We start from the raw sequence: 60948 nt of genomic DNA, 5'->3' as shown, positions 1-60948 counted from the left end.
GAATAGCTAAATCCTAGAACACAAATGAAAGGACCAAATATCACAAACAAAGATTTCAAAAGCCAAAGTTAGACCCAAATGTAAGGAAAAAAATTCTCCAAAAATATGCATAAGAGATTCAACCATGGAAGCCCAAAAATCATGTGGCATAGATTGAGAAATAAGAGTGAGAAATACTTACATATATTCACTCCGATGAAGAGAAACCGATGTTAATGATGGCTACGTTGCGAGAGAGGGAAACATCGAAGAGGGCAACAGCGAATGGAGAGAGAGGGAACTGCAGGACCAACAACTAAAAGGAATGAGAACATCACTTTGGAGATGTATAGTAGTTTCTTATATATGGTGAATCACCGTTTCTCTCCTATATCAAAACCCTAAAATAGGGAATGAGATGGGAGGAGATTTATCAGCTCCTCTCTAAATTTTTTCCTATCATTTGAGGATAACAGTGAAATAGGACATCGGATGGAAATGCTCTCATATTATTTTGGATTGCGTTGGGATGGACTGTCCATCACTCCATCTCGATTTCCTCCCTATTGCAATTAACATTAGAGCCGCTTTGCAATATTTTTCAAGAACAGTTAATTTCTTTTTTAACATTTTTTATAATTTAAATAGGGATAGACATAAAATATAAATCTCTCAATATTTAATATTTGAGATTTGTGTTAAATTTATATTTTTTCAAATTACAGAAGGTGTTTAAGATAAACAAAAAATGTAAAAAATCATCATTCAGAGATGTGATATGTGAATAAGTTTCATGGAGACATACATACCAATTTATCATCTAGGGCATAGGAATTAGGAGGACTTGTTTTTTTTTTTTTTAAATCCCTAGACTAATCGTAAAGCTACAAACAAGGCCATTACGTTGCACAAAAATGTGTGATGAATCATTGGCTCTCATATAATGTGTAATTTTCTTTTGACGAAGCAATCAATGCGCCACAGATGTTGCGTAGGACAAGTCACTGATTGTGCCATTTGTTGGACACCCATCACATTAACAAGTTTTACTATATATAAATACAGTCACGTATTAATCTGTATATTAATACTGATTTATTTATACTTAAAATTTAAATTAACATTATTTTTAATAAAATTTACTTTTTAACTAATCACATCATATTAATGTACATATTAGTGCACAATTATATTTACAACTATATTTTTCTAACATTAAATTCTACTATTAATTACTTTTTCAAATTTTGCCACGTAGAAACTAATTTATATATTTATGTATATATTAATATTGTTGCCTTTATGTTAAAAATTAAATTAATAATATTTTTGTTAAAATTTGATTTTTTGACCAATCACGTTGGATGAGTGTAAATATTGATATATAAAATCATTTATAATTAAATTTTTTCTATTTTTTCTATCCGAAAAATGATAGTTAAAATTATGAATATGTAAGTACCGTATAATTAATTTAAAAAAATAAATAAATATGTGATCTGTATAAAAAAATTAATTTGTTAATAATAAATTTCACTCTAAAAAAGTGGCTGTACCATAATATATTTCACTTCTATATATAATATTATTCATTATTATTTAATTTAACATTACAAATGTGAAATTATTTATCATTGTTTTGAATGAAAAGAGCTCGAATCACGAAAATGGCTCAAAATTTTTCAATGCCTGTCCTTATCTTTTACAACGCCCAGTCTTCGTGGCCGATCGTATCAAAAGCCCATCCCCAAACATAAACCTGATCCATACCCCAAAATCCGGCATCAATGGTCAAAATATCTGGATCGGCTGTTATTACATCGAACCCCTCCCCCGCGCCAGTCCAAGGGGACCCCAATGACGATGGGTTCCGCAAGTTTTGCTTCAGTCTTAGCCAATGGCTGGCAGAGTTTCAGTTCGCCAGTGGTTTTCGTGCGCACGTTAGCAACCACCCATGCTCCGCTTTTTAAGCACTACAACGACAATCACTTGGTCGCTTGGGCTTCGACTTCTGGGTCTCCACTAAGCAATGGCAGAACCTTTGCATGTGAGTCCTCGAGTCCAGACGTTACCACCACAACTCCTGTTGTAGGGTACGTAGAACATGATTTTATTGTTAAATTATGCGTTCCCGTAATTTTAGGTTCCAACTTACATTTTGTGGGTTGCAATGAATTTTTTGTTTTCACTTTGATTGGTTGCTGATAAAACAGAGGAAAGCTTCGGAATATGAAGTTTCAACTTTCAAGAATTTATATTTCATAAACTTATTTTTTTTTTCCTCTAAAAGAATAAAAATAACTTTTTATTAATGCATTAATGTAAGTTTCCGAATATGAAGTTTCAACTTTCAAGTATTTCTATTTCATAAACTTAATTTTTTTTTTCATCTAAAAGAATAAAAATAACTTTTTATTAATGCATTAATGTAAGTTTCCCATACTTACTGGCTATACTTTGTTGGGTGTCTGTAATTTTGGCTTGTTTCTTAGTTGAAGATAGAATTTTAGCTAGGATATCGTAAGTTTTGTTTTTACTTTATTTGTTAATGCGAAAATTTTGAAAAGGCTTTAGAAATGAAGTTTTGAACATTACTTCTCTCTCGCCATACCACGTGCTCAGTGATTTTATTTACTTTTGACGAACCTTCTTGCTCTTACTTTTATTTCGGATTGGAGTGAATTTCATAGGTTTTATTTTTTAGTTCCTCTATATTTCCTGTTCATTGGATTACTGACCATAAGACGTATGCTTTTGTTTAAGCTACGCCAAATATCATCGCTTGCTCCCGTGTACCACACACAAGGGCCCGCCCAGAGTTGAACACTTGGTTGTTTCAGAAGAAGGGCCTGTTCTGGAATATATCTGTAAAACTCTGGATCTTCCTCCTCTGTAAGTATTTTCATCACTCCAGAGTCGACATTATGTTGTATGAGATGTCATTTTGTGTTACTAATCAGGATGAAGTGAAAAATATGATGAATTTCATTATTTGAAGGTTCGTTGGAGATCTCATCCATTTTGGAGCTGTATATTATGCCCTTGTATGTCCAAAGCCTCCTCCAAGTGCCACCCCAGAGCAACTTAGGATATTTGAAGTTGTTACAGCACCATCAGTACTGAGAAAGAGACCTTCCATCAAAGGGAAAACAATACAAGCGGCACAAAAGACTTTTAGGGTAACTCATGTAGACCAGTTCCTTGAAGCTGGATCATACTTACGGGTGTACGTGCACCCAAGACGCTTTCCAAGGTAAAGCATAAATTTTGTCAGAGATTACTATCGTATGTATTGGCACGATTTTTTTTCCAAGAAGAGAGACGGTATTTCAAAATTTTATTGATTACCTTCACTTTCGGTATAGTGATACCTTTTGCAAAAAGAAAGCTTAAGGGTTATAAAAATCCCAAAACCAAGCTTCATGAAAATTGTAAACTAATCTATAACCTGTACTACTATTCATACTAAGCCAAAACAAGTGGTTATTCTATACAACATACAATTGTAACAATTCTCTATGTACTAGCATAATACCCGTTGAAATTTGAATCCCAATCAGGTGCTATGAAATTGACTGGAAATCAAGGATCATAGCTGTGGCTGAATCCTACGTGGTTTTGGACAAACCTTCGGGTACATCAGTATGTAACCAATCCATGAATCTCTCAATTGTGTTTATGAGACATCTCATAGGTTGTGCCTTAAATGAATGGATCTTCTATGTCAATATTTACATGATTGTAAATCCTAGAGCTGCATAGTTACGTTATTGTTTCTGTACTTGTGTTTTGGCCTCTCTCTCCCAAGTAAACGAAGTCCAAAACAATGATTAATTGACATTATTATTTCACCCTAAAGAAGATTTACATTCTTTATGATATTTGAGTTGCTTGAGATCTTTCATATGAAATTTCGGAATTTTGTGATTAGTTAATTGATTGCCTATGGCTTATTGATTCTATGTCAATTTTTATTAGGTGGGTGGGACTACGAACAATATTGAAGAAACTTGTGCAACCTTTGCTACCCGTGCCCTGGGTTTGACAACCCCTTTGTTGACCACCCACCAGATTGATAATTGCACAGAAGGCTGGTACCGTATCTTGCAGTATTTATTATCATATAGAATTATTATCGTTGGTTGATAATAAGTAATGGCTAGTAATTTTCTTGCAGTGTTTTGTTAGCAAGGACAAAGGATTACTGCTCAGTTTTTCATGGTAAAATCAGAGTAAGTTATTTAATATCCTTTCTAGGTGCATGCTGGACTCAGCTTGTCCTACTTAATGAAGACTCCAATTACCCTGGAGCTGCAAGGGACCCTCCAAACTGAGCAAATTTACAATACTCAATGTATATGTATTTTTGATTCACCATATTTTCAATTATTAGGTAATTTATTTTTTCTTTTCTTCTCTGGCAGATATTCTTAACTATATGATTCTTCCTGTCATCAGGAGAAAAAGGTGAAGAAACTTTATCTTGCTCTTGTTGCTGCTCCTGTACCAATCGGGATTATTACCCACTACATGCGTCCAACAAGCATGGCACCAAGACTCATTTCAGAAGGTAGTCATCTTGGTCAAGCCTCACAGTGATTATGGCAAATTGAATTAAAACTTTGATGAGTTGCATTTTTTTTTTTTTTTTTTTATCTTGAGGATGAAAGACATGGACGGGAGAGGTATGTACTGCTCAATTAGACTTTGATGCTGGAGCATCCAAGAGGCATGCAAAGGCTTGGGGTCTATAGATTATAGATTATCAATCAACTGGTTGGACCATAAGCCAGATGATTTACATTATGGTAAGTTCCAAGATGGCCCAATTGTGCCAATTATAGAGTAAAAAGAAGCATTTGACTCTTCCATGCATGCTCGACTCTGCCCCCTGTAACATGATCGCTAAATTTGTGAGGATACTTTCTTCACAACTCCAGTTTTTTATGCATTGTCTTCTCTTACTCTAATTTTTTGGCAAGTCCATTCTTAAATCAATTATTTCTGCAATTTATACAGTTAAGTAATCAATCTCTCTGTTTTATATGGGTTTACGGTGTGGATTGACCCCAAAACTTTTGTGGCATTCAGATTTTATTGAAGGATGGAACTTTTGTCAACTTGAGGTCTTGGAATGCAAGGAAGTTCCGTGGCCAAATGCTGTCATTGAAAATAAATATTGTATCGAAGATTGTGGCTGGCCCTCCAAAGATGTTGCATATGAGTGTAAAATCAACCTTCTGACTGGTCGGACTCATCAGGTTCTCACCTGTTCTATCTTCTATTTTTCTTCCTTTTTTTTTCCCATTTTTAGCCTCAATCCTGTGGAGACAACAGATAATGATTGCTTCTGCAACTTTCCTGCACTCCTAAAGATGTGCTTCTTCTAGTGTTGCCTATGAAGCAATTGCCATTTGATTCTGAAGGAAAAGTTGAAATTTTCCTCTAAAGCAGAAGATTTCATGGTGAATAGGGCTTTAGATTCTGAGGACATCTAGTCTGAAGGATTTTGAAATTTCAGTGATTTGACTCAGAATATTTAATGACATTTGCTTGGTAAAATTACTTGTTGGTACTCATAAAAAAAATAAAAATAAAAATAAAAAATAAAAATTACTTCTTGTTGGTAGGCCTGCTGTTCTGAACTTTGTTCTTATCAATTTTATGGTTCTTTGGTTCACATAATGAAGCTATTAGAAAGTCAATATTGAGCCAGACTTTATGGCAGTTTATTATCCACAGATAGCTTTGTTATTGTATTAGGTACTATCAAAAGGAGAGGAGTCACAGGATCAGAGAGTTTTCAGATACTTTTGTCATATGAGAGAAGACTAGATCTACTACTATGAAAATAACTAGTCATATTGCAGATTCGAGCACAGCTGGCTGCCTCCGGTGCACCGTTAGTGGGTGACTTGATGTACATGCCAGCTGCAATTGCGGAGATGAATAATCCTGGGCTTAACCCATTTGGCAAATGCAAGAAAAGTTATACAAGCGAGACAGATAACTCAACGGCTGTTAGAGAATGGATTGCACTGCATGGGAAGGAACCAAAGATTGCTGTTGGCCTTCAGGCATGTCAGATCTCATGGGATAATGGTGCACACACATATAAGGCTGGATCTCCTTGGTGGAGATGTGAAATAGCTTAGAATAGGTACTTGCTAATGGTCCATTCTGTGTGGTTCACTTCATCTCATGGAAACAATTTGATAAGAGTTGTAAGAAGAAAAGGGAACTTGGTTAGTCCTCAGTTAAAAACAACTGACATTGAAGTAATGGGATATTTTTAGCCAGGACATCATGTGTTTTTACTACACCTCTCCCTCTTTCCCTCACAACAGTTTTATGGGTAATGGGCTTATTTTGAGTTGAGATGAGATGAGTTAACATGTAAGTTAAAAGTTGGATAAAATCTTATTTTTTAATATTAATACTGTTTTAAAATTTAAAAAAATTGAATTTTTTATTATATTCTATGTAGAAATTTGAAAAAAATTATATTAATGAGATGAAATAAAACACTTTTTATATCCAAACCGTGCCTGTCTTTCACTTTTAAACCTTTTTTTTCACCTGTAACCTAAACAAATTTGAAGTTCGCAATTTTTTGGCCCCAATGTAAAGCAGAGGCATCCCAGTACGGTCCCATCTACGATTGCTGGTGTATATCTCTCCCAATAAAATTAAATAAATAAAGACAAAAACCCCAACATTGACCAGAGGCAAGTTTAAGCCAGAACCACATCGCCTCAGAAGTTTAACATGTTGCATTCTCTCTCATAATCTTATATTCTCACCCCATGAAATGATAAATTGATAATAAACAAAGCCATAGTTAATACCGCTTCTTGAAAACATAAAGCTCTCATCCATTGATCTTTTCTGCTACAATAACTATCTCAACTTGTGAACAGAGGAAAAGGAAAACCATCTTCTACACCCACCCTTGTTATAATATGTTCTGATTTGTCATTTATATGATTTTGAAGAAGAAACTTTGCGGCATCGAATTGAAGACAATCTAATGTCAGTGACTCTTAATCAACCATTATCGCCATCGCATGCAGCTTCAGCCGATGCTCAATCCTCTCCTCTCTCACTATATTACAAGGAAATCCTTAAACTTCTCACTGCTTGGCCTGCTCAAAAATAGGATGAAAGGTTGTCATCATGAGCAGACGATCTATCTTAACACTATTTCGATGATATATAAACTAATAAGATGATATGCCTACTTCTTCCCCAACTGTTTAATGGCCCTATGGGAGATGGGAAAGGCTATCCTGCAGTGTTTTTGTCGCCATACAAACAAGTTGCACATAAAGATTAAAAACAAAAAGCAACTTTGACCATGGTAATCATTATGCATCTTGGTCCCAAGAGAAATCTGAAAGAAACCTAAACTATCAATCTACAAAGAGATGAGATGTTACCTGTGAGTAGAGGAAGGTGCCAAGAATTGCAATGGCAGCTCCAATAGCATTGACGGGTTGGACTGGTGTGTGAAAGATTATGATCGATGAGACTATAACAGATGTCCTCTTCATTGTGTTTCCTACGCTGAAAGTCAATGGAGAAATCTGATCGAGAGACATGTATGAAACTTGGTTATACAAGTGATAGAAGACACTCTGCACTGCCACCCACCTGCAAAAATTCCAAGCCAACATCTCTCAGGTTAAACCAGCACATATTGGACCTAAAAGAAAAAAAAAATACTAACAAATATATTGTAATCAAACGAAAAACTGAACAAAAGGAAATTGACTGTCATTCAAGTAATTGTACTCGGATTTTAGAGCAGATAGAAAATCAGAACATTGTGATATTTGTTTCTTGAAAAATGAAAAATGGTTTATGTAGTCTTTGAGTAAGTCCCACGCACTATTCTTGAAAAAAATAAGAAAAATTCTGGACCGCACTCTTTTCAAAAGGAATGTACAGGACTTACACAGCCCAGGACTTATCTATAGTTACTTTTGTTTCTTTTGGCCGATTCTAGATTTATTAAGTACTTAAATATCTTAGTATGCCAACAAATTCTGAGACAAAGAAATGTTAGTTTTACAAAGAAAACTCTTCCGTTTCAGACGTGGTAACTTCTGATCTATCGAGTTTTACTTGAAAATACATCAAACCGGTTAAAACAACCAGACAATTGTGAAGTACAGATTCGTTGGGTGAGATGGCAAAAATCCGATGTCTTATACAATTGAGATTACCATATGAAATGTGGTCCATTCTGAGAGATGGCTTTTTCCCAGCCAGCCGCCCACATCTTGGGGCCCTCCACTGCAATGGCAAAAGGTGTAAGAATCAAAAGAGACAACATAGACAGACAAGCATAGTAGTTCATCCCACTAATAGACTTCCCCTTCATCCCTTTCTTCGAGAATATGTTCCGAAATACAAAAGCTAATTTGATATCATGGCGCCGTAAACCCTGCACATATTGCGAGACATATTCAATCCCAAAACACCAATATCAGGAAAACCACATTTAAAACATTGCAATACATCGACAGTCATCAAATTGTAATTGAGTAAACTTTCTTACCAGTCATGTTGAAATTGAGCTCGGTCCCGGCGGCAAGGGCGCATCCTCCGATTATTGGCAAGAGCGACAGATAAACCGGCACCGGAAACATCTCACCAAGCAAAAACCTTGAAACCAAGACGCTGAAAGCAGGCTCACCACTCTTGATGATGTGGGTGAACGAAACAGCAACTTTCGACCTGCTCACAGTTGCTGTTACATGCCCAATGGTGTGCGCCACCGCAACCTACACCATTCGGGAAATATAAAATCAGAGTCCCAAAACCACAAAATACTCTGTATCTTTCCAAGAAAACTAAGAAAAATCATAGAACAGAAAAAAGGTTGTCATGTTTATTACGACAAGCGGAAGTTCTTAATTTGCCATATTCTACTTGATATTCACGATTTCATTTCATTTATGTTTTTTTCTTTCTCCCTATATTCACACAAACAGAGGAAAATGGGGATATATTTAACTGATTGAAGAGTTACTAGCTTTCTTACTGGAAAAATTCTCTTCCTGAACTCCAAATCTGTATTGGGAACATCGGCAATCCTCGTGGCCACGAAATCAGCATCATGAGCGACCCAGTTGCGAGCGAAAGCGTGGAAATGAGCCACGGGTATGAAAAAGCATTGAGAACCTTCTTATTGTACATATTGAAAACCACATTAAGAGCCCACCAGGTGGCGAAATATATACTAATCTTGAGCCTCTGAGCCGCCTCAAAGCGGGCCTGCTTGTCCGGAAACTCGATGTTAATCTCAAGTGGCCGAGACCGGTCGGCTTCGTAGGCCTTGCACTCTGTTCCTCGCTTTTGGGTCTTCGTTGGCAATGCAAAATTCTCGATGGAAGAAATGTAAATGGCTTTCTGGTAAGAGAAAGAGCGATTAAGACTCTGTGAAATGTAAATGGGTTTCTGGTAAGAGAAAGAGCGATTAAGACTCTGTGAAATGTAAATGGGTTTCTGGTAAGAGAAAGAGCGATAAAGACTGTTTCACATTTTGAGTGGTGAGTTGGGAAGGAAACCGAGGCTTCGAAAGAGGAAGCTTTCGGGTTGTGAAATCTGACGCCGTGAAGGATGAGGCTATGAACTTCACCGAAGAGATCATGATGTCCGTGTATGCAAAACTAAACTCGATACCGAGGCTTAGATTGGACTCTGTATACACCGGAAGCAAAGGAGAGGTTCAAGAAACATTTTCTTGGGATTGGTTGGCTGATACTTGTGGGAAAACTAAGAAAACGTTAGAGCTCTGAGGGAATTCCGACGGATTAAAGATGACGACTCGGAAAGATGAGTTGGGCGAGTAAGCTGTAAGAACTCGTTGAGATTGAGATAGAAAGTGAGAAAATCAACGAGAAAAAGTGAGGGAAAGTAGGACTTGGACGTGAGTTTTTGAACCGTCTTGGACATGGTTGGGGGCAGATGAAGTACATATATAGGCTGGCCGAGGAGCCGTCGGGAATTTCGAATTTCTGACTTTAGTACTTGTGGGGGGACTGGGTCTTCGGCTAGGCGGCCCGACCCAGAACAATCCAGCAGCCCTGAACCAAGCTGGGTGTAGGGACTTTTGGACCTGGGTCTCAGGCTAGCTAAAAGCCTGTCTCCAATCTATTGTCTCCCCTCGCCCAAAGCTTTGTTTATGTTGGTTTCCCAAGTGGGTTGCGCACACCCAAGGAAGGACAACACGCCTCTCCACGCCTGAGTGAGTAGGGGCACATCACATTTATGACTGGCTCAGTCACTGAAAATCAGGAACACGTCGTATTTATTATGTGGCAATGTATACCCTCACATGATCATGACATGGCAAACCATTGCCGAGCCAGAGACAAGACAGGTCTGACTTAGACATACCTTGGAATCCTACACCTCTCCTAATTAATAGGGTTCAGGCCATGTATAAGAGCCCCATCCCTTTTACATAAAATGTTGGTTGATCCTTTTTACACATACGCGAAACACCTACTAACAAAACCATCAGAGGACTAACGGACTCCCCCGAGTCCATCCTTTGCTCGTCTTGCAGGTACACAGGGCAAGCCTGCACAACTGTCCCAAACTGCGCAGGAGGAAGAGTGTGCGAACGACGTGATGGAGGCAAGGCGGAGATGGAAGAAATGATAAGGAAGCTCACCGAGGAAATAGGGGAATTGCGCAAGGAGAACATCGCGTTACGACGAACCAATGAAGAGCGAGGAAGGGAAGATGAGCCTAGTGGCAATGAGCACATCGAGTCACGTCGTGACCATGTGAGTGCGGCAGAAGGTGAAGAAAGAAGACAGATACATTCGAAACTGCAAGAACTGGAAGACAAGTACGCGGAGATAGCTAGGCAGGTTGGGACCCCCTCAACGGTCGATCAGCTGCTAGGCAACACAAACTTGCCTTACAGCACTGAAGTCATGGCAGTTCCTCTACTGTCGAAATTCAAAGTTCCTTAGATGGAGCTATACGACGGAACCAAGGACCCGCTAGAACACATGGACATATTTAAGGCCCACATGACGTTGCACGGTTTCCCGGGAGATGTAGCCTGTCGAGCCTTCCCATTGACACTGAAGGGCAGAGCCTAAATGTGGTTCGGATCCCTATCGTCGGGGACGATAGGACGCTTCGACGAGTTGGTTGGCCTATTTGTGACTTAGTTCTTAGCAAGCCAGAAAAGAAGGTGCCCGACGGCATATCTCCTAACTGTCAAGCAAGTGATAGTGAAAGCCTGAAATCAAGACGATCAAGATGAAAAGATCACCCTGGCGGCCTTCCTAGGCGGGATCTGGCCTAGAAGCCCCATCATGGAGGAGATAGCCTGCCAGACCTCGACCACCTTAAGGGAATTCATGGATCGAGCATATGGGTTTATTAATGTGGAGGATACGTTGGAAGCACTAATGGCGCCGCGATAATTCGAAGTGGAGCGGGTTGACCTAAGGGAGACTGGGCTGAAGAACGATCGAGGGTGAGACAAGGGGAATAAGGGGGCTACGGAGTCGAAGAAAAAGGGAGAAACTTCGGGGTGCTCGTGACCATAGGGCGCCACCAGAATGCATGCCAACTTGATAGTAGAAGGAGAAAAGGAGATGAGCTCACGAAGGGACTCAGGGCGAGAACCCAAAGGGCGCCCGTATTGCAGTCGCCATATGATCGACAGACATATTACTGAAGACTATTACACCCTTAAGAGAAGGAGGATGGAAATGAAGGATCGAGGGTGCTGCTTCGAGGATCGGTGAAAGCTACCTAGGGATGGAAATCGAAGGACACCGCTAGGCAATTGGGGGACTCATCCCAAAGTTCAGAGGAGCCCTAAGAGAACCAGAAGGCCGATCGGTGAAATCCGCATGATCGCTAGTAGAAACGCAAGAGGAGGGTCCACCTCTTCAACCCAAAAGGCACATGCCCGTGGGTCGCAATACGAAGAAATTTTCACGACTGATCAGGTCGTGCCCTGAGTCTGCAAGCCGACCCAAAGGATCACTATAAGTTTTAGTGAGAAGGATGAGAAAGGGATCCTTCACCCACATGATAACACGTTGGTCGTGACCATGCAGGTCGTGAATTTCACCCTCAAGCGGATCCTGGTGGATAATGGGAGCTCGGCATATATCCCGTTCTGGAAAGCCTTTGTCAGGATAGGGATAAGCTTGGATAGGTTATGGCAAGCTCCAGTCCCTATAAAAGGCTTCACTAGCGATGTGGTCCAACCAATGGGGGTTATTACCTTATCAGTCCTAGCAGGTAAGGCCCCGAGGAGGACGGCAACCATGGCGGACTTCTTGGTGGTCAAAGCCCTGTCATCATACAATGCGATAGTCGGTCGTCTCACGCTAAGCAACCTCAAGGTGTGACCTCCACGTATCATCTCAAGATGAAGTTCCCCACAGATTTAGATCCTAGAGCGGGAATACTACGCCCACGAACTCAAGCACGAGGTGAAGACAATTACAAGTGCCAACGAGGGAGGCATGGGAGTTGAAACCTCTCTCCCTCCAGACCTGACCGAATGGGACGAAGAGATCTGAGATGAGAGGGCCGTGCACCAAGCCGAGCCAAATGAGCCCCTGGAACTCGTCTCGGTTGATACCCAAAGACCGAAACGTACAGTTTGAAGAGGGACCCGACTGACCCCCGAGTTAAGGCAACAACTGAAGCACCTCCTCGTTGAGCACTAGGACATCTTTGCTTGGAGCCATAAAGATATACCAGAAATAGACAATTTGGTCATCGAACATCGGCTCTGTGTCGACTCGGCGGCTTGGAAGGTTAAGCAGAAACAACAGAGTTTTAGTGCCAAGAAATATGTAGCCATCGCAAAAGAAGTGGATCAACTCCTTGCAGCAAGGCTCGTCTATGAGGTGCATTACCCGAAGTGGCTCTCTAATGTGGTCCTAGTGAAAATAACTAACGAGAAGTGGTGGATGTGCGTGGACTTCGACTTCATCGACCTCAACAAAGCATGCCCAAAGGAAAGCTTCCCCCACCCATCATTGATTTAATTATGGATTCAATGGTAGGGCACCCCCTCCTCAATTTTATGGATGCCTACTCTGGGTACAACTAGATCAAGAAAAGCCCAAATGAAGAAGAGAAGATAGCGTCCGTTATAGATTGGGGCTATTCTGCTATAAAACCATGCCATTCAGTTTGAAGAACACCGACGCCACATATCAGTGGATAGTTAACCGAATGTTCAAACAACAGATTTGTCAGAACATGGTGGTATATGTGGACAACCTGCTGGTGAAGAGCAAGAAGGCGGACTCACACTTGATGAATCTCCGTGAGGCTTTCTTGGTCCTTCGACGATACCAGACAAAACTCAATCTGGCGAAATGTGCATTTAGGGTGGAGTCCAAGAATTTCTTGGGGTTTATGGTCTCGGAGAGAGGCATCAAAGCCAATCTTGAGAAAGTCGAATCCCTAGACTAGCCGCAACCCAAATGCGGGGTAAGGCCGAGTCCTTAGACCGGCAAACCCTAGCCTAATGAAGTCGAGTCCCTAAACTTGCTACAATGCAATTGTGGGATAAGGTAGAGTCCCTAGACCAGCAGACCCCCGTCCAACGAAGTCTAGTCTCTAGACTTGCCCTAATCGAAACTTTGGGATAAGGTCAAGTCGCTATACTGGCAGACCCTTACGCAATGAAGTCGAGTCCTTAGACTTGTAGTCTCTAGACTCGCTCCAATCGAAACCGTGGGGTAAGGCTAAGTCCCTAGACCGAAAAACCCCTGCCTAACGAAGTCGAGTCCCTAGACTTGTAGTCCCTAGACTCGCTCCAATCAAAGCCGTGAGGTAAGGCTAAGTCCCTAGACTGAAAAACCCCTGCCCAACGAAGTCGAGTCCCTAGACTAGCCCCAATTGAAACTGTGGGGTAAGGCTGAGTCCTTAGACCGATAGACCCCCACCTAACGAAGTTGAGTCCCCTAGACTCACTGCAATCCAACCGCAGGATAAGACCAAGTCCCTAGACCAGCAGACCCCCACCCAACGAAGTTGAGTCTTTAGACTCCCTCCAATTGAAGTCGCGGGGTAAGGCCGAGTCCCTAAATCGGCAGACCCTCGTCCAAAAAAGCCGAGTCTCTAGACTCACCTCAATCCAACTGCGGGTTAAGGCCAAATCTCTAGACCGGCAGATCCCTGCCCAACAAAGTTGAGTCCCTAGACTCACCCTAATCGAAGCCGCGGGATAAGGTCGAGTTGCTAGACCAGCAGTCCCCCGCCCAACGAAGTTGAGTCCCTAAACTCACCACAATCTAATCGTATGGTAAGGCCGAGTCCCTAAATCGGTAGACCCTACCCAACAAAGCCAAGTCCCTAGACTCGCCCCGATCGAAGTCGCAGGGTAAGGCAGAGTCCCTAGACTAGTAGACCCCTGCCCACCGAAGTCGATTCCCTAGATTTGCCACAATCCAACTGCAGGGTAAGGCAAAGTCCCTAAAATGGCAGACCTTCACTCAATGAAATTGAGTCCCTAGATTATGAGACCCCAATTGAACAACCCCCACCCAATCAGGATGATGGGTCCAGCCGGTAGGGTGAGTAAGGGCAGGCTCACCCCTCGAAATTTCTAAGGCTTGAAGGATAAAGCAAGTGAAATGCTGTTGAAATAAATATTCTCATTAATAGGAGAGATTTGTACAAAGGGGATAAAAAAAAAAAAAAACATCGAGCCCGTTAAGGAGGGGGTGGGGTAGAATCACTGGGAGGAAAGTGGGGTATTCGGGCCTCCCAATGTTCTTACAGAAGGCCCAAGTCTCAGGGTTCAACTTGAGCGACTACAAATCTAGCTTATGCAAGTCCTTGTCAGGGAACTCCAGCCAATGCTTCCACATTCATTTGAGGCCTTCCCGATAACCGAACGACCAGGTTGTGTCCCGTATGGCATTACAGTTCTGGATACGAGCCCTGATCTTGGCTGTGTTGTGACGGATACTCTCCAGAGTGGATTTCAGCCCAATGATGGAGAGATCTTGCGACAAGAGATTCTCGTTCTTTTCAAACCTTTCATGCTTCCACCTCCGTCTCGGCCTACTCGAGCTCCACCCTCAGGGCCCGAATTGACTCACAAAACTCGAGGACAACAGTCACGAACATTGCTCTTAAGCCTTAGCATGGTCCCGACGAAGTTGTCTCAGCACGACTTGGTCCCGACATCCGATCTCCTGGGCATTCAGCCTCTGCATGACAGCATCATGCTCATCTGCCAACTGCCTGTTACGGTCGACTAGTTGAGACACGATCTCCATGGCAATATCAAGCTCCTGCCTCAAGTCCGCTTTCTGGTGATCCCACCTAGCAACCTCCCTCTCCATCTGACCAACACGCTCCCACAACTTGTCGATCTACTTGAGCCACTCATCATGGTTGGTCTTGAGTTCTTTGTTCTTCTATGTCATCTGCTGAAGCTTGAAATGCTCGAGACGCATTAGAGAAGCCAACTGGCGGTTGGCCTCAGATAACTCTCCAACCTCATTGTCGACCATATTGGCAATCTAGTCAATGGCGTGCGAGACATAGGTAGAACAAACAAGTGAAGGGAGGGAAACAAAAAAAAAGGGGGGGGAGAGCTCGAGGGCCCAACTTGTAGTAAGAGAGGATGAACGAAACCATACATGAGCAAAGGCAGGCCATAGTTTTCGAGCCATCAGCTCGGTAGTAGCCGTATAGGCTCGCTCTAGCTCTGACTCGGGGTCTGCTCCACCCCGGTCCCAACCCTAGGAGGGGAGCTGGTAAGACCTAGAGGCCATGGGTGGCCCGCCCTCGACATTCCCACCTCTCTATCGTCGGTAGTTCCACATGCACCATCCAAGCAGCCCAGTTATGGACCCCCCGGGGGGTGACCCTTCAAGGAAATTACGACGGTCGTCCGACCCCAGTCCCTCAAAATGCTAGTTGTCACTCAGTTCGACAATATAGGGGGACCAAACTGGGGATTCCTCATTACAACAAGTCCTAGATCCAGAAGAAGAACTGGAGGAGCTCACCGACGTTCTCTCCCCCTACCTTCAAAGGACCACTCCCTGGTCCTGTTTACATCCCCGTACTCTCCCCTCTCATCATCATCATCATCTTCTTCTTCTTCTTCTTCTTCTTCTTCTCTTTCTTCTTCATCTCTTTCTCTTCTCATTCTTCTTCATCTCTTTCTCTTATCTTTCTTTTTCTTCTTCTTCTTCCCCCTCTCCCAGTCTCGTTGCATCGACTACCTTCGTACTATCACGGGTGAGTTCCTCCCTCAAGGTGTCCTCGAATGACTCAAACTTCCCCCCTCGCTCGGCACCTACAAGGGAAAGTTGGCAAAGGACTCGAGAAAGGTTGCCTAAAAAATTGATTCATCCTCTTCCTCAAAGACAGGAAGTAGAGGCTTAACGGGGGCCTGTCGGTAGCCAGCACGAGAAGATGGCCCAACAGCAGGTTGAGCGACTGATGGTGATTTAGCAAGGTACGAAGTCGTCCTCCCTCAAGAGGGAGGAGGAAGGACTTTGACGAGGGAGAGTTCGACGCGCCGGCCCCAATCGAGGAGCCGAGAAAGGAGTCGTGGCAAGCTTTGACCGCCTGGCCGCTTGCTGGGAAGGTTTGACAGACCTCTTCGATCTTGGGGCGTGGGTCATACGCATGCTACGGGGTGAGCCGCTCGGCAACTGGTAATACTCCCACACGCAATAATCTGAGAGCGCAATGTTAGTGTTCGAATCGTACTCATGCTTCTGAGCCCAGTCCACCACCTTCTCGACACGGGCCTTTTCCTCCAGAATCAACCGAATATTCGCACTCTATGCAGTGGGAAGAAGCCCCCAGTTGGCATGGATGGGAAACTCCCCCTGAGCCTGCTCTTCTTCAGGAAACTCCCAACCCGAACAAGAGATGAAAAAGAACTTCTTCGTGTGGTCCTTGATGCTCGAGTAGCGAGACTCCAATGTTGAGATTCTTTGACCTGGGAACCTAGCTTGGAACCCTCACATGTTGCTTGGACGGCGACTGATTTGGTATATTGATAGAAACTCTCGAGCTGTTAGGTTGGGGTACATGTCCTCAGCCTGGGAGAGGGCTTTCCTGGCGATCACGCAGTTGGACATCAGTAATCTCCATCTATTTAGGATAAGCTGGGCAAGAGCCTACCCCAAGTAGTGGAGAACCTACAGGACGAGGAGACAGAATGAGAGGTGGACTTCGTAAGTGAACATCTCGGGGTATAGGGCGACCCAAGACGCTAACCCTGAAGAGTATATAGCATGGTCCAATAGTTGAGGAACCACCAGGATGACCGATCGGGGAATGTTGAACTCCCTCCAAAGAGATTGAAGATCCTTTTTTGTGACTACAGAGATCCAGCATCAACCGTCGTAGGAAGGGGAAGGAACATAGGTGCATGATTGCGCGGCCATCGGAACTAAAGAAGAAAGGTGCTAGAGTTGAAAGGGGAAGGGAAAGGCTTAGAAAGGTCGAGGGAAAGAGATACTCAGGTGGGAGGAAGCTGCAAAAAGGCCAAAGAGGAAGAAGAGCCTAGGGCTTTAAATAGCCAAGGAGTCGGCACAAGGCGTGAGAAACGAAGCAGCACTGACGTGATTGGCTACAATAAAGAGACGTGCCAGTCTCCAATTGTCATGGGCAATGAAAGGGGTGTCAGGCGCTTGAGTAACATGGTCCTGTGAGGTCTCAAGGAGACCATAGGACGTGCAATCTAGCAGTCTCATCTGTTCCTGCCAGAAACTGCTCGCATGTCTAATAGAGGACAAGTGGCACATAAGTTGAAACAGTGATTAACTGACATCCAATGAAGCCAAAAGCCCATAAGACTTGACCCCTGGGCAGGTCGAGACAATTTGGAAATTGGGAAGGTCGTCCCGTTTGGAAACCCCGCCACGTGGCTGCATGTTAGGGACCCTGATCTTGTCCCTAAACATTAAGTTCACGAGCCCGCCTTGGTGATATTGGTGACCGAGTGATCTTGCCAACTTGCTTGTCCTTCAACAAATGGTAGGTGTTTGGGAAACGGAATGATGGAGATGATGGTGGAATTGGGTAGGCTAATTGTTTAGGGCTTGCAATTCACTATGGATGGTTAGGACTTGTTCCTTGAATGTGGAGCCAAGTTGATTGGGCTAGGGTTGATAAGAGGTAATGAGGCTAGGGATTTGGGCTATAAGGCAACTACGGTTGCCAAAATTGCCCAAGGGAATTAGGGTTGGCGCCAAGATGGATGGAGGCTAGGGTTTTGGAAAGATTCCCAAGTAATAAAAATCTTAAAGGAATAGGTGGGGCTAGTTTGGAAAGTCAATGTTGACTTGAGAGATTTAAGGGATGAGAGATTTAAGAAATTGAAAGAAATTATAAATTCCTTAAATTAAGGAATGAGAGATTTAAGGAATTGAAGAGAATTATCAATTCCTTAAACTAAGAGATTTGAATTGGAGGAAGTCAATACTCCTAAAAGGAAAGAGTTTCCTTAAGGAGAATTGTGGGGTTTGGGCTAGGGTAAATTGGGATGAAAGAATGATTTGGGTAGGGTTTTATGGAAGGTTTGCAAGATGGAAGGAATCTTTGAGGGAAGGGTGGAATTCGTTGGACTAGGATGGTAAGTCAATAGTTGACTAGAGAGATTTTAGGAAGAGTAATTTAAGGAATTGAATGTGATTGTCAATTCCTTAAATTAAGAGATTTAAAATGGGAGGGAGTCAAGACTCCTAAAAGGAATTACCTTATAGGGACTTGAGGTGGGCGGCTAGGGTTTTGTGGAGGAAAGGATTTATGGAAAGTGGCAAACACTTTAATGGTCGAAAATGAGAATATGGAAGAATCAAATGAGCAATGGAAGGATGAACACCAAGAACAAAATAATGAACACTCAAGAGGAAAGTAAAATACTTAAGAGCTTGAATGAACAAAAGGTAACAAATCAACTAATGATTCAAGGATTGCACAATAGTTGAAATAAATCTCATGAATTGATAACTTGATAAAAACAAGGATAACAATAACTTGGATTCACAAATTGCACCAAGTTGGAAGATCAAGATAAATAAATCACACCTATTTACGAATTGCAATGTGTGATCATCTTTTTGGGATTCACGAATTGCACCCAAAAAATCAAGTGCCAAACACCGATTGTTGATCTTCTAAACAAAATAATCATTCTCTAGAAAATTTGTCAAAAGATGTAAATGCAAAGATTAAGAGTCTTATTTATAAGGATTACAACTTGAAAACCCTCAATAGGTCCCTTGAAAAGTAAATAATTAAATTAAAATAAACAATAAGTAATAACATAATTGGTATAAGCCAAGTTGACCCATGGCATGTATGAGCCCGTGGGTGGGCTAGGTTGGCCATTCTCTTCATGGGGTCCTACCACCGCGACCCCTGGGTTGGTCGAAGCAGTTTGGGAATCAAGAAGGTTGTCTCGTTTGGAAATCCCGCCACGTGACCGCGGTGAGATTTCGAGGGGTAATGTGGGAGGTCCCAGTCTTGGGACCAGGAGGCTCGACCCAGAACAATCCAACAGCCTAGAACCAAGCTGGGTGTAGGGACTTTTGGGACCTAGGCCTCGGTCCAGCTGAAAGCTCATCTTTAATTTGATGTCTCCCCTCGCCCAAAGCTACTTATGTCGGTTTCCCAAGCGGGTCGCACCCACTCAAGGAAGGACAACACGCCTCTCCATGCTCGAGTGGGTAGGGGCACGTCGCATTTATGATTGGCTCAATCATGAAAAATTAAGAACATGTCGCATTTATTATGTGGCAGGGTATACTCTCACGTGACCACATCATGGCAAGCCATTGCCGAGCCAGAGACGAGACATGTCTAACTCGGACATAGCTTGGAATCCCAAACCTCTCATAACTGACAGGGTTTAAGCCAGGTATAAAAGCCCCAACCCTTTTATGGAAAAGGTTGGTTGGTCATTTTTACACATACGCGAAACACCTACTAACAAAACCATCGGAGGACTAATAAAGTCCCTCGAGTCCATCCTCTGCTCGTCTTACAAGTACAGAGGGCGGGCCCGCACAACTACCCAGGCCGCGAAACACGTCGTCAACATTATTATTATTGTTTTTATTTTTGTGCTTTGGAAGATTTTATTTACCATGGACTACTCCAGAGCTGTGTCAAAATGTTTCATGCAAATTTGAGTGAGATTTTTTTTTTTTTTTTGTCTTTTCCAAACTAGTTTCTTCATTCAAGCCATAACCAAGTTTGGAGTCCAAATTCATCTCAACTCATCTAATCTAATTATTATAATTTTTTCAAATTTCAACACAAAATATAATAAACAATTTAATTTTTTCAAATGCTAAAATAATAATAATATTGAAAGTAATATTTTAATAATATTTTATTTAATTTTCAACTTTTATCTCAATTCAACTCAGCTCAATATCCAAATATAACCTTAGACTCATGGAGAAAGACAGAGACATACAAAAACTTGGAACTTGTTTGTGAAGCAATTGGGCAACTGGCATGAAACACATGCCAAGTTGTTTTCCAAGTAGGTACACGTTGATGCTGATTTCCAATGTTTCCACCAGATGGCAAGTATTTAAAAGTAGTTTTCACGTTTTAATTTTGGTCGGATAAAGAAAGATTTCAAGTTTTAGATGATAATTCGAGGGCTGGTAAGTTGTGAATTGAGTTGGTTTACTTGTTACTGATAATTATCAACACTATGTTTCGACTCGAGAAAGACATCTTTTTTCTTTTCTTTTCTTTTTTTAGTTTTTTGGACAGAGGTGTCTATTTCATTTGAAATGAAATAGAACAAAAGCTCTGATCTTAATATAGGACATTTGTTTGAGTTGTGAATCCAAGGTCGCATGTGGGGACACCAATGGTTTTTAAGGTCAATTTCATGCTAGGTGGGGTGTGTTTGATCCTGACTTAGGGCACGTGAACTCTCTGCACACTGATTTTGTTTTTGTGCAGAGAGCAAAGAAAACAGCCTCAGGAAGGTGTTGATGATGATTATTGAAATTTAAGAAATTTATGGAGAGATGATTGTGAACAATCCATAATCCCCATGAGTTCATGACTCTGAAAGATAGGTAAAAAGTGAACAGGTCATGCCAAATACTCTGTCCCATCGAGTTTGATGGATACAGGCTGAGCAAGGTTGGGTAAAGAAAATACAGCTGAATGGTGAAAAACCAGAAGCAGACCAGCCATTGTGGGTTAGTCTAGAAAGGCTATGATACCATTTTAAAGTTTTGGAAAGTCTATTTTTTGGTTTCATAGCCAAAACAGTTGTTTCCATTGATGTATATATGTATACTGTACAAGTAAATTAAAGAATATATACAAGAGTTATCAACACAGATTACATATGATAAAAGATTACAAAAGTTTGAGAGCAACTATCGGGAGTTTATACGAAGATCTTCATCTGGGGATCGAGTGCCATCATATGACTCTTTGTCTGAAGAACTGAAGATTCCTTATCTGACAGCTTATAGGTGGAAGGACCAATTCTCTGTCAGTCCATATAGCGAGTTACCTAGGTAGGTAGAACTGTGTAGAAAGTGAAGGTTAGAAGGTATAATGAAACAGAAGTGTTTCGTCTTAAAAAAGAGAGAGATTCAATAAATATAAATTTATATATTGATTTGATTTTATATAATATGTTACATTTATTTTATAATAAAAATAATTTTATAATTTAATATATAATAATAATTTACCTTAATTTATAAATATATAAAAATAATTTTATAATCTAATATATAATAACAATTTACATCAATTTATAAATGTATTTGTATAATTTTTTTATTTTTTATTTTTTTATAAAGCATTTCTCATAATGAAAAGATAAGTACCTTACGTCGTTTTGACCCAGTGGCCTTTACTAATTAGGGAGCTATCATATTCATTAAGTACCCTGCAAACTATTCTAAATTATTTTGTTTGCTTTCATAAAATTTTTTTTCTCATTTCATATCATCATTATAAATCTTTTAAATTTATATATAAATAATTTAATTTTTTCAAATTTTAAAATAAAAAATAATATTAAATAAATATATTCTAATAATATTTTATTTAATTTTTAACTTTTATCTCAACTAATCTCATCTTATTTATGAAAACAAATGAGGTTGATCTAAAGATCACTACATTTTTGAGCATGAAAAACATGGAGGCACCGGTTATAGTATGCTATCCGATCCTCTTCCTGACGATTTGCATGAAAACTGACCTCCTTAATTATCGTGCAAATGAAGAGATCGTTTCAATCAATTTTATTTTATCATTATAATTTTATTAAATTCTCATACAAAATATAATAAATAATTCAATTTTTTTAAATCTTAAAATAATAATAATATTAAAAAATAATATTCTAACAATATGTTATTCAACTTTTAACTTTCATTCAAAACCATCTTATCTTATTTCATTATCCAAACAATTCCTTAAATTATTAAAAACAAAGAACTTGAAAATTTTTTAATTTATTTTGTCGATTATTTTTTTAATAATATCTCAAAATCAAATATCACAAATGAAAAAATTTAAATTAAAAATAAATTTCGGTTCTATTATTAAGGTTTTTTTTTTTCCTTTTAAATTCTATTATTTATTTATTTTTCATTTTTCTGTTTTATTTATTTATTTATTGTTAATTTTTTAATAAAATCCTCGCGAGAAAAAGGAAGACGTTGAAAGCCGCACCGATAAAAAAAGAAATCTCTTCCTTCCGACGTTCCGTCGCTTGCTCGTTAGTTCTAATCTCTCTGTAAGTTCTTCTATGGTGGGAAGTAACTTTAATTCGATTCTCACCCTCAAGTGGTGGGACAAAACCCTAGCCCTTAATTACCGTCCTGTTATTCTCTGATGGCATCCACGGGCTCAGAGAACCGAGAAAACCCAAGAAACCTAGCCACGGTGACGAAGGTGGTGGCCACTGAGCTCCCGCCTCAGAAACCAACGCAGACTATTCTTGACCGGTTCAAGGCTCTGCTGAGGCAGCGCGACGACGAGCTTAGGGGTTCGGCCGAAGACGACACTGTCACGCCGCCGAGCGCAGAGGAAATCGTGCATTTTTACGATCTATTGTTGTCGGAGTTAACATTCAACTCGAAGCCCATTATCACGGATCTCACCATAATCGCTGGCGACCAGAAGGAGCACGGAAAGGGCATTGCCGAAGGCATTTGCGCTCGGATTCTCGAGGTTCGTTTGAGTGCTTGTGGAATCCTGGGGAGTGGGAGAAGGTTTTCGCTGAATTTGTATAGTCATGGGATTTTAGGGTTTTCGTATATCTCGTGTACGCAACTTAGTTTGATGTAATTCTTGGCGTTTGAGAAGTGTGATTGTTGAAATTTGGTATTTATTTGGTTTCCAAGAGCAAGAGGGTTTGGGGAGAACATGGAGAAATTTTGAGTTTCGATACTTGGTTATATGTTGGTTCTTATAGAGTATAGCCTCGATTACATTGAATTTAAAAGCTCTTGGACTTTAAATTTTCCCGTCTCCTTTCGTTTATCCTCTGGTTGGTTGCTGGAGTAGATTTTGTTTCCAGAAAATCTTATTCGTAAATGGTTTGTAGTGCACGGGCAGCGCAATGCCTCTAATGTTGTGATAGATTTTTAAGAAGCGACACGGGCTTGTACGAGCACTCTGAAAATTGAAAGAAGTGATTTCCGTATCTAATGAAATTTGAAAGATTTGACTGTAGTCGAACACGAACAAATCCGTGATTTCTGCCTCAAAAGTAGTCTAAATCTAAATGCTGCTTATAGTATTTCCATATAAACAGGATTTAAAGTCCGTATCCTATTAGGACGCGGCTTAGAAGTAGATATCGATATGATTATGAATACTATTTGATCTGTATATGATTGCTTCTGAGTTTAACCAAATTTGATTTTGGCCGGAGTTAGAAAGGTAAAGTGGTTACTGTTTCTAACATCTCTGATTCTTGACTTTCTTCTGAAAACTTGTTGAAAGGAGAATTTCTATGTAAACGTACATATTATGCTATTAATCGAAGTTCTCCCAAGAGCTTTGATGGATCTGTAAAACTTTAGCGTATGGGGTGGGGGTATGAACCCTACAGTTTTTGCGGGGCATTTGCAAACAAAATTTGCAGCATTCCAAGTCATCTCTCTAATGAAAATTTAAATGTTCAGTTTTTTCCTTCTTTTTTAATACTGTTAGGATTCATCACAAATTAACTATTGTTTGCGTTTGGGATGCCCCCTTTGTCTAACCCTCAAGTGCATTCGCCAAAATTTTAACTTTATTGGTAGGGTTTGGATGAACCTATTTTTTGGAAAGTAAGGGGAATTTTTTTGTCATGTGATGTCCTTACCTCCTTCATAAATTTGTAATTGATTCTGCAGGCCCCAGTTGAACAAAAATTGCCTTCATTATATCTTTTAGATAGTATTGTCAAGAATATTGGCAGAGAATATGTTACATACTTCTCTTCTTGTCTGCCAGAGGTGAGTTTTGCATTATCTGCATATGCTTTTACAACTCATTAGTTTGCAAATCAAGATTCTGATAGTTTTTCTTTTTTGAACTTTTAAAAGGTTTTTTGTGAGGCATACAGGCAAGTACACCCTAATCAGCATAATGCCATGCAGCATCTCTTTGGCACCTGGTCAGCTGTATTTCCACCTTCTGTCGTTCGAATGATTGAGGCACAAATCCAATTCTCTCCTTCAGCGAACGATCAATCATCTGGTTTAACTCCCTCAAGAGCTTCTGAATCTCCTCGACCCACCCATGGCATACACGTCAATCCAAAGTATCTGCGTCAGTTGGAACATTCAGCTGTGGATGGTGTATGTTATCTGTTGAATTCTCTCTTCCTCTTTTTTTTAATCTGAAGACAAGGATTAGACTTCTTTTATTAGTTTAGTACAGAAATTCTGCTTACTCGTCAAGATGTTATACTTAATTAAGGCTTGCATTGAGATATCTGTTCTAAAATGCTGTGCTGCATATTCTAGTGACCCTTTTTCTGGACTAGTAAAAGCCTGTATATGTTACCAGAGTTTATCTTATAGGAATATACTAATATCTGTATCTTTGATTTTTATAAAGTTATGCAAGTCAGATATCCCAATTTTTTGCGGGACTTGTGGCTAGAAATTGCTGTTTTATATGGAAATATTTCTTTTGGTATCATAGTTTGGTATAGTTAATTTCATATCTGGAGGTTGACAATGGCAAAAAAAGAGGTCAATTGTCAATTGATCTTAAACGGAGTTGGACATCCCCCTCTTCCTACCTTCCACAACAAAAGAAATCTTGACAACTTGTGTACATCCAACCATTTGAGTGAGGAACATGGCCTTATAATATATATAATGCCTCAGATTGAGTAGAAGGAAGGTGGCGAATGAGATTCGACATTGCTTGGGAAGGAGAAGTTCATGCTTTGGCTTTTTAGAGTATGGGCCAAGATATGACTTGGCCTTCCTTAGGTTGTCACAATGATAATAGAGTCAATTCCAACCAGAAGTGTGGAGTTTCAGCCTTGTCACATATGATTTAATGGCTTGATGAAGACATCGGGAATTTAAGAGGAGAGAATGTAATGTCCTGGATTGAGTAAAAGGTGGTGAATGGGATTCCACATTGCTTGTGAATATGAAGTTCATGCTTTTTATAATGATTCCAAGGGACTCCAATTGTATCATTAGCTAGTCCTGTTGGAGTATGAGCCCAAATGTGGCTTGGGTCTTCCTTGGGTGGTTATGATATATTGCATTTTGAGTTGGTGATAATTCTTTTAGTATTTCCGTGGAATGGTTAGCAAGGTTCTTGCCTTTTGAACATAGAGCCCTTGTGTCTTATGTGGCGTCGTTGGTGGGAACACAATGCTTGAACTTTTGGAGATTGTGAGAGGAAAGCGCTAACAATTCCCTTTGTGTATGGATGGCTGTGCAAAATAGTTTCAGTTGATTTTATGCAGTGTTGTTTTTTTTTCTTCATCCCTATAGATGGGTGTTTGATATTGTGTACTTCCAGTGCACTTGGATTGCGCCCTTTTGCACTTCAAATAAAATATGCCTAGTTGATAGGAAAACGAAAAGAACATAGATATCATGCACACTAGGTGGCAGGTTCACTTCATTCCTCTTTGAATTATTTTGTTTTGATAAGTAATTCCTGTTTGAATTATAATTCTTGGTTAAAATAAAATACTTATAAAAAAAAAAATCTTGGTTAAAACAAACTTTTGCAAGTAGTTAATTTGAATATTTAGGAATTTTCTTCATTATGGTGGAGAGAAATAAAGATTACTTTAGGAGATGGTTAAAGAAGAGATGCCTAAACACTTAAGGAGTGAATGTGATTTAATGATTGGGCCTACTGATTCTTTTCCTCCACAAATTGCTTATGGGAGTTTTGCTGAGCTCACAACTGGTCATGCCTATATCCCTTGAGGACTATTACTCTAGCTGGAACAGTGCCAAACGATTGTTGTTAGTATGCCGTCATGTAGTACTCAGAACTGAGATATTTGCAGGATCTGGTGCAGTTTAGCAATCTTGCATTTTCTTGGAGCATAATTCGTTGTCCTTGAAATTTGAAAGGCCTCATCCGTCACCATTTCTTTTGTGATCTTCATAATAATAAGCTTGAAATAGTAGCATTTTATGAAAGTTCAAGAATGATTCCGTCTTCTGCTAGAGAGAGATATGTTTCCATTTTATAATTGTCCCATTCATGATGATAGACTTTTGAATTATACTTGAAAAAAAATGTCAATGAGCTTTAGCTCAGCAGTTACCTCCACCCTCCTTGAGAATGGGGTTGAGGTTGAAGTGGTAAGGTGAAAAAGTGCTTCAGTGTGCCGAAAAACAATAGTCCAATTAAGGGCCCTTTTTTGGGTGCGGGAGGGGGAGGGGGAGGGGGAGGTGGAGGGCATGCACCTGGTTGCCCATCAATATACTCAAATATTTTGATTCTAGATGTTAATCAAATCTGAATATTTCCTTCTGTCTACACTTCTTCTACCTGTGTAGTTGCGTGCATTCTTTTGGTCTGCATCGATTATTCCCCTTGTTTTTTTTTTTTTTTCAATTCTTTTAGTGAACGTAGGAAGACTAATGTGCTGTTTTACATGTTTTTCATGTCTATATAATTATTTTATATTATCTTATAGTACCTTAAGCTAAAGAACCTGCCAAGACGAAAAATGCTTAATTTTGTTATCAATTGTTGTTAAGGTGGATTCCTTTGCTCAAATTTGTAATTTGTAACCTTGCAGAATATTCAGCAAGCTAGGGAAACCTCAGCTTTAAAATTGTACGGTCAAAAACCTTCCATTGGGTATGATGAATTTGATTTGGGTCAGGCAGAGCTTTTATCCTCACAGGCTGGAGACCCAAGATTGAGCTCAACAGGAAATGCAGGTAATGCACCTTTTGCTTTTGGGGTTAATAAGGTGTATCCACCTTCAATTGTCAGACTTGGGAGACCCTGTTCACCATCAAGAACTGGTCCTGATAGGAATTTATCATTGGCAGTTGAAGAATTTGCAGCAGATCATTCTTCTAGAAGGCTTGCTGATAGGAGCTCCACAGCTCATCTTAAATTCAAGTATGGACTAGGTAGAGCAACTGGTGGCGATGAGGAAATGAGTAGCCTGCATGGAAAACACTATGCCGGTAGTAATCATACCCTACAAACTAGAACCATGTACAACGTCAGTAATGGAAATGAGCACCAACAACCAAGAGCTTTGATTGATGCTTATGGAAATGACACTGGGAAGAGATCTTTTAACGATAAGCCTCTGCTTGGTCAGCGCCATGACATAAATGGTATAGACAATAAGGTTTTTACACCATCATGGCAGAATACTGAAGAGGAAGAGTTTGATTGGGAAGATCTGAGCCGCCCTTTAGTAGACCGTAGCAGGAGCAATGATTTCTTGTCAACATCTGTTCCACCTTTTGGAAGAGTCAGTGTTAGGCCTGCCTTTGGAGTACAAAGAGCTTCCCCTCTAATGGCTAATCAGGCTCAGCTTCCTGCACTGGACAACTCTTCTATGATTACTGAAGATGCAGTCCCCTTACTAAGTGTAGGATTCTCAACTTGTTTGCTGGGCCGTACTTTGTTTTTTTGGGCAGCTTTGTTAGATAAAATGGAATTCAAATGGTATTCTTGCTTGCAGCGAATTCCTTAGTTATACTGGTCTAATCTTTGCCCTACTTATGGTTTGACTAGTACTTTCCTTTAGGTATGGTTTGGTAATAAAAAATTTTCATCTCAAACTTAAAATTCTCATCTCATCATTACAACTTTTCCAAATCCCCATACAAAATATAATAAATAATTCAACTTTTTCTGAACGTTTTCAAATCTCAAAACAATAATAATATTAAAATATAATATTTTAATATTTCATTTTAAACTCAAAATTTTCATCTCACTTACCAAGCAGAACCCTAGGTTCTGCTATCTGTTCCTGGTTATTTTCAGCCATTTGCAATGTATATCTACATATTTCAGGGTCACCGATCCAAAAGGGAAAAAAAATCTACAATTTCAGAGTCTCAAGTTGAGTAGTTTTTTATGTTTTCCTTTCAGTTCTTATAACCTGATCAAGCATCTGAGAAACATTATTTTCTTTTAGTGATTGGTGGCAGTGCTCCTTGAAGTTGTGATCTCAGTCAAATTAGTTTCTTCTTTCTTTCTTTCCTTCCACGCTTTCCATTTCTTCTGGCATGGCCTTTAAACTATAATTAGAAATTGTTGATCATTCTTCCCTCAAACATCAATACCCCAAAATGTCAAAAGAGGGAAGAGCGTCTGTTTTCTGAAGTAAGAAGAAAATATTTGTATATCAATCTCATTGATCTCATAAGCAGCATGCCTGTTTATGCACCCTTATCTTCGGAGGTTCAGTTGGAGACTAATTTACTTAATAATCTCTCGTATGTCTCCTGCTATTATGGATTACATTTCCCCATCATCCAAGCATATGTTTATTGGCTATAATTAGTGCTGTTTAGGAATACCAGGAGTTTTTTCCCCTAATTAAACCAACTTTAAAACTCAAAACTGTACAACTCTACTCTCTCTTTCACTAACCCGAAACCATTGATTTTCCTAATCTTTACCCATTAATTTAGTCATGGTAGACATCCTCTATAGTGCTGTCCAACCTCATTTCACATTTTTGAGGTCACGTTTTATTTTATTTTATAGTGGAAACCGTTAATATGTTCTGGGAATTGTAATTATAAGAGAGAAATGAACCTAACCTAAATGTTTGAAGTTCTGATATTTTTACTGCAGTTTGGTCGTGGATCAATGGGGAAGATACCAGGGTTCCGAGCTGAGAGAAGTCACATTCTGGATTCTCGCTATCCACAGGAGGCCTGGAATATGCCTCCCCATCTTGCCAAAGGAAGAGGAAGGAATTTCCATTTGCCCTTACGGGCAAGTGGTATGTCTTCATCAGATGGTGAAAAATCTCCTGTTGACAAGCTTCCTGATAATGATTCAAAAATTCGCGGACCTCAATCTATTATATCAAGATTTGGTTCTTCCAATCTTGACTCTATTAGTGTTGAGGTGCAACCGGCAGTTGTACCAGCATCTATGGGTGCAAGGCCTCTGCTAAATGTGCATAATTCTCGCCCACCATCCCTGCAGCCTATTTTTTCACAGAAGAGGAGCCAATTTGACTTGATAAATGCTAGCAATAATGTCAATAATTGTAGTCCAAATGGGTATTTATATATGCCTGATCAGCAGTTGGATGGTTTTGGAAACAAGGAGCTGGGTGCTATGAAACTGTCACAATTACCTAATCAGCGTGCAGGACTAATTTCTCTGAATCAGCGAAATCAGGTTCAAGTCACTCCTTTACAGCTACAATTTCTTCCATCCCAGGGGGCACATCCATCTTCAGCAGCTGTAGTGCCACCTCATTTAGTGGCACCACGTTTGAATCATGGATACAAACCACAAATGCATGGTGCTGCTGTTAGCACAGTTCTGTCAAAACCCGTAACTGGTGCTCAGTTGGTGTTTCCTGTTCAAAATATCCCAAATAGCTCACTACATTTACAGGGGGGAACCTTGCCACTACCTCCAGGTGTCCCTCCCACTTCATCGCAAATGATACCTCTCACACAAAATGCAGTTCCAGTTGTCTCTAATCAGCAGACAAGCATTTCTGGATTGATCGGTTCTCTCATGGCTCAGGGTTTGGTCTCATTGACCAGACCCACGCCTTTACAGGTATCTACTGCATTGATGTTTCTCTGTATGATGTAGATGTTGAAAGACTGGTTTCTTCCCCCTTTAAATGCAACTGTTAGATTGTTTCTAAGCCAAGTCATTCAATATATAGGATTCCGTGGGAGTTGAGTTTAATGCTGACCTTCTTAAGGTGCGCCATGAGTCTGCAATAAGTGCCCTATATACTGATCTCCCAAGACAGTGCACAACCTGTGGCCTCCGGTTCAAATGTCAAGAAGAGCACAGTAGTCATATGGATTGGCATGTAACCAAGAATCGAATGTCTAAGAACCGGAAGCAGAAACCTTCTCGTAAGTGGTTTGTAAGTGTGAGCATGTGGCTCAGTGGTGCAGAGGCATTGGGAAGTGAAGCAGTTCCTGGGTTTTTGCCTACTGAGGTCATTCTAGAAAAGAAGGATGATGAAGAAATGGCTGTGCCTGCTGATGATGACCAGAATGCATGTGCATTATGTGGGGAGCCTTTTGATGATTTTTACAGTGATGAGACAGAAGAGTGGATGTATAAGGGGGCTGTCTACTTAAATATGCCTGGCGGCTTGACAGCAGGCATGGATAGATCTCAGTTGGGTCCTATAGTGCATGCTAAGTGCCGGTCTGAATCTAGTGTGGTTTCCCCAGAAGATTTTAGACAAGATGAAAGGGTATGTTTTTCTCCATCAAAACTTTCATAGTTTTTATTTATTTACATGCTGCAGAAAGTCTGACTTTGTTAAGACTCTCACTTTCATTAGTATTTTGTTTGAGGTCTTTGCCATTCATTCATGCATGGGAACAATGAGCAATATATGTGTATGTATATGTGTATATCGATATATTCGTATTCTTATGCCTAAAGCTCTACTTTATTTTCTATAGTCATTGTTTACAATTTTCATACGCAGGGAATTACTGCAGAGGGTAGTCAAAGCAAACGAATGCGGCTTATTAGTTAGACCCTCTTCATTGTTGTCTGTAACTTAATGTGATTTTGTTTATTTTCTGGGCATGCTCTTAACTTACTTTTACAGTAGCATCAGAGCTTCCGGTACCTTGGCTTCATGCCAGAACGTTGTACATGTATAGTTGGTTTTGTATCATGCTACATTATCTTGCAGCAGAGGTCACAAATTCCTGGGTTACCTTTCTGGCGTGACTTTCCTCTCTCGCACAAAAGAAGGAATGGACATTCGAAACATTTTTCATGTTCATCAAACAGGTATTCTTAAGGATACTTTAGTCATCTTGAAAGGGAATGGGCGTCATTCACCATGGAACAATATAAAAAAACGACGCCACCATAAAAAAAGGCAATAGAAAAAAGGAAAATAGAGGGTGGGGCATGCCAGCGTATTAGATCCACCTTTTTTCCGCACCTCTTTTCTCTAAACATTATGCAGGGTGAAGGATGAGCAGTTGTACCTTTAAGCAAAGGCCTCCCGTGCTTATTTCTCATCAAAGTCAAGGTTCGATGGGAGCAAAACCAATTGCAGTTGAATTTACAAATAGGCTTGGAGCCTCTTTCCTTTTTCTCTTTTCGGCTTTTACCCAGAGATTGTTTTGGGTTCATTTATATTGTAATTAAGAATTATTCTCAAGGGTGGTGGGTTTGGCTTTAAGACTCTTGTTTTCTGATGGTACTGTTCTATTTTTCATTTTTTGTAATAGCGGTACTGTTTACTTTCCTATTTGAAGTGCTTGTTCTCTTCCGATTTAAACTGGTGTACTTGCTCTTTGATTAAGCACAAGAAGATTTAAACTGGTGTACTTGCTCTTTGATTAAGTTGAATGCATTTGTCCCCTTGAACCGATGGCCTTTCTTGCCTGCCTTTCATGGTTGCAATGTGTATACCTTGACGACAAAAGATCATGCCTCTCTCTCTCTCTCTCTCAAAATATTTGTGTTCTGCGGAATTTTCTCTGCAAGTTTGGAAACGATGCTTCACTCACTCTATACGACTCTGCTTATGAATTCATCATATGCATTCTGCTTCTCTTCCGAATCAAGAGAATGACGGAATCTTTTTCAGTAGATCGAGAAACTTAGCAACAGTTCAATATTTCAGCCTCATCAATGTTTAGCCGTTTCTTCCCAGTAATTTTGCGACATAGACGTTTGTCAAAAGTATTTTCATTTTTTTTAATGTTTTGTTTTCTGGTGCAGTTGTTATCTAAAGCTTGATAGAAAACACTCAATACATTTATTCTAAGTCAATGAGAGGCAAACCTCTTAGCTCTCTGGAGCACTGGAGTAGTTGCACATGACTCATTGCTTCCTTAATTTTAGGTAGATTAATGCATATACCTCATCGATTAAAGATTTCCTCAGTAAAACCATCTGTATCATCCAATAGCAATGGATTTCCTCTTAATCGTGTACAACCCCGTTTATTGTAGGCACTGCCAGCACTAAACGTACAGATTCTTAAATATTTCTGATTTTCTAAATTAGGCCTTGCCAGCACTAAGAAAAGGGTATTGCATCTTTGCTTATGTGCGTTAAATCATTTGTTTACAAGCAGAAAGAAACGCAACCGTTGCTACATTGAGTGATGTTTGTGGTTGAAAAGTGTGGCGACATCCTTATCTCCACACCCACTACAATTTACTACAACCTTCGTGGCAGCAGGTAAAGTAGGGCAAAGTTTGTCTAGAAATGCCAACGCATGAGAGGCCTCCAATGAAGGAATTATCCCTTCCAACCTGCATAACAGTTGACATGCTGCAATGCCAACAATAGAGAACCAAATTAATGGTTTCAATTTAGGAAAATAAATAAAAAGTATACTTTTTTTTTTTGAAAGTACATCATGAGTTGATAGCTCGTTGTATATACCATCAATGGCTTCCCGGTCCGTGGCAGTGTGGAACTCAGCAAGCCCTGTGTCTTTGAGAAAGCTCAGCTCCGGGCCAACCCCAGGGTACTGTAACCTGCATTTAATTAGTGGATAAGGCTCACATGTATCACAGCTTGCAATTAGTGGGAGGCCGGATTTTCATCTTTGATGTATTAAAAACCTGATGCATTTTTTTTTACTTACCCCACAGCAATAGAGTATGGCTCTAAAATCTGGCCTTCCTCATCTTGCAACAAATAGCTCATGGTTCCATGAAAAACACCCACATCGCCTCTAGCCAGAGTTGCAGAGTGCCTACCACTTTCTAAGCCAAGCCCAGCACCCTCAACTCCAATCAACCTCACATCTTTATCTTCAATAAATTCATGGAATAACCCCAATGCATTAGAACCAGTCCCTACACTGGCAAGCAATACATCTGGTTTGCCACCCCATTTCTCCATTGCTTGCCTTCTTGTTTCCTTTCCGATCACTGATTGAAATTCTCGGACCATGCTTGGACATGGATGAGGCCCCACGACTGTGCCAGGCAAGTAATAACTGGTTTCCATGTCTCCCGCCCATGCCCTTATTGCATCCGAGGTTGCATCCTTAAAATTCCCCTCCACGGATTTAACCTACGAGAGTATGGCCATATAGAGAAATAATGAAGTTTACTTTGTAGTTGGAGACACATATTATACTCTTCGTTAATGGAAAGATTAACTGAATTGCATAAATTTAGAAGAGTTTGGAGCCAAAAGAAGAAGTACTGTAATTACAATACCTGGGCACCCAGCAGTTTCATTAAGAGCAAATTAGAAGGCTGTTTCTCCATGTCTTTGGTGCCCACAAAGATGGTGCACTCCAAAGAAAGTTTGGCACAAGCAGCAGCTGTTGCCACACCATGCTGTCCGGCACCAGTGGCTGCCACCACGCGTTTCCTGCCCATGCGTTTGGCAATCATCGCCTGTGCGATAGCGTTGTTGATCTTGTGTGTTCCACCATGGCTGAGATCTTCTCGTTTCAGATATATATCTGGCCCTTCTCCTTTATTGTTCTTATAGTGATTTGAGAGCCGCTCAGCGAAGTAGAGAGGTGTCTCCCTCCCAACATAGTCTCTCAGTGCTGTTGCCAGCTCTGCCTTCAATTAATACATTCATGATATATAAGAATGAAACTTTCCATTATTTTTCTGAGCTCCCGTGGTGATGGGCGCTGAGGCCGATGGAGGAGCCATGGCCAGGATTGAGCTTCCCAAGTCAGGACTTGGTCGCTTTTTTAAAAATTGATATGTAGTCATTTTTGTATATTTTTTTTATACAATTTATGGATATGATTAGTTTTGTATTAAAAAAAATTAATATAACCAATTATATCAGTCGAGTGCATAGAAAGTACGTAAAAGTGACTCTATGTAATATTACTCTTTTCTAAAATCTTCTTATCTTTATTTATTTTTTTACAATTTTATTCATCATTCCTACGTACCTGTTAAAATGTATATCTATTCTATTATAATAAGTGACTATCTCACTTTAATGATAATTTTTCTTGTTTTTCCGTTAAGTCTGTTATTTTCTTGTTTTAAGGATACAATTATCTTTTTCTACCCATCTTTCTCATTCTTAATTCTCTCTCTCCTCGCATCTCGAACCTCTCTCACTCTCCGTTGTCACCTCTCTACCTACTCCCTTCAAACCTACCATATCATATGTTTTCTTAAAACACTCAAATCTTAGTCTGAATATAAATATTCAAATTTATAGAAACAAAAAGGGCAATAAAGAACAATAAGTACAAAACGAAAAAAAAAAAACCTCATAAAGAAAAACACTTGGATCTAAACAAGATCTGTTCAGATATGTTGAGATTAAAAAAAAAATTATATCAAAACACATGATTTGGATTTATCATCTAACATCTCAAAAAAATTTCAAATTTTATGCGTTCTTTGAGTGTGGTGGTAGTATTTATTGTGGTGGCAATGACGTTATTTTTATTTTTCTATATTATTCTAATGTATCTTAACTTTAATTTTAAATTAATCTTTTTGTTTTATAATATATCTAAATATGTAATTATTATACTTATTAACTTATCATTATTTAAAGATATTTGCCAAAGTTTACTTTTTTGTCTCTATATATTAAATTACTCATTAATCAAGTTTTTTAAAAAAATCATATTAATTTTGTAAAAAACCTATTTAACCCAACTAGGCGCTCTTGACCTAGTGTGTGTGTGTATATATATAATGTAATATGAACGAATATCCATTCTCGTACCTCAAAAATGATGGGACCCAAATAATTTAATGAGAAATGATATTTGCAGTCGTGGTTGTACAAGCGGCGTGCAGTCGCTTTGAAAAAATGAATTAATATGGGACTCACATGTAAAAAAAATTAACTTTTTAATCGTTGGTCCCACTCTTTTTCAAAACGATTGTACGGCGTTTGTAATTCTACGACTGTATATAACATTACTATAATTTAATATCAGGACGATTCAATAGACAACACAAGGAAAACACAACAAAAGAAAATTGGCTTTGTCCTCATGGACCATGGTGCCCCCAGGTGATGTTTTGAGTCTTTGAAAAGTTAACGGAAGGCGACATGCTAGTTTTTAATTGACTAACAGACGACATCAAAATACCATGTCAGCCAATCAAAAGTTGAAAGCGCGGCATACTAATGTCACGTGGCAATCTTCTTATTAATTTCTTAACGAAAGATTGACGTAAATATCCGACTGAGACCTCGAGTTATAAAATCGTGAAAACCAATAAACCCTAAACTTTGATGTATCATCATGATTTTAAAAACTAAAATTAAAAGATAAATGAAACAAATATTTATTATATTGAAGATGCATGCATTTATGATTTAAATTTGTACAATATAATTCATAAATATAACGTTTTACGAAAAATATTATTCACCATCCTTTTAATGATCAATTAATAAATGATCATATAAACAAGTAAAATATAAAAAATATTTTTCACTTATATATCATACAAGAAATTTGATTCAGGAAGAATGAGAGAATTTGAAAAATCAGTGATAAATAGCATTACTCTTTTGATCAATGAACTACGTACGTACGTACTTAATTATTACCTGAAACTCGAGGTCACGTAAGATGGAGTTGAATTGGGATTGAAGCTCATTCAAAGAAGCCATCAATATCTCAGGCACGTACTTGCCTCCAAACCTCCCAAACCTTCCTTCATTATTGCTCCCGATCGCTTTTCTAATTTCATCATCTTCATTGCCTGTTTCGACAACTTGTGGCATTGTCAATGTCCTCCTCCTCATGATCAAATCACTCAACACCGGAACCTCCTTAACCAAAGTAGTCTTGTACTCAAAGTCGGTACTAACTGCTGCACGAACCAGCAGCAGCTTTGAGGAAAGATTGCTATTTCTTCTCCAAACTGTGCTGGATGTAGGACAGATTTTGGCAGTAAGAACTAGAGGATGGGTGGTACTGCTTCTCATGTTACAAGTCATAATGTTATTAATAAAAACTTGGGGTGCCGAAAGGCCTTCGATGTTCAGCTTCTTATAATAGAGTGGTACGTACGTACGTCTAGATCAGCGAACGAGGAACACATGCATGCATGCGGTCAATGTCATGAAACGATAGAAAGCCACATGCTGCACACGAAACCTAGTGATCAAAGGACATCACATGGTACATATGTGAGTGGTCCTGCTTGTAAAGAAGTAATGTATGTTGAGTTAAAAAATATTATAAGTCTTATGTGTAAAGATGTTTTAAATTAATATAAGTTTAATGATTTAAGAGTTAGATATTTTTATGTTAAAATCATCTTAAAATTAGACTAAATTAAATTAATCTCAGTTCATTCCAAATTCTAAACGGCCTGAATGTTATAAAGCCTTTATATATAATATTATAGATTAGGAATATATAACCATATATATTAATCGCTAATTAAAGATTTGTTGCCTTTCACTCTAATTGTTAACTTAATAGTGACCTAGATGTAACTGAACCCCACAATCCACATGCCGACTGTTTATTAACGGGAGAGAAACGTTACATTCAATTATTTTTATTTATATTTTTTTGTGTATTTTATTGATGTAATTAATTAAATCAATTTTTTTAATACACTACAAAGAAAATTGGTTGCTAATAGTCTTTTCGTTACTATAAATTAATCGCAAAAGTCCGTTTTTCTTGTAGTGATATATACAAACTTTTAAGCTAATAATGATGATGATTTATTATGATTTAAAACAGAAGAATCCCGGTCCGAAAACCTGACTAAAATGTGTGGGAAAATGCATAAGCTTCTAGAAATCTGAATACAATTCCCACGTTTTATGTTGCAAAGATCGTGTTCTCATGTTGAAAATGTGTTTGATAATGGAACAAGTAACTGGTGATTGGGATATACAATGCATGTGCTAAAGTGGACGTGAATTAATATTATTGGAGCAATGGTCTCAAAAGAACTTTAATGATTGGCCTTCAAGAGTCGGGCTAATGTGCCGTCCAACTCATACGTTGCCTAATTCTTTTTATTTTTTTACAATTTCTTTTAAAAAATAAAAAAAAAAACGCATCACTATATTTAAAATTATTTTCTTAATTATTAAATAAGAAAACTATTTTATCGAGCAGTACAGGCTGCACAAACTTTATACAATTAGACCAATCTTTTGGAGAGAATTTGTCTTTGAATTCTAAACTTTCTTATCTCGATCTCTTGAATGTCCAATTAGACCAATATTTCTTCCCTCTTGTTGTATTATCCCGATGATCATGAAAAAACTACAATTGATTTTATCAGCTTAAAATAAAATAATATTGAACATTTTATACTCTAAAATTAGGTTTTTTCCTCAATTTAAAAAAAAAAAAATTGCATAGGCGAATTTACAAAAATAATCATAAACTCCAAAAAAACCAATATATTTAATTGTCTCAAAAGTTGTTTCATCATCTTCAAACTTCAAAACTTCACCACCGTTTTCTTTTTTCAAAATTTCTAGGTTTTCAACAAAAATAATTACCTCATCCACTTAATTTTTTTCAATCAAGATAGATATCGTAGATTGGTATGGTGTTCCACATTATGGAAGAATGTCTATCCTCAAACTCTTCTTCTTTAGAGTAGTATATCCACTCAACCTCGTGCAATAAATCAACTCTAAAACTGAAATCCCCATGACGCTCCTTCCAACCACGGTGTTTCCAGAATAGAGCACGATTATGATACGGGTTCTCTAAATTGGAATTGGAATTGGAATCGTAATATTTCATCTCACAATCACCAATATCCTGCATTATTAAACGTCGGGTTAACTCTACAACTTTCATCTGTAAATTCTCAATCATCACATCCTGAATGTTACAATCACGATGTGCGCGGGACTTCCTCATTTGGAACCTGCTCACGACGGCCATGACCTCAACCACTAGCCATAAAAACTGATGAGAAATTATCACAGGAAAGATGCTGAAACTCTAATACCAACTAATGTAGGACAGAATAGCGATTATTCTACAGGCTACTTTCAATAGATAATTCACAGAGAGAAGACAAGCGATTTTTCAAAAATACATAGAAAACTCTAAATAATATTGATTAATAATAAAATTCAAAATTATTTTATGAAACCCAAAAGTCTAACTTAAATAGCTGCAAATTCAAATTATGAAGATTTTTGAAAAATAGAAAAATCTAAATTATTATATCAGAAATAAATACATAAATAAATAAAAATCCTACCAAAAATTTGGTTAAAATCAAAATCAGAATCACTTCCAAACTTAAAATCAAATATTTACTAACAAGATAATAATGAGCATAAATATATGATTTGAAAAAAAATTACTGATATTATTCTAAATGATTTTGGAGAAAATAACTGATATCCCATATGAATTTGGATCTACACCAGTGACAAATAATACTATGGGTAATGCTACATACAGTTGTGAAATGTGCAAGTACCGTGCAATCGCTTTGAAAAAAAATGAGATCCACTATTAAAAAATTAATTTTCTTTTCATGTAGATCATATATTTATTCACTTTTTTTTAAAGTGATTGCGTGATACTTGCACACTCACGACTGTAAGAATTAATGACCACAAGTATCATTTCTCTAATACTATTCTATCATTTACACCAACTTCATATCTTACCTTTTTCTTTTATCAACACGCATGGAATGCCATTGCTATAATTATTTTCTTTGAAAAAAGTAGTCTATGACAAATAATTTTTCAGTGAAATAGATAATATCTATTTAATTTAATTATTTCATGTTATACTGATAATTAAGTGAAATGATCAAAATATTTCTTCTTTTAAAACTCAATCACTTGAAATAATCAGTATTGATTGTTTTATAGATAAGAGTTCCCGAGCTCCCAAGAAATACATGATCTATCTGTACAGTCAACTAACTGGGTCTGGATACGTACGTCTATACTGTTATTTTCATTGGGCCTAATCAGAGATTCAAATGGAGTAGGCCCAATTCTACCCAACTCAAGTTCAGTGCAGATTGTGAGCAATTTATCTCTTGTCATTGTTTATTTTAAATGGATTTGGGGATAGCAAACCCAACCTGCCCATGATATCTGGGACTGGGCCTGATCTGTTGAGGCATCATAAAATGCAACCGAACCCAAGCTCCAATTAATGTATGCTTCCATGGGTTTTTTTCCCCTCTCTTTGAATAATGCCCTCTTTTTTGGCTCGAAAATGTGATGATATATTTATACAAATGACTGGACAAGATTTTGTTGTTGAATTCTCTTCAAATTTTCCATCAATTTTATTGAAACATAGGTTTTGGAGAATATTTTCTTGATCAATATTGTATGAATCACTTTATATGTCTATCTTTTTTTCATTGATCTGTATTCTAGAGTTGAGACAGATATTATATTAAATGCACTAATTAATTTATTTTATCTTTCATTGTTTCCATGATGTGTCATTAAATGATTGGAGATTATTTATTATATTTTACTTGTGAACTTATGATCTAATGACATATCATAGAATGATGAGAGGATGATGAAAAAAAGGAGATGAAGAATAGATTTTTCTTGTTCCCCCAGCATGGTTGAAAACCTCAAACTAGATCTTCTTCTTGCTACTTTATTAAGTCCATGCATTCATTGAAATTGCATTATTATCTAATCACAATTATCACTCTATTAAGTCGATGATGGTGTTTTATTATTTTAAATTAATTATTTTTAAAACATAATTTTCCATCAAAGTAAGATAAAGGTCAGATATATGGTAGAATAGTTTCTTGCATTATTTTGAGTTTTGACAAATTAAATAGCTTATAACCACATAGCTAGCCTCCCCTTCAACATGAGCATGCATGATCATGTACGCACGCAATAACTTAAAGAGTTTAGATATAATTAGAATATTAGAGCTTAATTTCGTCTTTTTAAGAAATTTCAAGTGATCGATTTTTAAAAATATTTCATGGTTTAGAGATGAATTTTCTAATTTTTAGTTGAAGTTACATAAATGAAAAATGATTTGTGCAAGTCTACAGTACTCGTGTAAGTGTATTTAAAAAAAAAATAAAAATAAAAATTCAAATGGCTAGCTTGTATATCCTGAACTTAGCATCAATCCCTCATGTCGTTGATAAAAAGTTAAGCAAAACTGACCAAGCCTTCATTTCTCTGAAGAAGTCAATAAAAGCGCAGCGGTATATTCAACCACCAATATCTATTATCTCTGCCTTTCGTGTAAGAGACACATTACCAGAGATCGATAATGAAGATGAGAAAGTAAGAAATGAAGATGATCATGACGAACAAGAAACAAATGATGCAGCGCTCAGCTAGCCAGCTGAGAAATTAGTAGAAATGCCTGCGAAACTACATATTAATGCATATGGTCGAGTAGTGAATTCTCTGGCAAAAGCCATAAATGCATATATATTTGCTAGCTCTGATCTCGTACGTTCTGTCTTCGGATCCATGGTTAAAAACGCTGCATGCATGCTATCAAAATACATATCTAGATAGCTAACTAGCCAGTACTGCGCGCGCCCTGGCCGCCTGCCTTTTCTTCTAAAGTAACGTTAGTTTCGCTGACAGGTTATGACCTCTTTTGCTTTTTGGGGGAGGGGAGGCCGGGGGCAAGTTAATTTTCTTCTACAAAATTAATGGCTTTCTGCAATTCAGAACGACGTTCCATATTAAAAAAAGCTAGCTAGCTGCATGCACAAGTGTTTGCTGCATTAATATTTAGTATTTACAATGACAACTACTTATACCTATCGTAGGGTGTGGTCACAGAATCAATGAACATTTCTTCGTAAACCGTGCGGGATGGCATGCACGGCATCATGAGCAACATCCAGCTTTATCATCTAAAATTCAGGGTACGTGACCTGGGAAGAGAAATTATTTCTACAGTACCTTGTAATTTCTTTGTAAAAGAGTATAAGATCTACATGCCATCCCGCATGTAGATCTTGTTATTTCTACAGTATCATCTAAAAGAGTATAAGATCTACATTTTTATAAAAAGTTGTAAAAAAGTTGATTCAAATCTACAATTTTATAAAAAGTTGTAAAAAAGTTGATTCAAATCTTCTCTGACTATATTAGAGAAATTAAAGATTGTTGCAATGAATGCGTGCATAACATCCAATAAGAGTCTTTGTACTAATATTCCTATAAGATAAAACTCAATCTTCTTGATGTTGAAAACAGTCCAAAAATACAAGGCAATCTTTAAATTATTAGGTGATGAAAACGTTCAATGTACAAAATATTTTGATAAGCACGGAGGGATTAGAAAAGCCTATTGATGATAATTGGGAGGTTGTTGCTACTTTTGTAGATTTTTTAGACTTTTCTAAGATGTCACATTGAGATTATCTGGTTCTTTGTACCCTATATTCAATGAGTTCTGTATATAAATATGTAAGGTGAAAGACGAATTTGATGAACTATATAGGGGTGACCATATTAGGATGTGAGAGATGATATTGATAATGAGGGTCAAATATAACAAGTATTTGAGAGATTTGAGTATGCTAAATATTTTGTTGTACGTGATTGTTGCACTTGACCACTAGATCAATATTGATGGCATGATATATGGTTTGAGACTTACGCACGGGAAGGAATAGATTGGGCTTATTGGTGAAATGGTTAGAGAAATTATTGTTAAATTAGTTGATGAGTTTACTGTGATCAAGGGTCGTAATGCACCTAGACCTACTCCTACCCCACCACTTAGGTTAGCGTGGATTGAGAACCTCTCACAGAACCCTTTACTAGTCCATCAATCTACAGAGGTAAAGTCGGAGGTAGGCAATATTTGACTAGGTATCTTCTCACATATATATCGGAATTTGATATATTAGTATGGTAAAAGACCAATGCCGTGAAATATCACATACTTGGAGGGATAGCCCACGTACAATATTTTGGCCATCCCTATTACCACCATTGCCTCATAGTCAGGTTTTAGTATTGGAGGGAGCATATTAGATCTATTCCGGAATTCATTATCCATTATCACTGTGGAGGCATTGATTGGCATGCAGAATTGGATAATAGGAAAGGAAATTCATATTTCGAATGTTATTGACTCTAAGGAGACCGACAACGAGGAAGGTAGTGATCAGCTTGAATCAACCTGAATCTGGTAATCGTTGATTTCATTTTATTATTTTAATTTATTTATATTAATTTTATCGGTATTAATTTTAAATTTAATTGTTGTTGCAATACATGAAATAACGTCTATCTTCACTGTAGTATGACTTCGTGGTATTGGACCCACCATTGTCATTTGCCATAGATTTGTACAATTTGTATTGTTCCCTTAATTATTTTCTGTATTTATATAATTTTTTGTATCTAATTATTTTTCTTATATTTTTTAAGCTTTTGCAATCTTAGTGTCATATGTACAACTCAAGCCTCAATGTGTCAGTACTAATCCCAAGTCCAAGGACCAAAATTCAAATGATCTATTCTCACCTTGATTTTTCCATCTCATCTTAATTAGTCAGATTTTAGTTTTTCATTTTGTTTTTCTGATATATGTTTGTAATTTTAATTTTTTTTCTTGTTTATTATTCTAATTTATTTTCCTATTAAGCTGTTAATATTTCAGATTTTATGATCTTATAGCAGACAACACTAATTACATGTCTTTCCACCCTTGGCCACCCGCCTGGGCTGCCCCAAATGTCAAACAACTCACTTTGTTCAGTTGTATTCAATGATTCATTTAGTTTTTTGTAATATTGATTCAATGTCTCTTAGATCTGTTTATAATTTTATAAATATTTTCTCTTAATTTTGTAATAGCTTAGTTATTATTATTAATTTATTAGGTAGTAGTATGTATTAGCACTTCATTTTCTTTTAATTTGTATAATGTATTTTTTTTTTATTATTATAATAACTAAGAACTTGGTTCTAAGCCATTTTGGTTCCATTTCAACTGTTTCTCAGATTCTGAGGCAATGACTCATTTGGGTTGGGGGGGACCAATGGGATGTTCGTCCCCGCAGGCCGGACAAGATACCCTGCCCCAACACATCGGGTGCTAGTATTGGGGTGGAAAAACCCAACCCCCCACCCATGCAAGGCCGAGGGGGGGGGGGGGGGGGGGGGGGGGGGGGGGTGGGGGGTGGAGATAGCACCTCTACTTCTTAAAACTAAAAAATTCAACCTTGAGTTTGAGTAGTACTACCCACCACAATATTGAATATGTTAATAATGCTATTTCAGCTTCTGTCGTCTATTAGTCTCCTTTCTTTACAAGCATTGGGGTTAAACTCTATCAAAGTGAGGGTTAAAATACCTATTTTAATTTGTTGGCAGCATCCGCCCTGAGTTCTAAAATTTATTGTAGATGGTTATGCTTTTGAAGGTCCTGTTAGGACAGGATGTGGAGGGGTACTCAGATCAAGTGATATGATTTTTGTTTTCTCACCTCATTTGGAAAATGATACTAATATATATGCAAAACTAATGACTCAAATGACTCTAAGGAAAGGTTAAGCTTATTATATATCTACAGTTGGAAGTTTCGGGAGTCATATTTGAATAAGATTTAGCCATTATTGTCCACTAGTTTTTGAACTTAAAATATCCTCCAAGGAAGTATTACAGTATTTGGGATGACATCCTCTCTTTTTAAACAAGTTGTATCAGTTTCTCTTCGACATGCATTTTAACAAAGAATGTAATTTTGTAGCTGATTGTCTAGCTAAAGTAGGGGCTGATGGTATATATTTCTGTCACATATTTTTTTTGACTTCTCATCTTCCTAAAAAGGTCTTGGGCGAATATAGGATAAAGTACATGATTCTATCGATCTACTGATTTGTTAAACTCTACTGTTTTCTTAATACAATTTGGTTTTGCTGGTTAGTTTTGGTTGAATTGTTGCTTTAAAACTTGGTTTTGGTATTTTTGTATCCACATTTTTAGTAACCACAGCTTAATTTTTTCCATCATAAGTGAGATTTTATCAATAAAATTGAGATCAGTACCGTACATCTTCTAAAAAAATAAAATAAAAATTGTCCTCAAATTCAGACCCCATCTGATACATTACGATAATTGCACATGATAACAAAGAACTTATTCATTCTAAAAAATACTAATACACGAAAGAAAAAACCAATATTTGTTAAGGACTGAGCTAGCTAGCTACTAATACATTTTTCAAGACACACACCACGAAAATTTGAAAAAGATTGGGAATTTTAAGATAAAAACTACTCCAAGAACAACCTAACAGGAAATTAACAAAAGCTGATCAATGGGGATCACTACTACTACTACTACTACAGGCAACAACAACGTCTGGTTTTACTTTCGTCTTCGTAAGGTAACTGAAGTCAATACCCGAACCTATTACCCTTTCAGGGTGGTGATTTGCTCTTTTCTAGCTTTCTTTGCCCCTAACAAACACCACGAGGCAAGGATATTATAAGGTGCGTTCTTGACTTCTTTGCTCTGTTTTGGAATTTTCCCTTCCTTTAATCTTCTTGCTGCATTGATCATAATTGAGAGCAAAAGAAAGTTAGGCCCTTTCTGTGATCTATAGCAATTAACGATAGCATATTCGGAGTATTAAGTTTTCTGTGATTTTCATCGGTATACGCTGCATGATTCAAATTTAAAACGGAGTGCAAAGATTTCGCTCACCATAAATAAGTCTTCTGAATTATGAATTCTCACACATTACTGCAGACTTTATCCTTTCAACCGTGCACTTTATAAGACTGTTTACTGTAGCCACTGATCCGAGAGAGAGTTTTGCCGATGGGACTGAATCAACTAAGATCTGAAATGCTACTGTCAATAGAGAGCCACCAGATCCCACCTCATGAATGCCCCCACCATTGAGGCCAGGCCCATCAGGTAGTATAGCAAAACCAGATGGTAGAAGAGCAACATAATCTGGATCCCCGCCGCTTAAAACCACATTCATTGCAACGATATCAACTGGTGCATAAATTACGTATGAGCCGATAGAATCAGTGCAACTCTCTTGTAGTATCAGCATATTGCTCTGACTTGAATTCGCACTCTGCAGTTCGATTTGACAGAGACCATTTTGTTTAAATAATGAGATATATAAGAGTTCCCATCACAAAAACTCAGTTATATTAAGCACGAACTTGTGTGTGTGTGTGTGTATGTTGGTAGAGCACACGCTGAAACTTACGTTTACTCGCAGCAAAGAGACACAGTTGCCTGGGTTGCTACCATTGGCTATGTGTGCCATTTCTTGAACTAGGCCACCATTCGAAAGGATATCCCACTGTAAAGCTCAAAACCCTTTAGAACCTAAGTCTAAATTTTGCCTTAATAAAATGATTTAAAAGGCCATATAATATGAGAACGCTATATTATACGCTGCAAGTTCCTTAGATTAAATACTAATTCATTTTGTACCTCACGTCGAGAGTTCTCATTGCGAAGGAAATCGAAAATCCTTTTTGCTGGAACTGGAATCCAGAAGGAAGTTGCAGCACTTAGCACAATACCCGGTGGCCTGCCTGGATCATCCATACTCTTTCTGGTCATAACCCTTACATCATCCGAACCTGTTGCTGATAATGTTGTCCATGCGTGAGCAGTAGAAGCACCCACACCAGTACAAAAGCTCATTACCATTCTTTCTGCGAGCTTCAACATACTCTTCCTCCCTTCTGTGCTTGTTATCACTGAACATTTCAGTTGATGATGAATTAGAAAGAGAGTTTCTGTATCCTCAATTGGAACATATATAAGCTTTAGCAAGAGGGAAAACAATTGGAATAATACTCATACCACATAGATCTCCTGCTGGAATGTTACTGGCCATTGAACTTGCAAGACGTTCACATTGACGATCTAATGTAGCCACCCAACGTTTTGCTCCAAAAGCTAGACCTGAATTCAGCAATGGTCTGTACATACTGTGGACAGCTCTGTCATCTACTTCTACATGTTCGACCCATACAACCTAAGGAATAGTGAAAGTATGGCAGATTAATCGGCCAAATTAGTTAACATATAAAAGGTTGACTTAATTAAAGGAGAATTTTAATTACGTACTTTTGAGTAACCATTTGGCAATTCTTGGATCAAACAACCAGATGGCCTTCGTCGACTCCTTGAAATCAAACTAGGGCGTACATTGTCCAAGGAAACATCAACCACTGCCCAAATCCCATCGACATGCTGTTTACAATACCTTACAAAGTAATTTTCACGAGTTGGAACTAGCGGTGAAGGGACTTGGAACTCAGCTGTCATCTGCAGATTGAAGAACAAAGTTAGACCCACATGTTGGATTTTCCTGCACAAGAACTATCTCATGTTCTTGCCATGGAAAGCTAGTTAGATTCATATCCTCAACAAATTTAAAGAGTAGAAAGACTCTTTGAATACCACTTGCAAGGCTCCATTATAGTTCCCTGCGACTCCGGTTGATAGGACATCTAAAGTCATTGCTCTTGAAACAATACCACAAAACACACTTGACCATCGTTTCTGAAAACGGCATTAATTAGTTGAAGAATGATTTTAAGTATATACATATTAAGCGGATAATCATATCAATATATAGGAGAAGTACCTACCACGTCCATCAGAATCTCAACAAGGTTGATGTGATTCATAATAACTACCACAGATTCCCTTGAAGCTTCTGATTTTAACCCCAATGGTTTGGGGCCTATACCCCTAGGGAAAGTCCTCAAGTATTCCTCTTCATTCAGTATCTCAGCAGAGTTGTCACATGCAAACCATAAAGGCTCTCCACCCTGAGCCATCCTTATCAGTTCTTCCATGGCTGCCACCGCGAGCTCAACAATCATTGGCTTATCAGCCTCTGTAGGCCCTGAAATTGACCTGAGGAGATCATTCGACCCTCCATACATCTCCCCTACAAATCCTGACTGTGCCCCAAAGTTCCCAGCCCCAAGATCAAGGGAGCGGGAAGGCACACGAGTCGGAAGCTGAGAATACGAAGACAAAGGCTTGCCAACATATTTGGCCGCAATCCCAGATAGCCTATCAATCTGTGACACGAAAACATGCAGCATTGAAAATCACAATACTATTCCGTAATCTACTGCAACAATAACAGAATATTGCTAAAGGCATAATCATTTCCATCACCTCTTCTCTTAAACGAACATTCTCGATCCTCAAATGCTGCTCGTCGAAAGACATCTCACCAAGAGCTGCTGGACCTCCACAGTTGGGGCAAGATGCATTCCCCAGGGCTTCCTTGTACCTCATGTTCTCTGCACAAAGCTTTTCGTTCTCTGCCTTCAAAACTGCATTCTCATGGCGCTCATGTTGGGCCTATATGATGGAAGAAATTTCAGTTATAGCACAGAAGCAACATTACGAAAGACAGGACAAATGAACATTTTGAAGTACAGATGTTTTCGGAATGTACAGTACGTATATATATATTGATCGTCTGAACTACATTATATTTCTATGTGTATAAGGCGTTCCTACCTTCATTTGCGTTCGCTTATTTTGGAACCAAAATTTGACTTGTAGAGGCTCTAGCCCTAGCTGACGGCCCAGTTCTTTCCTTTGCTTGTCATCTGGGTGAGGGCACTCCTTGAAGAATCTAAGAAACAAAGTTAAAACCACTAAAAAAATATCAAAGAGCTAGCAAAAGTGGACATCTCGACCTCTTCATGTAATAGTGCGCTAGAACGCTTACGCTTCCATTTCATGGATTTGACTCTGGGTATGGCGATGGTAGCGCTTCCTTTTGGAGCGTTGATTGGGGTCTTGCTCTTCTCCGGAGGGAGCTTCCAAAATGGTTTCGGCGCCTGATCTAGCCTCGAAATCGTCTTCTCTAATGATCTTTCCAAATTCATTTTCGGGGGAATTAGGGGTCATATCTAGCATGTGATGGTGAGCATCGAAAATGTTTGGCTGAAACATTTCTACAACTCTCTACGATCGACTTGGACTGTGTGCTTTTGATCTGAAAGGGAAATAGAAGCGATCGATTTAAGGACTCATGAGAACTAGAAGATTATGTGAGTGCAGTTGATCAGCGCTGAGTTTATACAACAAAGTAAATTTCTAGAACAGTGAAAAGGATCAATATACGGTCACCACCCTAGCTTATTCCCAACCCCCCGGGCGAGAGAAAACTACGAATAAAATATGTGAATAATATATGGTAAATAAATTTAGGTCGACAAGCGAATCTGTGTCCCACTGTCAAAATATACATGCACGTACAAGGCAAGCAAGTAAACTTGCAAACCATATATGAAAATTCTCTTTAATATTCGCTCAGCTATTTCCATAAAGAGAAATGTCTCTTAGAGATAATATTAATTAATATCCTTAGACGTTAGATATTGCTGCTAATCTGGTTGGTGCCAAGTTTTTCTAGCTGATATATAATCCCTCGCTCATCCGTACGTGAGAAATACTAAACAAGCAAGAACGTATATACAAATACACTTAATTTTAAGCAGTCCTGGGAAAGATCTTGATCATCTCATGTGCGAATGAAAAGATAAAGGATTTTTCTTGAAAATAAAAACAAGAAAAAAGAAAAACCCTCACCTGATTTCTCCTTCGCCACAAAGATGCAGAAGCTCAGCAGCTAGCTTTTATGTTCCCTCTAAGTAATTCACGGGAGGCATTTTCCGGCTAGCATATCTCTCTAGTTCTACACTGATCTCTCTCTCTGTCTGGAGGTTGGGTTTGGTTTCTTGCATTTAATAGAGTAACTGGCACTGTTTTAGCAAATCTGATAGGAATAGTACATGTTGCAGAAGGACTAAAATGACTACGGCTGTGGGCTTCCTAAAGTCTTCAACCTTTGTGGTCTTACGTGCCAAAAGAATATTTTGAACCGAAAGTCCTGCCAGGAAAGAGTTGACACCCTCAGGAGGTCTTTGACACTCCAATTTCAAACACTAAAAACTAAAGTTATAACGCATACTAAGATCGCGGTGAACCCAGCCAAGCATGCCGCTCACTCTCTCTCTACCTCCCTCCTATGTTAAAAGTAACGGAAAATGTTTAGAGATACAACAAATATATGCGATATTTGTTTTTATGTGCTTGAAGCACAAAACCTTTAGAAGTTGCGAGGAAAGAACGATGGGAGAAGGGCCAGATTCGTTTTCAATGGTTTTAAGGGGGCATGAAGTAATCGGTACTAATAGGCACGGAAGGAAAGAAACGGACAAGGGCAACGAGCAGATTAAATCGAGAGAGAGAGAGAGAGAGCGAGAGTGCCTTGAAGCAGGTGAGAGAATGGAAGAAGAAAGGGAAACAGGTGGGAGAGGATTCGGCAGCATGGAATTAATGCATGCACAGCGTCTCGAGAGGATGCAATAGCATTTATGGAGGGAGGGTGGCGTAATTGCCACACACAGAGAGAGAGAGAGAGAGAGCCCGAAGTAAGCGGTGAAATTACGGTTTTCAAACTCGATACTGCCAGTTTTTTAAAGTAACGACGATATATAATCCTTCTTTACTATTATTATTATTATGAGAAATATTTTTTACAGTTGGAAAATATAGTCGGTGTGTAGTTGTAGAGGAAAAAGTGAATTAATATGGGGCTTACATGAAAAAAAATTATTTTTATAACTTTTTTTTATTCATGTAGGTCCCCCTGAATATAAAATAATTTTTTTATAATTTTTTTTTATTCATTCCGTACAGCCGACTGCACGTCGACTGCATTTACCGACTGTATCTAGCAAAGTCCCTATTATTATTATTGTAAATCATATATAAAATTAACTCAAAATATAATATATTCACTTGTTTGACAAAATTTAAAATAAGATATTTTCCTTGATTTTATAGATTAAACTTTGGGTCGAAAAATTGAAATCGGGTTCAAAATCGGATGATGACTGATTTAGTGAATTGTGCAATTCATGATAATTTTGAATAGGTTATTTTCAAAAATATTAAAAATTATATATAATGTATTTCAAGCATTTAATATCGTGTATAGAATATTATAAAATATAAATTATTGACTAGTTTTAATAAAAAAAATATAATATGAAGATAAATAATTTCAATTAATATATAATTTATGTATTTAACTTCAATTGTTGATAATTTTTGCCTCAAATCTAAAGAAGATAAAGACCATTAAATCATAAATACATGGTAAAAGTAATATTTTATGCATAATCACATATTTATACAAAATACTTTTTCATCTTTTAGTTTTTTATTCAATTAAAGAAAATAAAGAACCATATGTTATGTCATTCAATTTCTTTTCAATTCTTAATTAAAAAAAAAAAAATTGGAAACATGTGCATTCATAACATCAATAACAGTTATGGCTTTCAGCCAATACATTAGCAGAAATACAAGTTGGGGTTGAAACAATGTCTATCAATTGATTCAATTCTTTGTTAAGAGAAACAGCCTCTATAGCTAGAATATATGTCACCCCATTGGTTAATTATTAGGTAGTACTCTCTGACCCGTAATATGGATATATATATATTCTATTATAATAAGTAGCTATCTAATGGTAAATAGTAACTTTTGTTATTTTTCCGTTAACTACTCTTGTTTTTCTTTTAAGTCCATTAATTTATGTTTTAACAAAAGACCCTTAAGATCCATAACCATTTGACATGTAGCTCACTTGTAGAATTTAATGAAGGATTTTATTTTGCCAAAAGTCCTTAAGACCCTTGACTATTTGATGTATACCTCCCTTGTAGGATTTAATGAAGGATTTTGTTTTACCAAGAGGCCCTTAATAGCCTCACGACACACATGAATTGACATCTTTTTTTAATTTCCTTTTTGTTCTGACAATGTACTCATTTTCCTTTCTTTTTATTTTAATTTTTTAAATAAAAAAATTAAAATGACTTTACTCTTTAAAACATAAACGCTTTAGAGCATTCTCATTGTAAAATTTAACTTTAAGTAAATTTAACTAATAAAATACTTAAAACACTTAATATATAATATTAATTATTAATTTGATTAGAATATAATTATTTTTAATATTCTAATTAGTAAAAATATAAAATGTGATAAAAACAAAAATTAAAAAAATATTAAATTAATAATATTTTATTATTATATAGAGAGTAAATAGATAATCCAATATGAATGCAGACCAATGCTCATACTTTGCTGAAGTTTAGATTTTTTTATCTTAATTTTTTATCTTTCTTTAACCTTGTATTTTCTTTTTCTAGACAAATAAGTTACAGACTTTTTTGTTTTTTGTTTTTTAAAATTTACATCATTATGTTAGGTGTACCCCCGGGCTAACGCACTTAGGGCCGTTCCCTAGTATATATATATATATATATATATATATATATATGATGGTGTTTGCATGTTATCATTGGATGCCAAATTTAAACTTTTATAACAATTTATTGTAGATTGTGAACACGATTATAAAGATATTACAATAAAGATTTCAATTTGGAAATATTAAGACTAGCCATAGCAATGACTGATATGTGAGTGTGATGTGAGCAAATATCTTATATATATCAGAGTAGAAAACAAACAATGGATACAATCAAACAACATTTTGAATAAAAAGTAATTCTCAGGGGAAATTAAAAAAAAAAAAAAAATTACCTTCTTTGATAAGAATCAATACTGTCTTTGTAAGGTTCCTCTTCTAAATAAACTCAGAGATTTTTTTTTATTAATTTTTTTTCATACTATCAATTATAAATATAGTTCTCCGACATCCTAATGCAACATGCAAGAAGCATTGGATAGCAACACTACAATACAATTGGTCTTTTGTGACAGAGAAAACCGTTACAAAAAATGACCAAAATATCACTAAAGACATTTGGTGACGGTTCGAAATCGTCACGACTACCGTCACCTAATGTGCGTTACAGAAAATAATTGGTGACAGTTTACTATTCAACCGTCACAAAAAACATTTTTAGTGACGGTTAGAGGTCTTCCGTTTGATGTCATGTTCGAACGTAAGATTTTTTGTGACAGTTGAAATCTGTCACAAAATATAACGTTCGAACGTCCAACAGAGAGTTCGAACGTTAACCCGAATGATTAACATTCGAATGAGAAAATTTGACGTTCGTTGGTTATAGTTCGAACGTATCATATTTACGTTAGAACATCAAACAAAACATTCGAACGTAAATCCTTTAAACATTCGAACGTTGTGTTCGTTTTGAGAGTGAATATGTTCAAACATTGGGTCATACATTCGAACGTTATTTTATAATTTTGTGTAATTACATTCAAAGTTCTAACATGAACCAACATTCGAACGTTTGTTATATACATTCGAATGTATAGATCAAAAACACTATTTTCATAAAATTAAAAAATATACAAATTGTATCATCATATTACACCATCAAATTAACAACTAACAATGTTTTATATAGTTGTAAAATTAGATATTAAAAATTCTATACAATGAGAAAACTGAATTGATTTCATTTCTTCTTCTTTCCTCGCCCACCGCGATTCTACTATAGTGACATAACACGCCCTATCTGGACTCTCATCTCCCTCTATACTTGTTCTTAAACTTCACTGCACATTCTTTCCTCCTAGTCTCTATTTTGCTTCTGCAAACGCATATCTAAATCAGACTGTTACTCTAAGAGAGACTCCAACTCTTGTTGTCTTGATCTCATATACTCATTTGATAAAACAAATGCTGCAAAATAAGTAACATTTAAAATAAATACAAATAAAAATTAAATTAATGACATGTTGCATAATTTAATAAATTATTCTCAACATATTCAATAAAAGTTCACAAATTTATTCAAAATAATATCATATATTTCCACAATATATAAACATATTCACAACTAAATTTACAATATTTTACATATTCCCAACAATTTTAATAAATACTGTAATACACAAATTCACAATATATAAACATATTTCCCATAGGCTAAACTAATTCACAAATCACATATACATATGCACAATAATAACTAATTCATAAATACCAAAACATAGTTACAAAAAAATAATCACAACATATGCTTCAAATTCACATACACAATTGTAAAATATAATCATTTTAATCTATAAATATACACAAATATTTATATTTTCATTTTAAGAATAAGCATGCACACAACACAATTTTTCATTTTAATTCATCATATTATATAATCCATATCACAAAGATTTGCTTTTAATTCATCAACATAAACAATTCAATTCCTTATAATTCATCAATAATATCCAATTCAAAATATATTCACAATATATACAATCAAAATTCACTACTCAACTTACAATATTATACCCATATCTAATCCTTCAAAATCCACAATCAACTCACATTATACACATCAAAATATTCATCATTATCCACAACAAAAGCACAACAAAATATATAAATATCTTAATAAAGTTTAGAAATATACCTATCACTCACAATATCCTCTTACAAATCAAAAGTTTTGAACAAGTTACAACAACCAATCCTTCAAAGAAATCACAACATTAGTTAGTTAAAGACATATATATATATATATATATAAACATAAAATAAATATCATAAAATTGCAAAACATTTAAAGGAAAAAAGAGTTTTTCCTTACTAAAATCAATGGAGAGAGCAAAAATATTAATCCTCTCTCACTCTACTCTCTCTCTCTAACCATCTCTCACTCTAACACACACACTTTCTCTCTAACCCACAACCCTCTCTCACTCTCACTCTCTCTTTCACGCATGGAAGAAGTAGAAGAAATGATTCTGCTTCCTCCCGTGCGTTTATTCATTAAAATTACTCTGATTTGATATGACGTTCGAAAGTTTAAAAAGTAACGTTCGAACATTTAAAAAGTAACATTCGAATGTTAAATTTTAACGTTCGAACGTTATTTAAAAATGAGTTGGAAATTTTTCGTATTTTTTCACGTTTGAACGTATATGCATATACGTTCGAACGTTTAAAAAGTAACATTCGAATGTTAAATTTTAACGTTCGAACGCTATTTAAAAATGAGTGAGAAATTTCTAGCATTTTTTCACGTTCGAACGTATATGCATATACGTTCGAACATTTAAAAAGTAACGTTCGAATGTTAAATTTTAATGTTCGAATATTATTTAAAAATGAGTGAAAATTTTTTTGCATTTTTTCACGTTCAAACGTATATGCATATATGTTTGAATGTTTAAAAAGTAACGTTCGAACGTTAAAATTTAACGTTTGAATGTTATTTAAAAATGAGTGGCAACTTTCCTGCATTTTTTAATATTTGAACATATCTGCATATACGTTCAAACGTGAAAAAGTAACTTTCAAACGTTAAAATTTAGCGTTCGAACGTATGTGAAAGAAATATACTCTATTATTATAAATAATATATAATAATATATATAGTATATTAACTATGTATAATATTAACTATATACTATAATATATACTATATATATTAGCTATATAATATTAATATATTAACTATATAATATATTATATATTATATATTATATAATATAGTGTATTATATTATATATAGTATGTAATATACTGCAGTTAGCTTATCGAATTTTAATATTAAATCATAATAATATAATATATAATAATATATATAGTATATTAACTATATATAATATTAACTATATACTATAATATATTCTATATATATTAACTATATAATATATTATATGTAATGACTATAGATATAATATATAATGAGTATATATATACTATATATATTATATAATATATACTAGACTATATATAGTATAGTATATAGCACTAGACTATATATATAATATATATTATATACTTAACTAGTATATAATATAGTGTATTATATATTATATATATAGTCTATAATATACTACAGTTAACTTATCCAATTTTAATATTAAATCATTGCACTTCAAATTTCAATATCTTTAAATTTGTAATAATTGTTCACAAATGATGTATTATTTTATTTAAAAACTACATAAAATTTAAATTATAGTCATATTTATCAAATACTCTATCTAACGTTCGAACGTCACTGATTAACGTTCGAACATCACTGATTAATGTTTGAACGTCACTGATTAACGTTCGAACGTTGGCGCAAAAAAATATTACGTTTGCACGTAAAAATCTTTAATGTTCGAACGTTCATATAACATTCGAACGTAAATTTTTCTACATTCAAACATCAGACGAATTCTCATCTAGATTTAGTAACGATTTGTATAAACCGTCACAAAAATTGATTTTTTATGACAGTTTGGAGACTGTCATTAATTCTAAAGCGTCACTAAATCTCAATTTTGTTGTAGTGCAAGAAGAACATAATTCTGTGCTTCAATTTCAGCAGAAAGATTGGTAATCCATAAGTCCTACTTCTTACCAAAAGGATGGCGCTAGTCTTGAAAGATCCAAGAGAAAGCATTTCAATTCCCTACAAATAACAAAAATGAAACCGTTCAGATCATATTACTAACTATATTTTACAAGATACAAAAATGGATTGACTAAATACTGACAATAGACACAATATATAAAAGCAACTCAATGACATTTTATTAAATAGAGACACTAGCAACAAAAAGGTTTCATTCAGAAGGATGCTAGCAAACCTGGATGCGGAAAGCAAGTCCCAATATATTATTAGCTAGCAAGCCAATGCTGCAGCAAAGCAGACCATGTGCAGACAAAGGTGCCAGGGATTGCAGCAATGATCTGAGATCTTGTGAATTCAATGTCTAGCGCTGTGTAAGAAAAGTCTCAAGGAAAATTATCATTCGGCATAATACAAAAATGAAGAGTAGCAGAAAACCAATATAATACTATAAAATGATGGTTTACGTGCCTTAGGACAAAAACTCATTGTATACTTGACTAAGAGGCACATAGTAGTTAAAAAGTTTCAAAGGAAAAATCTATTCAAAATTGACCAAGTAAATGCATTTAATTCATAAAGCATAAAATCTCTTGTTTTCTCAGCCATAATTTTCTTACTTGTTTTAATTGAGATTGTGTCCAATATATTGCAAGACAGCAAACAAAAGCTTTATGAAAGATTAGTGTATGCAAGGTGTAACTCTTGAGATATTATTAGTGTATTATGCACTCTCGTTTAGACCAGCAAATCTTAATTTAGGTCAGCAAAACTTTCGATCTTAGAACTTACTTGAAAGCAAACTAGAAAAATATTGTGAAGGCTATTGAGAAATAACGACAATCCATCATCAAACCTCATATATATTGGATTTTAAAGTTATATATATATATAGTTCACAGGTATGGGCCAGTTATATATCTAAACCATCAGCAAAACAACAATATGTCAGCACTTGTGCTGTCTATCAAGTTAAAGAAGTATCTTTATTATTATTATTATTATTATTATTATTATTATTATTATTATTATTATTATTATTATTATTATTATTATTTTTATTTATATATATATATATATATATATATATATATAGGTAAGTTGAAGAAGTAATATTATATTTAGTTAAAACAATCTGGAAATGATTTAAGATAACATATTGAGTTGATATATAAGGAAAAGTTGGATTTCAAAGTTCATGTAAATACTTGTATAAAAAATTAGCATATGTAAAATCCATAGAAACAGCACATACAACGAAAATATGGAAAACGCCTGGTATAACGTCCTGATTCCAATGCTTTGGTAGATATGAGAAAGGTATGAGCAAATAAAATTTCAATTAGGAAAAAAAAAAAAAACCAACCACAACAATAACAACAATGTTATACACCAAAAGTCATAGAACACAAATTGAAATGCGATGCTACAAACACCTTGAAGAAAAAATTCAAAAAATGAACAAAGTCCATCAAAATCTTTCAACTACCAAGACTTTTTAACACCCTTTTGCCCCTTCTATGCAAACCTACCCACCACTCAAAGAAACAATGTAACTTTCTCAAACACCCAGCGAAAATTCAAAGAACCCAGAGACAGGCTTGCCCAAACTGAAGGTCACACAGGGCTCACCATCTTTCTTCTCTTGTCCTCAAACTTCATTCTTCGGATGGTTTATTTCTTACTACATAGTCTCTCTCTGTCTCCCATAGAGACTCCACATACCTACAGATCACCATGTTTACATTCATTGTTCACAGATTGGGAGAAGAGAGAGATTTACCGAAAGGTCGTTGGTGAGACAAACACAATAGCGAGAGAAATACAGCGATCAAAGCTTGAAAAAGAGAGACATAGAAACTAGGGTTTCACGTGAGAGAGACAGGTCTAAGCATAGAGAAATTGCCTCAAAAACTCGAAGGGGCTTAGGGGAGAGAGAGAGAGAGAGAGAGAGAGAGAGAGAGAGAGAGAGAGAGAGAGAGAGGAAGAAGAAGAAGAAGAAGAAGAAGAAGAAGATAATTAGGGTTTGATACCCTTCATTAAACAGTGTCACAACAAAGAACACTTTAGAAACCAACCCACGTAAAAAATTTATCAGAAATGGCCTATCCTCTTTTTTTTTTTTCTTTTTTTTTTCCTTGCAAATTTAGCAAAAGCTAATTTATAGCTTGAATTGTATTATAGTTTCTTTATTTTTTTAGTGTAAAGGATGGGACTTTATATTACAATTTTATGATCAAGTTATTTAACACTTAGTATTATAGTTTAGATTATTAAACTTGACATGTTAGATGTTTATTCTAGAAATAACTAACATATAAGCATTTGATCTTAACTATTAAGAGTAATAACAATAGGCAAAGTAGTATATATGATTATGCATTTTCAGAAAGAAATAAATTATAACTTGTTGATAATCTAATATATAATAGTCATTATTAATATTTTACTTTGAGAAGTGTGAGAATATAAAATCAATTAATGTTTTACATTTTTAATATTTTTTATAATAGCATCTTTGAAAAATGAAATAAATTAAATAAAAAATTTTTCATTCTAACAGATTATATAGATTTTAGTTTTGATTATTTTACATGTAAATAGTTAAAAGTTAAAAATTAAAAAGTGTTCATATTTTAATAATATTTAACAAGAAGGTTATGATAAATTTTTATGTAAATTCATGGAGGACCATCTATCGTATCTCTAAAATATTGCAGCACATGCAAGCTCCAAAAAAGGAATGGTTCATCCATTTTGGTACAAAAGTAAATCAACTTAGACAACAACGTCAAAAGAAATTCAACATCCTGTCCATCAATCCCGTCAATGAAACAATGACATAAACCCTTAAAATCTATTATCATCAAACTTTCTACCTTTGTTATTATATGACTAGATAAAACATTGATTTGTATGAATCTGTCACTTCTAGTTTTAACTTTGTACATATTTTATTTCTCATTTTCTATAGATTTTTTTTCACATATTTTTGCAACTGGGCACACATGCATTGTACGTTAATTAATTTGTGCCCTTAGTGTAAGTTTTACGCACTTTGTTTGAAGAAAGTAGCAGATAAATCTTGAACTCCATCACATGAAAAAAATTATTTTTTTAATGATAATTATAAACTTGCACGTTATAAAATTGTATCTAATATATTACAGAAATGCTATGTACAACCGATATATACCACTTTTGTGTAACCGGCTAACAAAACTGAGTCCCATTTTATCACTTTCTTACTCCATATTTCTCTCCCCTTTCATTTTTCTGTCTGTCAATGAAAACTTAGTGCTTCTCTCTTACATGATGGATTCCTTCTCTGCGTTTCATCACCCAGTCATAGTCATTCTTATCAGTAGAGTGTTCCGACGACCTCAACTCTCTCAAACAGCTCTCTCTCTCTCTCTCTCTCTCTCTCTCTCTCTCTCTCTCTCTCTCTCTCTCTCTCTCTCTCTCACTTTTTTTATTTTTATTTTACTCTATTGGAAGTATTCCATTACTCATGAGAAAAATCTAATAGATGAGAACGAAAAACAATGGCAGCAAACATAAAATGATAATTTGTAAATGACCTTCAAACATTTGAAGCAAAAGAACTCATACTCCCGTCATTGAACTCAGGTTTAAACATTACATAGAACTAAAACTGAAAATCAAGAGGTTCTTCAAACTTAAAAATCACAAATCATATCATGTTTCAGCCAAATCCTTTTGCTCTTATGGAATAGACAGACGAAACCCTTTAGCGGTATTGCAAGAAAAAAGAGAACCCACCCAAAATCAGATCAGATTAGCAAACAATCAAAACCCAATACTCAGAGTAGGACAGTAAACGTATTAGAAAAATAATACCTTAATGCATGTATGAAGCCAATTTCCTTGGCGTTGCTGCAGAAGCATTGCCTATCAAGCAAAGAAAAATGCAACACAAAACTAAAGTCGGTACCTTCAAACTTTTTAAGCAAATCCCAGAACACGTACAATATTAGCATGAGCCCTAAAAATCCAATCTACGGAAACTAATTCATTTTAAAAATCTAATCCACGAAAACTAATTCCTTTTCAAACCAATCCATGAGCTTGTTCTATGTCTCAACGAAAGGAAAAATTAGAGAGAGCTGCGGAAGCAAGAGGCTTTGAGAGAGAGGAAACGAAACGGAGAGAGAGAGAGAGAGAAATGAAAAATTTTATTAAATGGACACCGGTTGCACGCCGGTTTTATCGGGCGATTGCAAGAAATATTTCTCAATATATTAATAGTGAATGCAATATGTTGGACCTCTTTATATTTTCTTCTAGCTAACTCGATCAGACCAGCGCGCCAGTACTACACATGCACTTACTACTTTAATGATTACCCAGAATATCCATGCATCCAGCTCGATCGATCGACATCAATATATATATATATATATATATATATATATATATATATATACATAGCTAGTAGTACTCCATCTGTAAATTAAAGTGTAGTAAATATAAGTGTAGTAGCTGGTCCTTCCAAAAATCAATTGGCTACATGTAATTATAGACATGCATGCATTGCGGTCCCTTTTAACAAGATATTGCATTTAATCATGATATATAGATTGTACTATTTCTTTATGATGACTTCTTAATATTGATAAGTAATTGGATAATTCCTATTGCTTTTTTCTATTCAAGATATTGCATTTAAATGATCATCATTGATATGATCAGTAAAATAATAAAAAATATATATTTTAATCATAAAAAATACTAATAATAATGAATTACATTACGTACGTACCCAAACATTATCCGTACGTGTTTTAATCTCTCTGATTATTTCTCAATTAGTATAGTTAATAAATATTAATTTACAAGTCCCTTTGGTAACTCGACAAACTAAAATCTTACTGTTTCAAATGAAGTTAATTGCTTCCAATATCCTTGATCCACTCAAAACATGAATGTTACATTTTTTTTGACCGTCTGGGTACTT

General features: G+C 36.7%; 4 protein-coding genes and 1 pseudogene across 5 annotated transcripts; 2 read left to right on the top strand and 3 right to left on the bottom strand.

The window, feature by feature from the left end:
• The first annotated feature begins 1664 nt into the window (after positions 1-1664).
• Positions 1665-6281, top strand: LOC122279907 (RNA pseudouridine synthase 6, chloroplastic-like). Of its 2 annotated transcripts, none has more exons than XM_043090811.1 (9): positions 1665-2072; positions 2743-2871; positions 2978-3232; positions 3540-3621; positions 3958-4073; positions 4157-4211; positions 4438-4549; positions 5071-5240; positions 5743-5994. In XM_043090811.1, exons 1-9 carry the CDS (start codon positions 1837-1839, stop codon positions 5812-5814), a joined length of 1227 nt encoding a protein of 408 aa, XP_042946745.1. In that variant the 5' UTR covers positions 1665-1836; the 3' UTR covers positions 5815-5994. The 2 variants fall into 2 exon arrangements, with proteins under 2 accessions (XP_042946745.1, XP_042946744.1); XM_043090810.1 differs by having other exon boundaries at positions 1669-2072; positions 5850-6281.
• A 552-nt stretch (positions 6282-6833) lies between these two features.
• On the bottom strand, positions 6834-9953 carry LOC122278732 (annotated as a pseudogene).
• A 12724-nt stretch (positions 9954-22677) lies between these two features.
• On the top strand, positions 22678-32009 carry LOC122279136 (polyadenylation and cleavage factor homolog 4). The gene is made up of 8 exons (XM_043089509.1): positions 22678-23202; positions 24375-24476; positions 24567-24821; positions 27260-27404; positions 27519-28075; positions 29296-30246; positions 30359-30907; positions 31148-32009. Exons 1-8 carry the CDS (start codon positions 22864-22866, stop codon positions 31196-31198), a joined length of 2949 nt encoding a protein of 982 aa, XP_042945443.1. The 5' UTR covers positions 22678-22863; the 3' UTR covers positions 31199-32009.
• A 572-nt stretch (positions 32010-32581) lies between these two features.
• Positions 32582-36608, bottom strand: LOC122279778 (tryptophan synthase beta chain 1-like). Its single transcript, XM_043090607.1, has 5 exons — positions 36208-36608; positions 33867-34223; positions 33284-33717; positions 33079-33173; positions 32582-32964 (listed from the first exon to the last, which is right to left on the bottom strand). The coding sequence occupies exons 1-5, from the start codon at positions 36598-36600 to the stop codon at positions 32783-32785; spliced, it is 1461 nt and encodes a 486-aa protein (XP_042946541.1). The 5' UTR covers positions 36601-36608; the 3' UTR covers positions 32582-32782.
• Positions 36609-44669: 8061 nt separating this feature from the next.
• LOC122280096 (homeobox-leucine zipper protein MERISTEM L1-like) lies at positions 44670-49913 on the bottom strand. Its single transcript, XM_043091064.1, has 12 exons — positions 49198-49913; positions 48332-48601; positions 48118-48235; positions 47767-47955; positions 47226-47666; positions 47035-47136; positions 46699-46899; positions 46432-46606; positions 46054-46325; positions 45824-45919; positions 45301-45685; positions 44670-45143 (listed from the first exon to the last, which is right to left on the bottom strand). Exons 2-11 carry the CDS (start codon positions 48556-48558, stop codon positions 45320-45322), a joined length of 2187 nt encoding a protein of 728 aa, XP_042946998.1. The 5' UTR covers positions 48559-48601; positions 49198-49913; the 3' UTR covers positions 44670-45143; positions 45301-45319.
• Positions 49914-60948: the final 11035 nt, after the last annotated feature.

Source organism: Carya illinoinensis, chromosome 10 (genome assembly GCF_018687715.1).
Source record: "Carya illinoinensis cultivar Pawnee chromosome 10, C.illinoinensisPawnee_v1, whole genome shotgun sequence".
Taxonomy (NCBI): domain Eukaryota; kingdom Viridiplantae; phylum Streptophyta; class Magnoliopsida; order Fagales; family Juglandaceae; genus Carya; species Carya illinoinensis.
This window is presented reverse-complemented; position numbering and strand designations above follow the sequence as displayed.

Excerpts from the sequence above, each read along its gene's own strand:
- LOC122279136 (XM_043089509.1), top strand. The coding sequence starts at position 22,864 with ATGGCATCCACGGGCTCAGAGAACCGAGAAAACCCAAGAAACCTAGCC. Across the intron at positions 23,203-24,374 it reads TTTGCGCTCGGATTCTCGAG|GCCCCAGTTGAACAAAAATT; the intron begins GTTCGTTTGAGT and ends TTGATTCTGCAG. Across the intron at positions 24,477-24,566 it reads TCTCTTCTTGTCTGCCAGAG|GTTTTTTGTGAGGCATACAG; the intron begins GTGAGTTTTGCA and ends AACTTTTAAAAG.
- LOC122280096 (XM_043091064.1), bottom strand. The coding sequence starts at position 48,558 with ATGTTTCAGCCAAACATTTTCGATGCTCACCATCACATGCTAGATATG. Across the intron at positions 48,236-48,331 it reads CAAATCCATGAAATGGAAGC|ATTCTTCAAGGAGTGCCCTC; the intron begins GTAAGCGTTCTA and ends TTTGTTTCTTAG. Across the intron at positions 45,920-46,053 it reads ATGAGAACTCTCGACGTGAG|TGGGATATCCTTTCGAATGG; the intron begins GTACAAAATGAA and ends TGAGCTTTACAG.
- LOC122279907 (XM_043090810.1), top strand. The coding sequence starts at position 1,837 with ATGACGATGGGTTCCGCAAGTTTTGCTTCAGTCTTAGCCAATGGCTGG. Across the intron at positions 2,872-2,977 it reads ACTCTGGATCTTCCTCCTCT|GTTCGTTGGAGATCTCATCC; the intron begins GTAAGTATTTTC and ends CATTATTTGAAG. Across the intron at positions 4,074-4,156 it reads GATAATTGCACAGAAGGCTG|TGTTTTGTTAGCAAGGACAA; the intron begins GTACCGTATCTT and ends ATTTTCTTGCAG.
- LOC122279778 (XM_043090607.1), bottom strand. The coding sequence starts at position 36,600 with ATGACTTGTAACATGAGAAGCAGTACCACCCATCCTCTAGTTCTTACT. Across the intron at positions 34,224-36,207 it reads TACGTGACCTCGAGTTTCAG|GCAGAGCTGGCAACAGCACT; the intron begins GTAATAATTAAG and ends TATTAATTGAAG. Across the intron at positions 33,174-33,283 it reads CCATACTCTATTGCTGTGGG|GTTACAGTACCCTGGGGTTG; the intron begins GTAAGTAAAAAA and ends AATTAAATGCAG.